Source organism: Hordeum vulgare, chromosome 2H (genome assembly GCF_904849725.1).
Source record: "Hordeum vulgare subsp. vulgare chromosome 2H, MorexV3_pseudomolecules_assembly, whole genome shotgun sequence".
Taxonomy (NCBI): Eukaryota; Viridiplantae; Streptophyta; class Magnoliopsida; order Poales; family Poaceae; genus Hordeum; species Hordeum vulgare.
The window spans coordinates 62,602,814-62,674,902 of record NC_058519.1 but is presented as its reverse complement, the minus strand read 5'-3'; positions in this window follow the sequence as shown (position 1 = coordinate 62,674,902).

Here is a 72,089-nt window from a genome sequence, read left to right as displayed (position 1 = left end):
GCGGTCAAGAATATCCTGAAGTACCTGAAAAGGACTAAGGAGATGTTTCTCGTGTATGGAGGTGACGAAGAGCTCGCCGTAAAAGGTTACGTTGATGCAAGCTTTGACACAGATCCGGACGACTCTAAGTCGCAAACCGGATACGTATTTATTCTTAATGGGGGTGCGGTAAGCTGGTGCAGTTCCAAGCAGAGCGTCGTAGCTGATTCTACATGTGAAGCGGAGTACATGGTTGCCTCGGAGGCGGCTAAGGAGGGTGTCTGGATGAAGCAATTCATGATGGATCTTGGAGTGGTGCCAAGCGCATTGAATCCGATAACCTTGTTCTGTGACAGCACGGGTGCCATTGCCCTAGCAAAGGAACCACGGTTTCACAAGAAGTCCAGACACATCAAACGACGCTTCAACCTCATCCACGACTACGTCGAAGGGGAGGACGTAAATATATGCAAAGTGCACACGGATCTGAATGTAGCAGACCCGCTGACTAAACCTCTTCCACGGGCAAAGCATGATCAACACCAGAACTGTATAGGTGTTAGATTTATTACAATGTAATTCACATGATGATGTGAGGGCTAGATTATTGACTCTAGTGCAAGTGGGAGACTGTTGGAATTATGCCCTAGAGGCAATAATAAATATAGTTATTATTATAATTCTTGTATCAAGATAATCGTTTATTATCCATGCTGTAATTGTATTGAATGAAGACTTATATACATGTGTGGATACATAGACAAAACACTGTCCCTAGCAAGCCTCTAGTTGGCTAGCCAGTTGATCAACGATAGTCAGTGTCTTCTGATTATGAACAAGGTGTTGTTGCTTGATAAACTGGATCACGTCATCAGGAGAATCACGTGATGGACTAGACCCAAACTAATAGACATAGCATGTTGATCGTGTCATTTTATTGCTACTGTTTTCTGCGTGTCAAGTATTTGTTCCTATGATCATGAGATCATATAACTCACTAACACCGGAGGAATACTTTGTGTGTATCAAACGTCGCAACATAACTGGGTGACTATAAAGATGCTCTACAGGTATCTCCGAAGGTGTTCGTTGAGTTAGTATGGATCGAGACTGGGATTTGTCACTCCGTGTGACGGAGAGGTATCTCGGGGCCCACTCGGTAATACAACATCACACACAAGCCTTGCAAGCAATGTGACTTAGTGTAAGTTGCGGGATCTTGTATTACGGAACGAGTAAAGAGACTTGCCGGTAAACGAGATTGAAATAGGTATGCGGATACTGACGATCGAATCTCGGGCAAGTAACATACCGAAGGACAAAGGGAATGACATACGGGATTATATGAATCCTTGGCATTGAGGTTCAAACGATAAGATCTTCGTAGAATATGTAGGATCCAATATGGGCATCCAGGTCCCGCTATTGGATATTGACCGAGGAGTCTCTTGGGTCATGTCTACATAGTTCTCGAACCCGCAGGGTCTGCACACTTAAGGTTCGACGTTGTTTTATGCGTATTTGAGTTATATGGTTGGTTACCGAATGTTGTTCGGAGTCCCGGATGAGATCACGGACGTCACGAGGGTTTCCGGAATGGTCCGGAAACGAAGATTGATATATAGGATGACTTCATTTGATTACCGGAAGGTTTTCGGAGTTACCGGGAATGACGAATGAGTTCCGGGAGTTCACCGGGGGGGCAACCCACCCCGGGGAAGCCCATAGGCCTTGAGGGTGGCGCATCAGCCCTTAGTGGGCTGGTGGGAGAGCCCAAAAGAGCCCTATGCGCATTGGAAGAAAAATCAAAGAGAAAAGAAAAAAAAGGAGGAGGTGGGAAAGGGAAGAAGGACTCCACCTTCCAAACCAAGTAGGATTCGGTTTGGGGGGGGGAGACCTTCCCCCTTGGCTCGGCCGACCCCCTTGGGAGTCCTTGGACCCCAAGGCAAGGCTCCCCCTCTCCCTCCTATATATAGTGGGGTTTTAGGACTGATTTGAGACAACTTTGCCACGGCAGCCCGACCACATATCTCCACGGTTTTACTTCTAGATCGCGTTTCTGCGGAGCTCGGGCGGAGCCCTGCTGAGACGAGATCATCACCAACCTCCGGAGCGCCGTCACGCTGCCGGAGAACTCTTCTACCTCTCCGTCTCTCTTGCTGGATCAAGAAGGCCGAGATCATCGTCGAGCTGTAGGTGTGCTGAACGCGGAGGTGCCGTCCGTTCGGCACTAGATCGTGGGACTGATCGCGGGATAGTTCGCGGGGCGGATCGAGGGACGTGAGGACGTTCCACTACATCAACCGCGTTCACTAACGCTTCTGCTGTACGGTCTACAAGGGTACGTAGATCACACATCCCCTCTCGTAGATGGACATCACCATGATAGGTCTTCGTGCGCGTAGGAAATTTTTTGTTTCGCATGCGACGTTCCCCAACACCATGATGCTCTCGTTGTGCTTCAATTCTTGTCTTTTGTGTGAGCATCATTGAAATCAATGCCTAGCTAAGGGCGTTAAACAAAAGCGCTTGTTGGGAGGCAACCCAACGAATCTATCCTTTTTCTTTCTGTTTTGTGTTTTCCACACTTTCATAATTCTGTTATGATTGTGTTTTTTGTGTTTCTTTTGGCGTTTGTGTCAAGCAAAACCGTTATGATTAGTATTGGGGATGATCGTTTGGTCATGCACGAAAAGACAGAAACTTTCTGCTCACGAAAAGAATTTTCATTTTTCATCTGTAAGATATTTTGAGTTGATTCTTTTTGCTGCTGATTTCTACGCAAATTCTTCAGACTGACGTAGTTTTTCAGAATTTTTGAAGTACCCTAGGTATACGAAATATACAGATTGCTACAGAATGGTCTGCTGTTAACAGATTATGTTTTTGTTGTGTTGGTTGCTTATTTTGATGAAACTATGGATAGTATCGGGGGGTATTAGCCATGTAAGATTGAAAATACAGTAACCCAACATCAGAATAAGTAGAATTTAAGTTTGCTACAGTACCTAAGGAAGTGGTGGTTTGTTTTCTCATACTAATGTTATCACGAGTTTCTGTTTAAGTTTCGTGTTGTGAAGTTTTCAAGTTTTGGATGAAGTTCTTATGGACAAAGAGATAAAGAGTGGCAAGAGCTCAAGCTTGGGGATGCCCAAGGCACCCCAAGAGATTCAAGGATGCCGTAAAAGCCTAAGCTTGGGGATGCTCCGGGAAGGCATCCCCTCTCTCGTCTTCAATCCATCGGTAACGTTGCTTGGGGCTATATTTTTATTCACCACATGTTATGTGTTTTTTCTTGGAGCGTCTTGTATCGTGGGAGTCTTTTATTTTTGTGTGTCACAATCATCCTTGCTGCACACCTAGAGAGAGAGACATGCACTCACTGTGATTTTGTCGAACTTCACTTATATCTTTTGGTAGACAATTCAACTCACATGTGCTTCACTTATATCTTTTGAGCTAGATACTTTAGCTTTGTGTGCTTCACTTATATCTTTTAGAGCACAACGGTGCGTGGCTTGGTAGTTGATCTATGCTTTGAAAGTAGTCTCAAAAGGGGTAGTTATCCAAAGGGATACGAAAACTTCCACCTTCATGTGCATTGAATAGTTAGAGAAGTTTGATTCATCTCAATTAGTTTTGAGTTGTGGTTATGGTAATATTGAAGTCATGCTAGTAAGGTGTTGTGGATCTAGAAATACTTGTGTTGAAGTTAGTGATTCCCGTAGCATGCACGTATGGTGAACCGTTATGTGATGAAATCTGAGCATGATTAGTCTATTGATTGTCATGCTTTGCGGGACGGTCGGGATCGCGCGATGGTTTATACCTACCAACCCTTCCCTTAGGAGTATGCGTTGAATGCTTTGTTTCGATTACTAATAAAACTTCTGCAACAAGTATATGAGTTCTTCATGACTAATGTTGAGTCCATGGTTTAGATGCACTTTCACCTTCCACCATCACTATCTTCTTAGTGTCGTGCAACTTTCGCCGGTGCACAAAACCCACCATTAGCCTCCCTCAAAACAGCCACCATACCTACCTACTATGGCCTTTTCAAAGTCATTCCGAGATATATTGCCATGCAACTACCACCATGACATGTGCCACCATATCTACATTGCCATTGCATGATCGTAATATAGCTAGCATGATATTTCCATTAATGTCTAGGACATGCTAGATCATTGTCACGGTACACTACCGAAGGCATTCCATATAGTCATTGTTGCTCTAAGTTTTGAGTTTAAAGTGTGATAATCATCATTAATGGAGCATTGTCCCATGTGAGGAAATAAAAGAGGCCAAAGAAGCCCAAAAAAAAAGAGGCCAAAGAGCCCACCAAAAAAATGAGAGAAAAAGAGAGAAGGGACAATGTTACCACTTTTCCACACTTGTGCATATTAAGCACCATGATCTTCATGATTGAGAGTCTCTCGTTTTATCACCACCATATAGCTAGTGGGAAATTTTCATTTTATAACTTGACTTGTCTATACCTATACTAATTAGAGACTACCAAAAAATTACCACGTTAATTAGAATTTACGAGCCGTTGATGTGGTAGGACCGAGTTATTAGGGCCCAAGATGACTCATTGAATCTAAAAAACGAACTCACATTAAAAGTAGACTCCATGTCATGTACGCCAATCCAATCTGCACATACCAATGAAAGCTCCACGCAAACATTATGAAAAATTAGCCATCCGATCTTCTATTAGCTTTTTACAGCCGTGGGATGGAGTACCTCAAGAGTCCTTGCCCACCATCCCACGTGAACTCCTCTTTATTAGGAAAAAAACACAACCACAGATTTTCTACAAAATCTATGCCTATACTCGATCTATTTCTCTACTAATTACAACATCCTTCAAAAATATATTAACCGTTTCATCTACGTAACCTTGTCGAGAGAAAAGGGATAAAGTAACCCAAATGGATTATGCATCCGGTCATGAGTCTACGTTGTGCACGGCTCCGAGAAAGCGATCTAAAAATAGAGGCATAGGTAGGTTTATAAGAAAACCTGCAGCTTATTAGTTGCAAAAAAGAATAGGTCGTCCAACATCGTAACAGTGTAACAGACACGACACGTATCTCTTCCTGAAGAACTTGATCGCCCTCTATCCTTGCTGCCACACCGCCGGCCGGGGATGCGCGAGCCGATGCCTCCGATCCAGACAAGTCAACTGATGAAGAGCATGGAGTTTTGCAACACCAATTCAGCACGAAGTACAGGAAGATCTCACCGCCACATGAAGATAGAGAAAGAGAGAACCGTGGTGACGTGATAGATTACAGCTGCACGATATGGTGAGTTCCACCGGCGTGAATTGCTGGCTGGCTAAACATGATAGGATGCAATCCACATCTTCTGCATGCTTTATAAGAAAAATTAGCTCCGTGCTTTCTCTAATCCCCATGATCGAAGTATATGTCGATGCACATGAGGAGAGGAGTCCTCCCAAGTTCCCAACTGTCCTCTCGCCTTCCTCCAATGAGTGAAGTGCTAAGCATTACAACAAGGAGGCGAGGTTATGAACAAAGGCAGAGAAGAGGGACATGTGTGACGGGAGAATCACATAGCCTACATCAGGATCTGCTAGCATGTTTTTTTCTTAAGTTGTAAATTGACATCAAGTCGAGTATATTCTTCTTCTTCTATTTACTTCAGATGCAAATTTCATTTGTAGTCACGTCCTAATAGTCATGTGTGCGTTGATATTTTGGCCTGAAAACAGGACATCTTTTAACTTTGATGTTGCTAATGTCATTACGTATTTACCATCTAACTTCCAGATTGTATTTTTTGCCATATGATGTTAATACATTGGTATTTCCTTTAGGCGCCATGCATGTTTGCATTTAGCAAAATCGGCATCGAATTGTTGCCATAGTCACACGTGGACATGCACCATCAAAGTTGGAAGGATGGAGTCAATCTCGGTCTGGCATAATTGAGTAATGTTCTAATACTTCAAGTATAATCTACCGGGAACGAGTTCCCGTCAGTAGCTGGGCAGCCGATCCATTGCCCATGAACCTCTCCGTGTCACGGATTTTATTCCACGGCGCCGGCCACCCAGCTCATTTTCAACGGGGAGTTCATGCACATGCAGCAATATCCACTGCTCAGCCCGGACTCCCCGTACCCAGCCACAGAGTCTAGCAGCCAGGTGGCCAATTAGTCGCGGAGTGGCTGCCTACTCGATCTAGATTAGAAAGAGGTGGACTTCTTGAGTTTTGTCCGCGTGATTAAAGCAATACATACGATCAAGGTATAGAAGAAGATTTGGTGGAAAAGCAGCTGTAAGTTCACCACTTTTACTCTTCTTCCTTTAAGCTATTCCGTTCACTTAACTACAATTTAAATGGACTGTGTGATATGATGATTAGTGTGAGAACAGGACTTATATCAGTAGGTTTTGCTGCATGCCTCCATCATATTTAGTACTTTCTCAGCTAATTAACAAGAGTACTCAGTGAGCAATGTTTTAGAAACACAACGTGGATCTCAAAATTATTTACTATACTGTCAATCTTGGTTTCAAAAGTTTTGATTATAGAACTTTTAGCTGCACCTTCACTAAATACAAAAGGCACACAACAGCGTTGCTTACCTAATTGTTTTATGCGATTCAGATTTTTTTAGAAAATGCAGGATAACCCATGCGATTACATATCTCTGGCCATTGCTATTTGTACAATTGAATTCTGCTGTGAGTAGATCACCAAATATATTTGGCCATATTATCTAATTAGGTTAGCTAGATACTTGATTTTTCATCATTCGTTACTTGCATTGGAAATTTGCAGATAGACTACAGTGATATAAAATGCTCATGAGATCTTTCTAGAAAATCTTGATTGTGGAAGCTGATAACTAAATTAATTTTCATATGCATTCCTTTGTGTTCCTGATATTTTTCTACTCAGGATTTGAAAGCATGAAAATTCCAAGCATATATTTATAATCCTACTTGTTTCTACATTTGAATTTCGAGCACCTATATGTAACATTTTCAGTAAAAGTATCCTATTCGCAGGTTCCCCAGAAGACTACTATGTGCGCATCTAAGATAGCAGGGACAAGATAAAATCAACGCATACATTTGGAGCGAAGTTTACATTCACGATTAATTTCTGTAGGCTCCTTCGGGTGATTAGAACGCTAAGCTATATATGGTCATTGAAAAGAGTGAGTTTACATGTGGGCTTACATACCATGTAAAACTGGGTTCTACATTCTTGAAGCAAACACACAGGGTTGTTTTCTTACATTCATGTTTTCAATTGGACTCCACCTTCTCTTGACATCCTCAAAGTTAGTCATGTGATATCTATGGTTTTACTCATGTGCTCTCTCTACTAATTCTTCTTAATTTGTTATTTCATGGAGCCTTAAAGTTTCCAAAAAAATTCGCTAAAAATAATCGTCTTACAGATGGGGAGTATTGGGTATAGAAGGCACATGATGTGGGTGAGGACAATGGTAATATTTCCAAGATCATCAACAAGATTGTGATTTATACTACAACAAGTGTTTAACTCTGAACAACATTATTAAGGGTATTATTGTGTTGTCTATCCTGGTACCTTTGGGTGATTAGTAAGGTAATTAAGCTATTGAGTGTCATCAACAAGAGCGTGATTTATAGTACTTCAATTGTTTAACTGTGTAAGATAACAATATATTCTTTGAAGTCTTATTTGTTTGTCTATTTATGTGGGCTTGCTCCCAGCTTTCTTCCTCGCCAATGAATTTTTCTCATGACTAAAGAGGCAAAAGGTAAACTATCCAAAACTGCATACAGTATGAATATGCATCTACCAGTTATTGCCTAGAAATATTTTATCCAAATTGTGGGTTTTTAATTTCACATGGATGCTTCCTTACCTCCTAAAAGAAGGTGGTACGAAGAAATTCTGGGTCAACTCATGGAATTACTTATGTAGTTCACATTTCAATCTCATCGGAATGTGTATTGATGTCTTGAGAGTTAGTTAAGTGTTCCCAGATTCTTAGTAATTAACATGGCTGATCGACCTTGCTGCCCTCATGCTTGCTGACGATCAATTATTCATTGTTATTGCATGAGCTTTTACATTTCATGGTTGTCCCATGCAAATAATCTTCTTATAGAGGATCTATGTTAATTTTATTTCTAGGATCCCGTTTGTCCTATATTTGCAATTTTAGTTAGGTCACCAATATGCTGGAATTCAAGTATTTGATAGAGATAGGGATACATGCTTTGGCTTAGCAGAATGGTAGGCTGTAAACATGAGTGTAATTTATTCAACTATGTCTTCAACTGTGAAATATATTCTTAGAAATAGAAGTATTATGCATATTCTTTTTCTCTATTTTTGTAGTCCCAATGTTATATTTTTCCCCTTTTACCATGGAGTTTGCTCATGGCTAACTTCACAATACATAAATCATCTAAAACAACGCATAATATAAATATGCAGGTTAGTTCAGTTTGTGGTTGCTAACTTACATCTTTGTCTTACCTCTGAAGAAGACATTTATAGGTCTGGAACTATTTAAAGGCTTGCTTTTCACATGCATATTCTTTTTTTGTTAGGATTTATTTCATAATTTCAGTTCACATATTATATGTACAATTATTTTATTATATACGAAGAAAATAATAGTAATTAAAACATTCCAGATAAATAGCATTTTGTTGATTTAGTATTCATTTATCATAGGTACACGTCTCCAAATAATTGTCGTACCTAAGCACACATGCATGTTCGCACATGGTCCTTATTCGTTAGCCTCAACGGTCCAAAGTTCTATGGCGTTGCCTTTATAACATATTTTCTACAAGATAAGCGCACATGGTCCTGCATGAGGACTTCGAGAAGTGACACATTGTTGAAACAACAAAAAATGTTACGTTGGACTTATAGCTAGCGAAAAGATATGAAGTTTTGTCTCCAAGTGGGTTCAATCTAATGGACATGTCAATATATATGCCGACGTTCGTATGAATTTTTATTCTTATAATTTTTTTTGCGTTATTTCCGTGAGTTATGAGCCTATACCAATTGGTAGAGCTGCCCACTATGTAGCAACGTTTGTGTAACTCGATCATGTGCATGTGAATTGTTCTCACACAGTGTGTTTGACTTTATATTCTCCATTTTGTACACATCACTTATATTCTAAGTTATTCATTAAAAAATCTAGCCCGTGCAAATGCACGGGTTGACGACTAGTATATTCTAATGATAGGCTTCCTCAAAATTGCCTTAGGTCTTCGTGAGCAAGCAAGTTGGATGCACACCCACTAGTTTTCTTTAAGAGCTTTCACTTACTTTTAGCTCTAGTGCATCATTTGTATGGCAATCCCTACTCATTCACATTGATATCTATTGATGAGCATCTCCACAGCTCATTTATATGCCTAGTTAATGTGACTATCTTCTCCTTCTTTGTCTTGCAACCTCCACCACACTCCACACCATCTATAGTGCTATAACCATGGCTCACGCTCATGTATTGCGTGAGAGTTGAAAAGGTTTGAGAAAGTAAAGGTGTGAAACAATTACTTGGCCAATACCGGGGTTGTGCATGATTTAAATTCGATGTGCAATGATGATAGAGCATAGCGAGACTATATGCTTTTGTAGGGATAACTTTCTTTTGGCCTTGTCATTTTGAAAGTTCATGATTACCTTGCTAGTTTGCTTGAATTATTATTGTTTCCACGTCAATAGCAAACTATTCTTTTGAATCTAATGGACCTGAACATTCACGTCACATAAGAGGAGTTATAAAGGACATCTATGCTAGGTAGCATGAAAGCATCAAAAATTCATTCTTTATCACTTTCCTACTCGAGGACGAGCAGGAGTTAAGCTTGGGGATGCTTGATACGTCTCAAACGTATCTAAAATTTTTGATGGTTTCACGCTGTTATCTTGTCATCTTTGGATGTTTTATGTACCTTTTATATCTTTTTTGGGACTAATTTATTAGTTCAGTGCCAAGTGTTAGTTCCTGTTTTTTCTGTGTTTTTTGGCTCTTTTCAGATCTGATTTTGGAACGGAGTCCAAACGGAATAAAATCCCCGAAATGATTTTTTCCCGAACGGAAGAAGATCAGGGGGCCTGTGGGCCAAGCCAGGAGGGCTCCAGGGAGCCCACAAGCCCCCACTCCGCCACCAGGGGGGAGGCGGCGGTGGCAGGGCTTGTGGTCTCCCTGAACGCTCCGTGGCCTAGATCTTTGGCCTATATATTCCCTAAAACACAGCAAAAAATGAGGGGATCCACGAAAATACTTTTCCGCCGCCGCAAGCTTCCGTTTCCGCGAGATCTCATCTGGAGACCCTTCCTGGCGCCCTGTCGGAGGGGGCTTTGGAGTTGGAGGGCTTCTTCATCATCATCATCGCCCCTCCAATGACTCATGAGTAGTTCACTTCAGACCTACGAGTCTGTAGTTAGTAGCTAGATGGCTTCTTCTCTCTCTTAGATCTTCAATACAAAGTTCTCCATGATCTTCATGGAGATCTATCCGATGTAATCTTCTTTGGCGGTGTGTTTGTCGAGATCCGATGAATTGTGGATTTGTGATCAGATTATCTACGATATATATTTGAGTCTTTGCTGATTTCTTATATGCATGATTTGATATCCTTGTAAGTCTCTCCGAGTCTTGGGTCTTGTTTGGCCAACTAGATCTATGATTCTTGCAATGGGAGAAGTGCTTGGTTTTGGGTTCTTACCATGTGGTGACCTTTCCCAGTGATAGTAGGGGCAGCAAGGCACACATTAAGTAGTTTCCATCAAGGGTAACAAGATGGGCTCTGTCGTTGATATGAGATTGTCCATCTACATCATGTCATCTTGCTTAAGGCGTTACTCTGTTCTTTTATACTTAATACACTAGATGCATGCTGGAGAGCGGTCGACGTGTGGAGTAATAGTAGTAGATGCAGACAGTATCGGTCTACTTGTTTTGGACGTGATGCCTATAGATATAATCATTGTCATAGATGACGTCACGACTTTGCGTGGTTCTATCAATTGCTCGACAGTAATTTGTTCACCCACCGTCTACTTGTTTTCATGAGAGAAGCCACTAGTAAACACTATGGCCCCCGGGTCTATTCACATCTATCGTTTCCACTTTCGCTTTTACTTTGCTTTGTTACTTTGTTTATTTCAGTTCTCACTTGGCGAACAATGTATAAGGGATTGACAACCCCTTCATAGTGTTGGGAGCAAGCTTTTTGTGTTTGTGCAGGATCTTGTGATACTCCTCCACTGGATCGATAACTTGGTTCTCAAACCGAGGGATATTGTAATGCCCCAAGTGTAGAACTTTCCCTTCTTGTAACCTTCCATGTGGGGCTACCTTGTAGAGATCTTGGTGATATCATTTTGTGCCATGAATTCATGTGTGTTCCCTAGTGCTTACTTCCCTTGCATGCATGAATTACATATCATTCCTTGCCATACTTATGATTGCATGCCATGATCATGTTGCATTTGAGTTTGATAGGAGTAGTGTTGTGGTGTTGTGAGTGCATGTGATCTTGCTAAGGTTAAGTGGTGGTTTTGCACTACCTTGTGAGCATGTGATAATGGTGTGTGATGCAAGAGGAGTGCTAGTCTTTTAAGCTCTTGCTTTCAAACTCCTTTTCCCCTCCTATTTTTATTCTTGTCAAAACTCCTTCTTCCCAAATATGTTTCTAAAATGCCCCATGGTTAGATAAAAATGTGTTTATGAGGGGGTGCAATTTTTCTGGTTTGCTCTTTGATTTTAGTGGTGCAAATTAATTCAAAACAGTAGCTTAAATTCCTGTTTTGCATTATTTTCGAACGTCTCCAAATATTGCATTCCTATTTTTCCCTATTGGGCAAAAATTCCTTAAGGTCAGCAGGATTTTCCTTTTGATTTTTGCCCCAGTAGATTATTTTGTGGGTTTTTTTCTTGAGTGTGTTTATATACTAAATAGGGATCCCCTCCCCAATATTTTTTTATTTTTCCCTTCCTCCTGGGCAGCCTGGGCCTCTTTCCTCCCTCCTGGCCCATCTGCTCCCTCCAGAGAGAGCCCACGCGCGGCCTCTCCTCTCCATTCTTTCTTCACGGCGTCCTCCCCCTCCCCTGTTTGTCTGCTTTCCGTCAGCATGTGTGAGAGAGAGAGAGCTGACGGCGCCGTGAGCAGCACGTCGAGGGCCCCATATAAGATGCGTTGGCGTCCGTGTCCGAAGCCTAGGGTTCCTCTCCTCCCCTCAGCCGCCGCCGCCACCTCTCCCAAACCCATCTCGTTCCCATCTCTCTTCCTTCTTCTCTGTCAGGTAAGAAAGCAGAGGGTGCAGAGGGAGAGAGTCGCGGGTGTCTTCCGCGGGCGTCGTCGGGCGGCCCGGCCGCCATGTCCGGGGGCTCGGGGCGGCTCCCCGCGTCCCATTCCCGGCGTTAGGAGCCCCGGGGAGCGACCCTCCCGTCGAGCTCGTCCTCGTCAACGGGGCGAACCGGGCGAACTACGTCCTCTTCTTCGGTCTTCGGCGGAACGACTTCGTCGGCCCGTCTTCTTCCTTTCCGGCGCTCCTCCTCCCCGTACGGCGCCCCCTCTTCTCCCCAAGGTGAGGTTCTCCGCCCTTGCCTCCTCCTCCGCGGTTCGGTCATGGTCTGCACTAGGAGCGTCGGTCCTTCTCTGCTGTTGTTCGTCGCATAGTTAGCGGGCGAGGGTGGCGTAGTGATGTGGTGGGCCTTGCTGCTGGTAGGGAGAGGTAGCAGGAGCAGCGCCTCCACCCAGCGCGAGGGTCCGCTTCGTCAGGAGGACGAGCGCCTCCTTCTCTGACGGGAGTTGCTGCCATGGGAACCAAAGCCGAAGCTTTCTTGGGATCCTGCTAGTGCAGTTCATAGGTAGTCTCGTGGTAGTAGGAGGAGGGTTTCCTCCCCCCTCTCGGCAGCAGCCCCGTGGTAAGAGGACCCCCCTCGTTGCCGGCAGCGCAGCTTAGCAACGCCGGCAAGCGCGTAGCTGGCAGTTCTCTGTCGCTGTTTATTCTCGCTGTAGACAGGAGCCGGTTTCTGTAGCTTTACCTTCGTGAGTATCCTCCCTCTGTCAGTAATGACATCGTAGCCTGATGGTAGTATCTCTCTGTCATATGCATGCGCCTGATGAGAGGTTGTGGGTTCGAATCCCCCTCGGCGCGGAGTATATTTTTGTTGTCAGATTTTTTCCCTGTTGATCCTATGCAAGAGGAGAAGGGACATATTTCCCTGTACTCCTCCCCCTTTCTGTCGAGATGGTCATGCTAGTGCAGTGGCTAGGTGGTGCCCCCTGTACCAGGGGATGCAGGGTTCGAATCCCAGGACCCTGTTATTTGCTGTAGCTATTTTTTTCCCTTCTTTTCTTGCTGCCTTTAGTTGTTCTACCTCTTCCTTGGGCATGGGTAGCAAGCTGGATTTAAGTTCATTTTTTTTTTCTCCTGCTAGTGTAGTTAGTAGCAGTTCCCTTGTGTGTGAGTTGCACACTTGCAAGTGATTAGATGTGGTATTGCTAGCATGGTGAGCCTTGTGGATTGCATCTAGTGGTGTGGAGTACACTTGGTAGGAGTTGTGCATGTGAGGTGTTTTCATTGTGTGTGTTGTGCCTTAAGGAGATAGGATGCACTAGCTACTCTTGTGGAGCCCATCTTTGGGAGATTAAGGTGGTCTAAGGGATCTTGTAGATTTTATTATCTGCCTTGTTATAGTGGGGTGTGGGTGCCTCCCCCTCATCACTTGTCTTGAGGCGAGGAGTAGCACAAGATAGCTATTGTGTTAGCATGTGAGGATGGGGTTTGTTGTGGTAGTTTGCACAATGATGGTGACATGAATACTAGGAAGATACTAGTGGTGCTTGGGAGAGTGTGCACCATCACATGCCCATGTGTGGGGTGTGTGTATACTCTCTTGTTATATAAAGATTTCTTGTGTGTGAGCTTGATGCTAGTGCTTGAGAGGAATTGTGTGTGTTGGAGTTGTTGATGTGCATGACACAAACATGGGGTTCAAACCCCCATGTCACTTTGTCATTGTGCACATGAAACCCTCCTATGCATTGTCATCTTAAAAGTATACCTTTTGGATTTGCATTTTTCATTTTGTTGAAAGTTTGGGCTTTGTTTCCATGGTATAGATGGAGCCCAAAGGCATGGATCTTGGTGTGTTAGCTGTAGGGGTTTGTGCTCAATACCATAGTGGTGTCAAACACCTCTTGGGAACTTGTGTGTGCAAACTATGCCTAGACAAAGTGGGCATGTGGCTGGAAAAATTCCAGAATTTCGAACTCTGAAAATTTCACTAAGTCTGGAACGCTGAAAACATTTTCTTCCCCTGTAGATAAGGTTGTGCAGGTCAGTATGTTGAGAACTGGACTTAGTTCAGTGCTAGTGTTTTGAACCTGGTATTTTTGTGCAGCTTCCTGTAAATTTTCAAGTCATTTGGAGTCCAGTAGCTTGTGTTTTGATTGCTGTCAAAAGGCTTCAGAACAGAAACAGAAACTCAGGTGCAGAAATTTTCACTAAGTCCCTGAGAACTGATGGTTTTGGGAAAGTTTGTGGCCTTGTATCTTCTAGAGTTTAATTCCTTTTGCTGTGATTCTTGCTGGAGATGGTAGTGTTCTTGGTTGGCAACATCCACATATATTGTTTGTCATGTTTGAAGACCTGTAGCTATGTTGCATGTTGCTCTCAAACAGCTAAGATGCAGAAATTGGCAGATTGCGTAGTTTTGACATTTTGTTCAAAGTTTGTGTTTAATTGTTGTTGGGGTGTTCTACCTTGCTCCATTTCATTCATGTTGGGTTAATATATGTCTTGGCAACCTGGAAACACCAGATTTGCGCCAATTGTGTGTGTGGTGATGAATCTTTCACGTAGGGCTTCATATCGTGTCTCGTTGGTTCCCGTTGATCCGTAGCTCCGTTTGCAAAGTTCTTTATATGGTTTTGCACCATTTTTACGAGATGCATCTGTAAATATCATTTCCATGCATGTCCAAATAGTTTAGAGCAAAGTTCTGTCCAGGAACTCGTTGTAGTTTATCTTGCTTGTGCTAGTGTTAGAAATAGTGGTGCATGCTCAACTTTCATCTCATGCATCATGTGATTGCTGCATTTTGTGGTGCTGCTGTTCATTGGCTGTCATTCTTGTGTTGGGTAGCACCGGGAGCGGAGACCGATTACGTGGAGTCAGGAGAGTACGTGCAGGACGATCCAGAACCATTCCAAGCTGAGGATATCACAGGCAAGATGACATGACCTTGATCCCATATCTAGACTTGTTATGTTAGTTTCGATTCCACGTCATATTGCTCGCTGCCTACCTCTGAAAGTATATTGCCTCTTCATATGCCATGAGCCCAAACACCTTACTCTTTCCTAGCAAATTTGCATGGCTAGGTAGGCTTGCTCAGCTACTAATGTTAGCATTGTAGTTGCAGGTGTATATAACTCTTGAGTTGCCATGAGCTTGATATCATTATCTTAATTTCTGTTATTTAATTAATGTATCTATATATTAGGTAAATGACGGGAGGCCTAGCCCTTTTGCCGGGTGTCTTGTTCCGTTATTGCCGCCTTAGTTACCGGTTACCGGTGTTTGATTCCATAATGATCGCTCCTAACACGTTCGGGGTTGTTATGGGGACCCCCTTGATAAATCGCGTAGTGCTAAGGCTTGTCCGGCAGGACCCAACTTTGGTTTTAATCTGCTAATCACATAATAATCTGCATAGGGAATAGCTACCCCGAGGAATTTAATCAACAACCCGGGCCAGTGCTCCCCATGAGTGTTGGTCCCACCTGAGCGATGTCCGGGGCCCCACTGGTCACCCAGAGGTTTAGCCTTCCCGACGTCTAGCTCATCTGTCGTGTCCTGAGACTGAGATACGCGGCTCTTATCAGGGTCGTCGACACGACGGGAGGTCCTGCTAGCCTTGCCTTGCCTTAGCGGTATATCTTGCGTATAGGAATCCCGGTGAGGCTTTGGTTTTCCCCAGAGTTGAGGTTTTCCTCTAAGGAATCTGACGAGATCACGAGATTCGTGATAGAGGATGACTTTGCGGCCTGTGTTCGTTTGTGATGGACTAGTTGGAGCACCCCTGCAGGGTTTAATCTTTCAGAAAGCCGTGCCCGCGGTTATGTGGCAACTTGGAATATTTTGTTAACATCCGGTATTAGAAAACTTAAACAAAAACTAATAAAATATGCCAACTGTGTGAGTAACCGTGACTGTCTCTTCGAAGATCTCTCTTCGATCGGGAACACGGTGGGGTTATGAATGCCGTAGGTAGGTGTTCAGGATCACTTTCTGATCAAGTAATCACGATCGTTAGTATAGAACACTGTCACTTCTCCTTCGCGTAAGCTAGCCACTTGTTCAAACTTAGGATGCAACAACCTGAAACACTTCACCCCTTCCTTACCCAATAACATGACTAGTTCTGGCACCAAGGTCTTAGATTGCTGAGTCCCCGTGGCTCACGGATTCCTCCGACACTCCCAGCAGGTACAGGTACCCCAGAGGCAGATGATCCCGACGGCACCCAGCTGGCGTGGCAGTACGACGAGGAGACAGATTGCCTTTTCGTGAACTATCCAGAGGTCTGAGCCGTGGTCGTGATCGTGGGCCTGCAGCGGGTAGCATAGCATTTTCCTTGTTTTGTAGTCCGTACCGGAACTACATTGTTTGTATCTGCGTTGTACTCTGTATCATTAATAAGAAGACAGTTGAACCCCAGATTGTCTACTTTATTTAGTATTATGTGCTATGTTTACTTGCTTGCAAAACACTTAGATGCGCTTCTTTCCTATTCGGGGGCCTCGACCCCCAGATCGGAAAGGACCGCATCTTGGTCGTTACAAGTTGGTAATCAGAGCCTTACGACCATAGGAGCCTTTGTGTGATCGTATTTGGCCGAGTCGAGTGTAGTATATGTTTTGAGTCTTAGTTATATCGGAGAGTAGGTTTCATTTTTCTCCTCTTCTTTGCTCTGGTGAGGCTTCCATCTTAGGAAATCTTTAACTCTACTCCTTTTCCCGCTCAAAATTTTTTTAGGATCACGCGGGTGTTTGCGAAATCTATATGATTTCGATGTGACGGAATCGTGTCCTGGTGCCTCCTATCTGCTCTAAGTATCAGGGGAGTTGAGCTCCAGGGATTATCGCGCACATCGCCATCATTCAGATTTCTGAGTACCTAAGAACGAAGGGTGTTCGTTATTGCTTCAATACGAGTAGTGGTGAGATAACCCCGACGTCCCCAGTACTGGTGTAGATTGTTCGGGGGTACTACCACACTTTGTATCGTTGTGATCACGAGGATCTGTGGTAGACGAAGGTCCGAGATGTTGGTTGTGTGTTGAAGGATGTGATACATGTGATGGTTTAGATTAGGAGTTGTGTGAAATACTCCTTGTATCCGGGTGCCTGATTGCACGACCAGTTATTTCGGGAATTCATAGGTGGAATATCTGGTAGTATCTTATAGGACTATCTTCCTACAGACGCTTGATTGAGGTTTGGGAAATCTCGATCATACGTTCGTTCCGAGCAGTACTAGCTCACACTTGTTTGCTGTGGCCTTGCCGGAATTTTGTCGTCTGATGCTTTGAGAATGCACTCTTGCTATGTTGTTCGAGTGCAATGCTAAGTTCTATTCAGATATTCTGTCTTTTGATTCAGCTTATGTTCAAATATTCTGTGGACTAATTTGTTGTCCATCTTCAGGATGGCTCCACCAACTCGTCAGACCCCAGCGCGTGAGGATATGCCTCCTCCACCTCCTCCTCCGCCACCGCCGCCGCCTCCTCCTGCAGAGGCCTGGCAGGCGATGATGGCAGCTACCAATGCAAATACTCAGATGCTGTTACAGTTGATCCAGGAGAGAGCCAATCATCAGCAAGGCAATTTCCAGCAGGGTGGCAATCACTTCGCCAGTCTGAGTCAGTTCCTGTCAAACCAGCCTAGGACGTTCACTTCTTGCGACCAGCCGTTTGACGCGGAAGATTGGATCCGTGATATGAACAAGCATTTCGAGTGTAGCAATGTGCGTCCAGAGGATTATGTCAAGTTTGCAACATTCCAGTTGAAGGGGCAGGCTTCTATTTGGTGGCAGCAGCTTAAGGACTCCAGAGGTGGCAGGGTGATGTCTTGGGACGAGTTCTGTCGTGACTTCAGGTCCCACTACATTCCTTCCAGTTTTGTTGAGGAGATGCGTGAGAAGTTCAGGCGCTTGAAGCAGGGCAGCAATTCTGTGTACAAGTACAATGTTGAGTTCCACGAGCTCGCCCGGTACGCATTGCAGGATGTTCCGGATCAGAAGAGCAAGATATACCAGTTCAGGGGTGGCTTGAAGGAGGATTTGCAGTTAGCACTCGCTTTGCACGATCCTGAGGAGTTTGACAAATTCTATAACTTAGCTCTCAGAGCAGAGGCAGCCTTGCTCAGGGTGGAGAACTCCAAGAAACGTTTCAGAGATTCCAGCTCTTCTTCGACTCAGGTGGTTCAGAAGCAACAGAGGTTTTGGGTTTCTCCTCCTCCTCCTCCTCGGCACTCTCAGCAACCGAAGCACTCAGGTGGACGTGGTTCTTCCCGCCCACCCAACCCTGGGTTCCAGCAGAGATATCAGCAGCAGAAGCAAGGGCCTCCTCAGATTCAGTTCCGGCAGCCAGCAGATGTCACTTGTCACAAATGTGGGCAGAAGGGTCACTATGCCAACAAATGCACTTCTCAGCTCCGTCTGCCGCCTCCTCCTCCAGGCAAACCTCCTAGCAACGCTCTTGTGAAGTTCAACCCCAGATCAGCTCGAGTCAACATGGTGAATGCAGCTGAGGCAGAAAATTCTTCGGATGTGATCATGGGTAATCTCTTAGTCAATGATTTTCCTGCGAAAGTCTTGTTTGATTCTGGTGCTTCACATTCGTTCCTCTCCATTCCATTTGCATCCATGCATAGTGTTCCTGTTGAAGAGCTTCCTAGTCCGTTGTCAGTAGTTTCTCCAGGCAAGTTCATGCATGCGAGTACCCGTGCTCCGGATGTCTCTATCAAGTTGGACAATTATGCTTTTCTGGCCTCTCCGTATGTCTTGGGCAAGTCCGACATCGATTTGATCCTTGGTATGGACTGGTTGGCCATGAACAAAGCATCAATTGATTGCGCAGCTAAAGAAGTGAAGCTGACCCACTCTTCGGAGGATGTGATTATATTCGCGGCGCGCGATGACACAGTCCGCTTGTTCTCCTTGAATGAAAAGGGTGAGATCAATCCCATTGAGCAAGTTCCAGTAGTCTGCGAATATCAGGACGTGTTTCCTGAGGAGCTGCCAGGGATGCCTCCGCACCGTGAAGTGGAGTTCGTCATTGAGCTTGAGCCAGGCACAGAGCCAGTGTGCAAGCGGCCGTACAAGCTGGGTCCAGAAGAGTTGAAGGAACTCAAGAGGCAACTCGATGAGCAGGAGCGTTTGGGTTTGATCAGACCAAGCTCGAATCCGTGGGGATGTGGTGTTCTGTTTGTCAAGAAGAAGGATGGCACGGAACGACTGTGTGTCGATTACCGCCCTTGTAGAGATCTTGGTGATATCATTTTGTGCCATGAATTCATGTGTGTTCCCTAGTGCTTACTTCCCTTGCATGCATGAATTACATATCATTCCTTGCCATACTTATGATTGCATGCCATGATCATGTTGCATTTGAGTTTGATAGGAGTAGTGTTGTGGTGTTGTGAGTGCATGTGATCTTGCTAAGGTTAAGTGGTGGTTTTGCACTACCTTGTGAGCATGTGATAATGGTGTGTGATGCAAGAGGAGTGCTACTCTTTTAAGCTCTTGCTTTCAAACTCCTTTTCCCCTCCTATTTTTATTCTTGTCAAAACTCCTTCTTCCCAAATATGATTCTAAAATGCCCCATGGTTAGATAAAAATGTGTTTATGAGGGGGTGCAATTTTTCTGGTTTGCTCTTTGATTTTAGTGGTGCAAATTAATTCAAAACAGTAGCTTAAATTCCTGTTTTGCATTATTTTCGAACGTCTCCAAATATTGCATTCCTATTTTTCCCTATTGGGCAAAAATTCCTTAAGGTCAGCAGGATTTTCCTTTTGATTTTTTCCCCAGTAGATTATTTTGTGGGTTTTTTTCTTGAGTGTGTTTATATACTAAATAGGGATCCCCTCCCCAATATTTTTTTCTTTTTCCCTTCCTCCTGGGCAGCCTGGGCCTCTTTCCTCCCTCCTGGCCCATCTGCTCCCTCCAGAGAGAGCCCACGCGCGGCCTCTCCTCTCCATTCTTTCTTCACGGCGTCCTCCCCCTCCCCTGTTTGTCTGCTTTCCGTCAGCATGTGTGAGAGAGAGAGAGCTGACGGCGCCGTGAGCAGCACGTCGAGGGCCCCATATAAGATGCGTTGGCGTCCGTGCCCGAAGCCTAGGGTTCCTCTCCTCCCCTCAGCCGCCCCCGCCACCTCTCCCAAACCCATCTCGTTCCCATCTCTCTTCCTTCTTCTCTGTCAGGTAAGAAAGCAGAGGGTGCAGAGGGAGAGAGTCGCGGGTGTCTTCCGCGGGCGTCGTCGGGCGGCCCGGCCGCCATGTCCGGGGGCTCGGGGCGGCTCCCCGCGTCCCATTCCCGGCGTTAGGAGCCCCGGGGAGCGACCCTCCCGTCGAGCTCGTCCTCGTCAACGGGGCGAACCGGGCGAACTACGTCCTCTTCTTCGGTCTTCGGCGGAACGACTTCGTCGGCCCGTCTTCTTCCTCTCCGGCGCTCCTCCTCCCCGTACGGCGCCCCCTCTTCTCCCCAAGGTGAGGTTCTCCGCCCTTGCCTCCTCCTCCGCGGTTCGGTCATGGTCTGCACTAGGAGCGTCGGTCCTTCTCTGCTGTTGTTCGTCGCATAGTTAGCGGGCGAGGGTGGCGTAGTGATGTGGTGGGCCTTGCTGCTGGTAGGGAGAGGTAGCAGGAGCAGCGCCTCCACCCAGCGCGAGGGTCCGCTTCGTCAGGAGGACGAGCGCCTCCTTCTCTGACGGGAGTTGCTGCCATGTGAACCAAAGCCGAAGCTTTCTTGGGATCCTGCTAGTGCAGTTCATAGGTAGTCTCGTGGTAGTAGGAGGAGGGTTTCCTCCCCCCTCTCGGCAGCAGCCCCGTGGTAAGAGGACCCCCCTCGTTGCCGGCAGCGCAGCTTAGCAACGCCGGCAAGCGCGTAGCTGGCAGTTCTCTGTCGCTGTTTATTCTCGCTGTAGACAGGAGCCGGTTTCTGTAGCTTTACCTTCGTGAGTATCCTCCCTCTGTCAGTAATGACATCGTAGCCTGATGGTAGTATCTCTCTGTCATATGCATGCGCCTGATGAGAGGTTGTGGGTTCGAATCCCCCTCGGCGCGGAGTATATTTTTGTTGTCAGTTTTTTTCCCTGTTGATCCTATGCAAGAGGAGAAGGGACATATTTCCCTGTACTCCTCCCCCTTTCTGTCGAGATGGTCATGCTAGTGCAGTGGCTAGGTGGTGCCCCCTGTACCAGGGGATGCAGGGTTCGAATCCCAGGACCCTGTTATTTGCTGTAGCTATTTTTTTTTCCTTCTTTTCTTGCTGCCTTTAGTTGTTCTACCTCTTCCTTGGGCGTGGGCAGCAAGCTGGATTTAAGTTCATTTTTTTTTCTCCTGCTAGTGTAGTTAGTAGCAGTTCCCTTGTGTGTGAGTTGCACACTTGCAAGTGATTAGATGTGGTATTGCTAGCATGGTGAGCCTTGTGGATTGCATCTAGTGGTGTGGAGTACACTTGGTAGGAGTTGTGCATGTGAGGTGTTTTCATTGTGTGTGTTGTGCCTTAAGGAGATAGGATGCACTAGCTACTCTTGTGGAGCCCATCTTTGGGAGATTAAGGTGGTCTAAGGGATCTTGTAGATTTTATTATCTGCCTTGTTATAGTGGGGTGTGGGTGCCTCCCCCTCATCACTTGTCTTGAGGCGAGGAGTAGCACAAGATAGCTATTGTGTTAGCATGTGAGGATGGGGTTTGTTGTGGTAGTTTGCACAATGATGGTGACATGAATACTAGGAAGATACTAGTGGTGCTTGGGAGAGTGTGCACCATCACATGCCCATGTGTGGGGGGTGTGTATACTCTCTTGTTATATAAAGATTTCTTGTGTGTGAGCTTGATGCTAGTGCTTGAGAGGAATTGTGTGTGTTGGAGTTGTTGATGTGCATGACACAAACATGGGGTTCAAACCCCCATGTCACTTTGTCATTGTGCACATGAAACCCTCCTATGCATTGTCATCTTAAAAGTATACCTTTTGGATTTGCATTTTTCATTTTGTTGAAAGTTTGGGCTTTGTTTCCATGGTATAGATGGAGCCCAAAGGCATGGATCTTGGTGTGTTAGCTGTAGGGGTTTGTGCTCAATACCATAGTGGTGTCAAACACCTCTTGGGAACTTGTGTGTGCAAACTATGCCTAGACAAAGTGGGCATGTGGCTGGAAAAATTCCAGAATTTCGAACTCTGAAAATTTCACTAAGTCTGGAACGCTGAAAACATTTTCTTCCCCTGTAGATAAGGTTGTGCAGGTCAGTATGTTGAGAACTGGACTTAGTTCAGTGCTAGTGTTTTGAACCTGGTATTTTTGTGCAGCTTCCTGTAAATTTTCAAGTCATTTGGAGTCCAGTAGCTTGTGTTTTGATTGCTGTCAAAAGGCTTCAGAACAGAAACAGAAACTCAGGTGCAGAAATTTTCACTAAGTCCCTGAGAACTGATGGTTTTGGGAAAGTTTGTGGCCTTGTATCTTCTAGAGTTTAATTCCTTTTGCTGTGATTCTTGCTGGAGATGGTAGTGTTCTTGGTTGGCAACATCCACATATATTGTTTGTCATGTTTGAAGACCTGTAGCTATGTTGCATGTTGCTCTCAAACAGCTAAGATGCAGAAATTGGCAGATTGCGTAGTTTTGACATTTTGTTCAAAGTTTGTGTTTAATTGTTGTTGGGGTGTTCTACCTTGCTCCATTTCATTCATGTTGGGTTAATATATGTCTTGGCAACCTGGAAACACCAGATTTGCGCCAATTGTGTGTGTGGTGATGAATCTTTCACGTAGGGCTTCATATCGTGTCTCGTTGGTTCCCGTTGATCCGTAGCTCCGTTTGCAAAGTTCTTTATATGGTTTTGCACCATTTTTACGAGATGCATCTGTAAATATCATTTCCATGCATGTCCAAATAGTTTAGAGCAAAGTTCTGTCCAGGAACTCGTTGTAGTTTATCTTGCTTGTGCTAGTGTTAGAAATAGTGGTGCATGCTCAACTTTCATCTCATGCATCATGTGATTGCTGCATTTTGTGGTGCTGCTGTTCATTGGCTGTCATTCTTGTGTTGGGTAGCACCGGGAGCGGAGACCGATTACGTGGAGTCAGGAGAGTACGTGCAGGACGATCCAGAACCATTCCAAGCTGAGGATATCACAGGCAAGATGACATGACCTTGATCCCATATCTAGACTTGTTATGTTAGTTTCGATTCCACGTCATATTGCTCGCTGCCTACCTCTGAAAGTATATTGCCTCTTCATATGCCATGAGCCCAAACACCTTACTCTTTCCTAGCAAATTTGCATGGCTAGGTAGGCTTGCTCAGCTACTAATGTTAGCATTGTAGTTGCAGGTGTATATAACTCTTGAGTTGCCATGAGCTTGATATCATTATCTTAATTTCTGTTATTTAATTAATGTATCTATATATTAGGTAAATGACGGGAGGCCTAGCCCTTTTGCCGGGTGTCTTGTTCCGTTATTGCCGCCTTAGTTACCGGTTACCGGTGTTTGATTCCATAATGATCGCTCCTAACACGTTCGGGGTTGTTATGGGGACCCCCTTGATAAATCGCGTAGTGCTAAGGCTTGTCCGGCAGGACCCAACTTTGGTTTTAATCTGCTAATCACATAATAATCTGCATAGGGAATAGCTACCCCGAGGAATTTAATCAACAACCCGGGCCAGTGCTCCCCATGAGTGTTGGTCCCACCTGAGCGATGTCCGGGGCCCCACTGGTCACCCAGAGGTTTAGCCTTCCCGACGTCTAGCTCATCTGTCGTGTCCTGAGACTGAGATACGCGGCTCTTATCAGGGTCGTCGACACGACGGGAGGTCCTGCTAGCCTTGCCTTGCCTTAGCGGTATATCTTGCGTATAGGAATCCCGGTGAGGCTTTGGTTTTCCCCAGAGTTGAGGTTTTCCTCTAAGGAATCTGACGAGATCACGAGATTCGTGATAGAGGATGACTTTGCGGCCTGTGTTCGTTTGTGATGGACTAGTTGGAGCACCCCTGCAGGGTTTAATCTTTCAGAAAGCCGTGCCCGCGGTTATGTGGCAACTTGGAATATTTTGTTAACATCCGGTATTAGAAAACTTAAACAAAAACTAATAAAATATGCCAACTGTGTGAGTAACCGTGACTGTCTCTTCGAAGATCTCTCTTCGATCGGGAACACGGTGGGGTTATGAATGCCGTAGGTAGGTGTTCAGGATCACTTTCTGATCAAGTAATCACGATCGTTAGTATAGAACACTGTCACTTCTCCTTCGCGTAAGCTAGCCACTTGTTCAAACTTAGGATGCAACAACCTGAAACACTTCACCCCTTCCTTACCCAATAACATGACTAGTTCTGGCACCAAGGTCTTAGATTGCTGAGTCCCCGTGGCTCACGGATTCCTCCGACACTCCCAGCAGGTACAGGTACCCCAGAGGCAGATGATCCCGACGGCACCCAGCTGGCGTGGCAGTACGACGAGGAGACAGATTGCCTTTTCGTGAACTATCCAGAGGTCTGAGCCGTGGTCGTGATCGTGGGCCTGCAGCGGGTAGCATAGCATTTTCCTTGTTTTGTAGTCCGTACCGGAACTACATTGTTTGTATCTGCGTTGTACTCTGTATCATTAATAAGAAGACAGTTGAACCCCAAATTGTCTACTTTATTTAGTATTATGTGCTATGTTTACTTGCTTGCAAAACACTTAGATGCGCTTCTTTCCTATTCGGGGGCCTCGACCCCCAGATCGGAAAGGACCGCATCTTGGTCGTTACAAGTTGGTAATCAGAGCCTTACGACCATAGGAGCCTTTGTGTGATCGTATTTGGCCGAGTCGAGTGTAGTATATGTTTTGAGTCTTAGTTATATCGGAGAGTAGGTTTCATTTTTCTCCTCTTCTTTGCTCTGGTGAGGCTTCCATCTTAGGAAATCTTTAACTCTACTCCTTTTCCCGCTCAAAATTTTTTTAGGATCACGCGGGTGTTTGCGAAATCTATATGATTTCGATGTGACGGAATCGTGTCCTGGTGCCTCCTATCTGCTCTAAGTATCAGGGGAGTTGAGCTCCAGGGATTATCGCGCACATCGCCATCATTCAGATTTCTGAGTACCTAAGAACGAAGGGTGTTCGTTATTGCTTCAATACGAGTAGTGGTGAGATAACCCCGACGTCCCCAGTACTGGTGTAGATTGTTCGGGGGTACTACCACACTTTGTATCGTTGTGATCACGAGGATCTGTGGTAGACGAAGGTCCGAGATGTTGGTTGTGTGTTGAAGGATGTGATACATGTGATGGTTTAGATTAGGAGTTGTGTGAAATACTCCTTGTATCCGGGTGCCTGATTGCACGACCAGTTATTTCGGGAATTCATAGGTGGAATATCTGGTAGTATCTTATAGGACTATCTTCCTACAGACGCTTGATTGAGGTTTGGGAAATCTCGATCATACGTTCGTTCCGAGCAGTACTAGCTCACACTTGTTTGCTTTGAGAATGCACTCTTGCTATGTTGTTCGAGTGCAATGCTAAGTTCTATTCAGATATTCTGTCTTTTGATTCAGCTTATGTTCAAATATTCTGTGGACTAATTTGTTGTCCATCTTCAGGATGGCTCCACCAACTCGTCAGACCCCAGCGCGTGAGGATATGCCTCCTCCACCTCCTCCTCCGCCACCGCCGCCGCCTCCTCCTGCAGAGGCCTGGCAGGCGATGATGGCAGCTACCAATGCAAATACTCAGATGCTGTTACAGTTGATCCAGGAGAGAGCCAATCATCAGCAAGGCAATTTCCAGCAGGGTGGCAATCACTTCGCCAGTCTGAGTCAGTTCCTGTCAAACCAGCCTAGGACGTTCACTTCTTGCGACCAGCCGTTTGACGCGGAAGATTGGATCCGTGATATGAACAAGCATTTCGAGTGTAGCAATGTGCGTCCAGAGGATTATGTCAAGTTTGCAACATTCCAGTTGAAGGGGCAGGCTTCTATTTGGTGGCAGCAGCTTAAGGACTCCAGAGGTGGCAGGGTGATGTCTTGGGACGAGTTCTGTCGTGACTTCAGGTCCCACTACATTCCTTCCAGTTTTGTTGAGGAGATGCGTGAGAAGTTCAGGCGCTTGAAGCAGGGCAGCAATTCTGTGTACAAGTACAATGTTGAGTTCCACGAGCTCGCCCGGTACGCATTGCAGGATGTTCCGGATCAGAAGAGCAAGATATACCAGTTCAGGGGTGGCTTGAAGGAGGATTTGCAGTTAGCACTCGCTTTGCACGATCCTGAGGAGTTTGACAAATTCTATAACTTAGCTCTCAGAGCAGAGGCAGCCTTGCTCAGGGTGGAGAACTCCAAGAAACGTTTCAGAGATTCCAGCTCTTCTTCGACTCAGGTGGTTCAGAAGCAACAGAGGTTTTGGGTTTCTCCTCCTCCTCCTCCTCGGCACTCTCAGCAACCGAAGCACTCAGGTGGACGTGGTTCTTCCCGCCCACCCAACCCTGGGTTCCAGCAGAGATATCAGCAGCAGAAGCAAGGGCCTCCTCAGATTCAGTTCCGGCAGCCAGCAGATGTCACTTGTCACAAATGTGGGCAGAAGGGTCACTATGCCAACAAATGCACTTCTCAGCTCCGTCTGCCGCCTCCTCCTCCAGGCAAACCTCCTAGCAACGCTCTTGTGAAGTTCAACCCCAGATCAGCTCGAGTCAACATGGTGAATGCAGCTGAGGCAGAAAATTCTTCGGATGTGATCATGGGTAATCTCTTAGTCAATGATTTTCCTGCGAAAGTCTTGTTTGATTCTGGTGCTTCACATTCGTTCCTCTCCATTCCATTTGCATCCATGCATAGTGTTCCTGTTGAAGAGCTTCCTAGTCCGTTGTCAGTAGTTTCTCCAGGCAAGTTCATGCATGCGAGTACCCGTGCTCCGGATGTCTCTATCAAGTTGGACAATTATGCTTTTCTGGCCTCTCCGTATGTCTTGGGCAAGTCCGACATCGATTTGATCCTTGGTATGGACTGGTTGGCCATGAACAAAGCATCAATTGATTGCGCAGCTAAAGAAGTGAAGCTGACCCACTCTTCGGAGGATGTGATTATATTCGCGGCGCGCGATGACACAGTCCGCTTGTTCTCCTTGAATGAAAAGGGTGAGATCAATCCCATTGAGCAAGTTCCAGTAGTCTGTGAATATCAGGACGTGTTTCCTGAGGAGCTGCCAGGGATGCCTCCGCACCGTGAAGTGGAGTTCGTCATTGAGCTTGAGCCAGGCACAGAGCCAGTGTGCAAGCGGCCGTACAAGCTGGGTCCAGAAGAGTTGAAGGAACTCAAGAGGCAACTCGATGAGCAGGAGCGTTTGGGTTTGATCAGACCAAGCTCGAATCCGTGGGGATGTGGTGTTCTGTTTGTCAAGAAGAAGGATGGCACGGAACGACTGTGTGTCGATTACCGCCCTTGTAGAGATCTTGGTGATATCATTTTGTGCCATGAATTCATGTGTGTTCCCTAGTGCTTACTTCCCTTGCATGCATGAATTACATATCATTCCTTGCCATACTTATGATTGCATGCCATGATCATGTTGCATTTGAGTTTGATAGGAGTAGTGTTGTGGTGTTGTGAGTGCATGTGATCTTGCTAAGGTTAAGTGGTGGTTTTGCACTACCTTGTGAGCATGTGATAATGGTGTGTGATGCAAGAGGAGTGCTACTCTTTTAAGCTCTTGCTTTCAAACTCCTTTTCCCCTCCTATTTTTATTCTTGTCAAAACTCCTTCTTCCCAAATATGATTCTAAAATGCCCCATGGTTAGATAAAAATGTGTTTATGAGGGGGTGCAATTTTTCTGGTTTGCTCTTTGATTTTAGTGGTGCAAATTAATTCAAAACAGTAGCTTAAATTCCTGTTTTGCGTTATTTTCGAACGTCTCCAAATATTGCATTCCTATTTTTCCCTATTGGGCAAAAATTCCTTAAGGTGAGCAGGATTTTCCTTTTGATTTTTTCCCCAGTAGATTATTTTGTGGGTTTTTTTCTTGAGTGTGTTTATATACTAAATAGGGATCCCCTCCCCAATATTTTTTTCTTTTTCCCTTCCTCCTGGGCAGCTTGGGCCTCTTTCCTCCCTCCTGGCCCATCTGCTCCCTCCAGAGAGAGCCCACGCGCGGCCTCTCCTCTCCATTCTTTCTTCACGGCGTCCTCCCCCTCCCCTGTTTGTCTGCTTTCCGTCAGCATGTGAGAGAGAGAGAGAGCTGACGGCGCCGTGAGCAGCACGTCGAGGGCCCCATATAAGATGCGTTGGCGTCCGTGCCCGAAGCCTAGGGTTCCTCTCCTCCCCTCAGCCGCCGCCGCCACCTCTCCCAAACCCATCTCGTTCCCATCTCTCTTCCTTCTTCTCTGTCAGGTAAGAAAGCAGAGGGTGCAGAGGGAGAGAGTCGCGGGTGTCTTCCGCGGGCGTCGTCGGGCGGCCCGGCCGCCATGTCCGGGGGCTCGGGGCGGCTCCCCGCGTCCCATTCCCGGCGTTAGGAGCCCCGGGGAGCGACCCTCCCGTCGAGCTCGTCCTCGTCAACGGGGCGAACCGGGCGAACTACGTCCTCTTCTTCGGTCTTCGGCGGAACGACTTCGTCGGCCCGTCTTCTTCCTCTCCGGCGCTCCTCCTCCCCGTACGGCGCCCCCTCTTCTCCCCAAGGTGAGGTTCTCCGCCCTTGCCTCCTCCTCCGCGGTTCGGTCATGGTCTGCACTAGGAGCGTCGGTCCTTCTCTGCTGTTGTTCGTCGCATAGTTAGCGGGCGAGGGTGGCGTAGTGATGTGGTGGGCCTTGCTGCTGGTAGGGAGAGGTAGCAGGAGCAGCGCCTCCACCCAGCGCGAGGGTCCGCTTCGTCAGGAGGACGAGCGCCTCCTTCTCTGACGGGAGTTGCTGCCATGTGAACCAAAGCCGAAGCTTTCTTGGGATCCTGCTAGTGCAGTTCATAGGTAGTCTCGTGGTAGTAGGAGGAGGGTTTCCTCCCCCCTCTCGGCAGCAGCCCCGTGGTAAGAGGACCCCCCTCGTTGCCGGCAGCGCAGCTTAGCAACGCCGGCAAGCGCGTAGCTGGCAGTTCTCTGTCGCTGTTTATTCTCGCTGTAGACAGGAGCCGGTTTCTGTAGCTTTACCTTCGTGAGTATCCTCCCTCTGTCAGTAATGACATCGTAGCCTGATGGTAGTATCTCTCTGTCATATGCATGCGCCTGATGAGAGGTTGTGGGTTCGAATCCCCCTCGGCGCGGAGTATATTTTTGTTGTCAGTTTTTTTCCCTGTTGATCCTATGCAAGAGGAGAAGGGACATATTTCCCTGTACTCCTCCCCCTTTCTGTCGAGATGGTCATGCTAGTGCAGTGGCTAGGTGGTGCCCCCTGTACCAGGGGATGCAGGGTTCGAATCCCAGGACCCTGTTATTTGCTGTAGCTATTTTTTTTTCCTTCTTTTCTTGCTGCCTTTAGTTGTTCTACCTCTTCCTTGGGCGTGGGCAGCAAGCTGGATTTAAGTTCATTTTTTTTTCTCCTGCTAGTGTAGTTAGTAGCAGTTCCCTTGTGTGTGAGTTGCACACTTGCAAGTGATTAGATGTGGTATTGCTAGCATGGTGAGCCTTGTGGATTGCATCTAGTGGTGTGGAGTACACTTGGTAGGAGTTGTGCATGTGAGGTGTTTTCATTGTGTGTGTTGTGCCTTAAGGAGATAGGATGCACTAGCTACTCTTGTGGAGCCCATCTTTGGGAGATTAAGGTGGTCTAAGGGATCTTGTAGATTTTATTATCTGCCTTGTTATAGTGGGGTGTGGGTGCCTCCCCCTCATCACTTGTCTTGAGGCGAGGAGTAGCACAAGATAGCTATTGTGTTAGCATGTGAGGATGGGGTTTGTTGTGGTAGTTTGCACAATGATGGTGACATGAATACTAGGAAGATACTAGTGGTGCTTGGGAGAGTGTGCACCATCACATGCCCATGTGTGGGGGGTGTGTATACTCTCTTGTTATATAAAGATTTCTTGTGTGTGAGCTTGATGCTAGTGCTTGAGAGGAATTGTGTGTGTTGGAGTTGTTGATGTGCATGACACAAACATGGGGTTCAAACCCCCATGTCACTTTGTCATTGTGCACATGAAACCCTCCTATGCATTGTCATCTTAAAAGTATACCTTTTGGATTTGCATTTTTCATTTTGTTGAAAGTTTGGGCTTTGTTTCCATGGTATAGATGGAGCCCAAAGGCATGGATCTTGGTGTGTTAGCTGTAGGGGTTTGTGCTCAATACCATAGTGGTGTCAAACACCTCTTGGGAACTTGTGTGTGCAAACTATGCCTAGACAAAGTGGGCATGTGGCTGGAAAAATTCCAGAATTTCGAACTCTGAAAATTTCACTAAGTCTGGAACGCTGAAAACATTTTCTTCCCCTGTAGATAAGGTTGTGCAGGTCAGTATGTTGAGAACTGGACTTAGTTCAGTGCTAGTGTTTTGAACCTGGTATTTTTGTGCAGCTTCCTGTAAATTTTCAAGTCATTTGGAGTCCAGTAGCTTGTGTTTTGATTGCTGTCAAAAGGCTTCAGAACAGAAACAGAAACTCAGGTGCAGAAATTTTCACTAAGTCCCTGAGAACTGATGGTTTTGGGAAAGTTTGTGGCCTTGTATCTTCTAGAGTTTAATTCCTTTTGCTGTGATTCTTGCTGGAGATGGTAGTGTTCTTGGTTGGCAACATCCACATATATTGTTTGTCATGTTTGAAGACCTGTAGCTATGTTGCATGTTGCTCTCAAACAGCTAAGATGCAGAAATTGGCAGATTGCGTAGTTTTGACATTTTGTTCAAAGTTTGTGTTTAATTGTTGTTGGGGTGTTCTACCTTGCTCCATTTCATTCATGTTGGGTTAATATATGTCTTGGCAACCTGGAAACACCAGATTTGCGCCAATTGTGTGTGTGGTGATGAATCTTTCACGTAGGGCTTCATATCGTGTCTCGTTGGTTCCCGTTGATCCGTAGCTCCGTTTGCAAAGTTCTTTATATGGTTTTGCACCGTTTTTACGAGATGCATCTGTCAATATCATTTCCATGCATGTCCAAATAGTTTAGAGCAAAGTTCTGTCCAGGAACTCGTTGTAGTTTATCTTGCTTGTGCTAGTGTTAGAAATAGTGGTGCATGCTCAACTTTCATCTCATGCATCATGTGATTGCTGCATTTTGTGGTGCTGCTGTTCATTGGCTGTCATTCTTGTGTTGGGTAGCACCGGGAGCGGAGACCGATTACGTGGAGTCAGGAGAGTACGTGTAGGACGATCCAGAACCATTCCAAGCTGAGGATATCACAGGCAAGATGACATGACCTTGATCCCATATCTAGACTTGTTATGTTAGTTTCGATTCCACGTCATATTGCTCGCTGCCTACCTCTGAAAGTATATTGCCTCTTCATATGCCATGAGCCCAAACACCTTACTCTTTCCTAGCAAATTTGCATGGCTAGGTAGGCTTGCTCAGCTACTAATGTTAGCATTGTAGTTGCAGGTGTATATAACTCTTGAGTTGCCATGAGCTTGATATCATTATCTTAATTTCTGTTATTTAATTAATGTATCTATATATTAGGTAAATGACGGGAGGCCTAGCCCTTTTGCCGGGTGTCTTGTTCCGTTATTGCCGCCTTAGTTACCGGTTACCGGTGTTTGATTCCATAATGATCGCTCCTAACACGTTCGGGGTTGTTATGGGGACCCCCTTGATAAATCGCGTAGTGCTAAGGCTTGTCCGGCAGGACCCAACTTTGGTTTTAATCTGCTAATCACATAATAATCTGCATAGGGAATAGCTACCCCGAGGAATTTAATCAACAACCCGGGCCAGTGCTCCCCATGAGTGTTGGTCCCACCTGAGCGATGTCCGGGGCCCCACTGGTCACCCAGAGGTTTAGCCTTCCCGACGTCTAGCTCATCTGTCGTGTCCTGAGACTGAGATACGCGGCTCTTATCAGGGTCGTCGACACGACGGGAGGTCCTGCTAGCCTTGCCTTGCCTTAGCGGTATATCTTGCGTATAGGAATCCCGGTGAGGCTTTGGTTTTCCCCAGAGTTGAGGTTTTCCTCTAAGGAATCTGACGAGATCACGAGATTCGTGATAGAGGATGACTTTGCGGCCTGTGTTCGTTTGTGATGGACTAGTTGGAGCACCCCTGCAGGGTTTAATCTTTCAGAAAGCCGTGCCCGCGGTTATGTGGCAACTTGGAATATTTTGTTAACATCCGGTACAGAAAACTTAAACAAAAACTAATAAAATATGCCAACTGTGTGAGTAACCGTGACTGTCTCTTCGAAGATCTCTCTTCGATCGGGAACACGGTGGGGTTATGAATGCCGTAGGTAGGTGTTCAGGATCACTTTCTGATCAAGTAATCACGATCGTTAGTATAGAACACTGTCACTTCTCCTTCGCGTAAGCTAGCCACTTGTTCAAACTTAGGATGCAACAACCTGAAACACTTCACCCCTTCCTTACCCAATAACATGACTAGTTCTGGCACCAAGGTCTTAGATTGCTGAGTCCCCGTGGCTCACGGATTCCTCCGACACTCCCAGCAGGTACAGGTACCCCAGAGGCAGATGATCCCGACGGCACCCAGCTGGCGTGGCAGTACGACGAGGAGACAGATTGCCTTTTCGTGAACTATCCAGAGGTCTGAGCCGTGGTCGTGATCGTGGGCCTGCAGCGGGTAGCATAGCATTTTCCTTGTTTTGTAGTCCGTACCGGAACTACATTGTTTGTATCTGCGTTGTACTCTGTATCATTAATAAGAAGACAGTTGAACCCCAGATTGTCTACTTTATTTAGTATTATGTGCTATGTTTACTTGCTTGCAAAACACTTAGATGCGCTTCTTTCCTATTCGGGGGCCTCGACCCCCAGATCGGAAAGGACCGCATCTTGGTCGTTACAAGTTGGTAATCAGAGCCTTACGACCATAGGAGCCTTTGTGTGATCGTATTTGGCCGAGTCGAGTGTAGTATATGTTTTGAGTCTTAGTTATATCGGAGAGTAGGTTTCATTTTTCTCCTCTTCTTTGCTCTGGTGAGGCTTCCATCTTAGGAAATCTTTAACTCTACTCCTTTTCCCGCTCAAAATTTTTTTAGGATCACGCGGGTGTTTGCGAAATCTATATGATTTCGATGTGACGGAATCGTGTCCTGGTGCCTCCTATCTGCTCTAAGTATCAGGGGAGTTGAGCTCCAGGGATTATCGCGCACATCGCCATCATTCAGATTTCTGAGTACCTAAGAACGAAGGGTGTTCGTTATTGCTTCAATACGAGTAGTGGTGAGATAACCCCGACGTCCCCAGTACTGGTGTAGATTGTTCGGGGGTACTACCACACTTTGTATCGTTGTGATCACGAGGATCTGTGGTAGACGAAGGTCCGAGATGTTGGTTGTGTGTTGAAGGATGTGATACATGTGATGGTTTAGATTAGGAGTTGTGTGAAATACTCCTTGTATCCGGGTGCCTGATTGCACGACCAGTTATTTCGGGAATTCATAGGTGGAATATCTGGTAGTATCTTATAGGACTATCTTCCTACAGACGCTTGATTGAGGTTTGGGAAATCTCGATCATACGTTCGTTCCGAGCAGTACTAGCTCACACTTGTTTGCTGTGGCCTTGCCGGAATTTTGTCGTCTGATGCTTTGAGAATGCACTCTTGCTATGTTGTTCGAGTGCAATGCTAAGTTCTATTCAGATATTCTGTCTTTTGATTCAGCTTATGTTCAAATATTCTGTGGACTAATTTGCTGTCCATCTTCAGGATGGCTCCACCAACTCGTCAGACCCCAGCGCGTGAGGATATGCCTCCTCCACCTCCTCCTCCGCCACCGCCGCCGCCTCCTCCTGCAGAGGCCTGGCAGGCGATGATGGCAGCTACCAATGAAAATACTCAGATGCTGTTACAGTTGATCCAGGAGAGAGCCAATCATCAGCAAGGCAATTTCCAGCAGGGTGGCAATCACTTCGCCAGTCTGAGTCAGTTCCTGTCAAACCAGCCTAGGACGTTCACTTCTTGCGACCAGCCGTTTGACGCGGAAGATTGGATCCGTGATATGAACAAGCATTTCGAGTGTAGCAATGTGCGTCCAGAGGATTATGTCAAGTTTGCAACATTCCAGTTGAAGGGGCAGGCTTCTATTTGGTGGCAGCAGCTTAAGGACTCCAGAGGTGGCAGGGTGATGTCTTGGGACGAGTTCTGTCGTGACTTCAGGTCCCACTACATTCCTTCCAGTTTTGTTGAGGAGATGCGTGAGAAGTTCAGGCGCTTGAAGCAGGGCAGCAATTCTGTGTACAAGTACAATGTTGAGTTCCACGAGCTCGCCCGGTACGCATTGCAGGATGTTCCGGATCAGAAGAGCAAGATATACCAGTTCAGGGGTGGCTTGAAGGAGGATTTGCAGTTAGCACTCGCTTTGCACGATCCTGAGGAGTTTGACAAATTCTATAACTTAGCTCTCAGAGCAGAGGCAGCCTTGCTCAGGGTGGAGAACTCCAAGAAACGTTTCAGAGATTCCAGCTCTTCTTCGACTCAGGTGGTTCAGAAGCAACAGAGGTTTTGGGTTTCTCCTCCTCCTCCTCCTCGGCACTCTCAGCAACCGAAGCACTCAGGTGGACGTGGTTCTTCCCGCCCACCCAACCCTGGGTTCCAGCAGAGATATCAGCAGCAGAAGCAAGGGCCTCCTCAGATTCAGTTCCGGCAGCCAGCAGATGTCACTTGTCACAAATGTGGGCAGAAGGGTCACTATGCCAACAAATGCACTTCTCAGCTCCGTCTGCCGCCTCCTCCTCCAGGCAAACCTCCTAGCAACGCTCTTGTGAAGTTCAACCCCAGATCAGCTCGAGTCAACATGGTGAATGCAGCTGAGGCAGAAAATTCTTCGGATGTGATCATGGGTAATCTCTTAGTCAATGATTTTCCTGCGAAAGTCTTGTTTGATTCTGGTGCTTCGCATTCGTTCCTCTCCATTCCATTTGCATCCATGCATAGTGTTCCTGTTGAAGAGCTTCCTAGTCCGTTGTCAGTAGTTTCTCCAGGCAAGTTCATGCATGCGAGTACCCGTGCTCCGGATGTCTCTATCAAGTTGGACAATTATGCTTTTCTGGCCTCTCCGTATGTCTTGGGCAAGTCCGACATCGATTTGATCCTTGGTATGGACTGGTTGGCCATGAACAAAGCATCAATTGATTGCGCAGCTAAAGAAGTGAAGCTGACCCACTCTTCGGAGGATGTGATTATATTCGCGGCGCGCGATGACACAGTCCGCTTGTTCTCCTTGAATGAAAAGGGTGAGATCAATCCCATTGAGCAAGTTCCAGTAGTCTGCGAATATCAGGACGTGTTTCCTGAGGAGCTGCCAGGGATGCCTCCGCACCGTGAAGTGGAGTTCGTCATTGAGCTTGAGCCAGGCACAGAGCCAGTGTGCAAGCGGCCGTACAAGCTGGGTCCAGAAGAGTTGAAGGAACTCAAGAGGCAACTCGATGAGCAGGAGCGTTTGGGTTTGATCAGACCAAGCTCGTCTCCGTGGGGATGTGGTGTTCTGTTTGTCAAGAAGAAGGATGGCACGGAACGACTGTGTGTCGATTACCGCCCATTGAACAAGAAGACAATCAAGAACAAATATCCGCTTCCGAACATAAATGAGTTGTTCGAGCAGTTGAAAGGTGCTAAAGTATTCTCCAAGCTTGATCTCAGAATGGGCTATCATCAGATTCGCATTCGTGAGGAAGACATCCCAAAGACGGCTTTCAGGACCAGTTTTGGCTCATATGAGTATACGGTCATGTCTTTTGGTCTGGCTAATGCTCCCCCGACTTTTTGCCGATTGATGAACTATATTTTCTCGCCATTCAAGAATGAGTTTGTCTTGCTCTATCTCGATGACATTCTGGTCTTTTCTGAGGATGAGGAAGAACATGAGAAACATCTCAGGTTGGTGCTTGATAAACTGAGAGAATACAAGCTGTATGCCAAGTTTTCCAAGTGCGAGTTCTGGCTGAAAGAAGTGGTGTATCTTGGGCATATTATCTCTGCCGAGGGCATTAAGGTTGATCCGTCCAAGGTTCAGGCCATTGTTGAATGGGAACCTCCGCAGAATGTGAAGCAGCTTCGAAGCTTTCTCGGTCTTGCCGGATATTGCAGAAGATTCGTTGAGAACTTCTCCAAAATCGCCAAGCCGCTCTCTAGTCTTCTTCAGAAGGGTGTCAAGTATGTTTGGTCTCCAGAGTGTCAACTGGCTTTCGTTACACTCAAAGAGAAGCTTACCTCCACTCCGGTATTGGCCCCTCCGGATGATTCCAAGCCCTACCAGGTCTTTTGCGATGCTTCCCTTCAGGGCTTTGGTGCAGTCTTGATGCAAGATAGGAAGGTGGTTGCTTATACCTCCAGGCAGCTGAAGCCTGCGGAGAAGAACTATCCTGTGCACGATCTCGAGCTAGCAGCTGTTGTGCACGCCTTGATGACTTGGAGACATCTCTTGTTGGAACGTAAGGTGGAAGTGTTCACCGATCACAAGAGCCTCAAGTATATCTTCACTCAGCCTAACTTGAATCTTCGGCAAACACGTTGGGTGGAAATGCTCCAGGATTTTAATCCGAGTGTTGAGTACACGCCAGGCAAGGCAAATGTTGTGGCAGATGCATTGAGCAGGAAGGCATATTGCAACAGTCTGATTCTGCAACCTCTCCAGTCGGGTCTTTCTGAGTCTTTCAGGAAGCTCAATCTTCAGCTGGTTCCTCAGGGTTTTCTTGCGAACCTTCAGATCTCTCCTACCTTGGAAGATCAGGTCAGAGCAGCTCAGCTACTTGATACTATGGTGAAGAAGGTCAAGATTGGTGTGGGAAAGAGCCTTCCCAAGTATAAGTGTTTCACTGTGGATGCCAGGGACACTTTGTTTTTCGAGGACCGCCTTGTCGTCCCGAAAGGTGATCTCAGGAAGGTGATCAGGGAAGAAGCTCATAATTCTCTGCTTTCTATTCATCCGGGAAGTTCTAAGATGTACCATGACTTGAAGCAGTCGTTCTGGTGGACCCGTATGAAGCGTGAAATTGCTCAATTCGTCAATGAGTGTGATGTATGTCGAAGGGTGAAAGCAGAACATCAAAGACCAGCGGGCCTCTTGCAGCCTTTGCCGATTCCCGAGTGGAAGTTCGATCACATTGAGATGGACTTCGTCACAGGGTTTCCGAAGTCCAAGAAGGGCAATGACGCTATGTTCGTCGTCATCGACAAATTGAGTAAAGTGGCGCATTTCCTTCCAGTCAAGGAGTCCATTTCAGCAGCTCAGCTGGCAGAGTTGTACACCTCGAGGATTGTCTCGTTGCACGGTGTACCCATGATGATCTCATCAGATTGCGGGAGTATCTTCACTTCCAAGTTCTGGGACTCGTTTCAGTCTGCTATGGGCACGAAGATCCGCTTCAGCACAGCGTTCCATCCTCAGTCTAGTGGTCAAGTGGAGAGAGTGAATCAAGTTCTTGAGGACATGCTGAGAGCCTGCGTTATCTCGTTTGGCATGAAGTGGGAGGATTGTCTGCCTTTCACGGAGTTCTCGTATAACAACAGTTATCAAGCTAGTTCCGGCAAGGCTCCGTTCGAGATTCTCTATGGCAGGAAGTGCCGTACTCCGCTCAACTGGTCCCAGACAGGCGAGCGTCAGATCCTTGGCAATGATATGATAGAAGAAGTTGAGGAGATGTGTCGGATCATTCGCGACAACCTCAGAGCAGCTCAGTCCCGTCAGAAGAGCTATTACGATAGCAAGCACCGTGACATGTCGTATGAGCTTGATGATTTTGTCTACCTCAAGGTGTCGCCTATGAAGGGTATGCAGTGTTTTGGCATCAAAGGCAAGCTTGCGCCTCGTTTCGTTGGTCCGTTCAGAGTGGTTGGCAAGAGGGGTGACCTCGCGTACCAGCTCGAGCTTCCGTCAACCTTTGCAAATGTCCATGATGTGTTCCATGTTTCTCAGCTTCGGAGGTGTTTCAAGAACCCCGAGCGCACCGTGCATCTTCAGGATATCGATCTCCAGCCTGACCTCTCTTATCGCGAGCATCCAGTTGCGGTTCTCGAGGCGACTGAGCGCAAGACCCGTAACAAGTCTGTCAAGTTTCTCAAAGTGCAGTGGTCACACCATTCCGATAAAGAGGCTACGTGGGAACGTGAGGATCACCTCCGTTCCGAATTTCCCGATTTCTTTCAGTCTTAGATCTCGGGGTCGAGATCTTCTTTGTAGTGTGGGAGAGTTTATAATGCCCCAAGTGTAGAACTTTCCCTTCTTGTAACCTTCCATGTGGGGCCACCTTGTAGAGATCTTGGTGATATCATTTTGTGCCATGAATTCATGTGTGTTCCCTAGTGCTTACTTCCCTTGCATGCATGAATTACATATCATTCCTTGCCATACTTATGATTGCATGCCATGATCATGTTGCATTTGAGTTTGATAGGAGTAGTGTTGTGGTGTTGTGAGTGCATGTGATCTTGCTAAGGTTAAGTGGTGGTTTTGCACTACCTTGTGAGCATGTGATAACGGTGTGTGATGCAAGAGGAGTGCTACTCTTTTAAGCTCTTGCTTTCAAACTCCTTTTCCCCTCCTATTTTTATTCTTGTCAAAACTCCTTCTTCCCAAATATGATTCTAAAATGCCCCATGGTTAGATAAAAATGTGTTTATGAGGGGGTGCAATTTTTCTGGTTTGCTCTTTGATTTTAGTGGTGCAAATTAATTCAAAACAGTAGCTTAAATTCCTGTTTTGCATTATTTTCGAACGTCTCCAAATATTGCATTCCTATTTTTCCCTATTGGGCAAAAATTCCTTAAGGTCAGCAGGATTTTCCTTTTGATTTTTGCCCCAGTAGATTATTTTGTGGGTTTTTTTCTTGAGTGTGTTTATATACTAAATAGGGATCCCCTCCCCAATATTTTTTTCTTTTTCCCTTCCTCCTGGGCAGCTTGGGCCTCTTTCCTCCCTCCTGGCCCATCTGCTCCCTCCAGAGAGAGCCCACGCGCGGCCTCTCCTCTCCATTCTTTCTTCACGGCGTCCTCCCCCTCCCCTGTTTGTCTGCTTTCCGTCAGCATGTGAGAGAGAGAGAGAGCTGACGGCGCCGTGAGCAGCACGTCGAGGGCCCCATATAAGATGCGTTGGCGTCCGTGCCCGAAGCCTAGGGTTCCTCTCCTCCCCTCAGCCGCCGCCGCCACCTCTCCCAAACCCATCTCGTTCCCATCTCTCTTCCTTCTTCTCTGTCAGGTAAGAAAGCAGAGGGTGCAGAGGGAGAGAGTCGCGGGTGTCTTCCGCGGGCGTCGTCGGGCGGCCCGGCCGCCATGTCCGGGGGCTCGGGGCGGCTCCCCGCGTCCCATTCCCGGCGTTAGGAGCCCCGGGGAGCGACCCTCCCGTCGAGCTCGTCCTCGTCAACGGGGCGAACCGGGCGAACTACGTCCTCTTCTTCGGTCTTCGGCGGAACGACTTCGTCGGCCCGTCTTCTTCCTCTCCGGCGCTCCTCCTCCCCGTACGGCGCCCCCTCTTCTCCCCAAGGTGAGGTTCTCCGCCCTTGCCTCCTCCTCCGCGGTTCGGTCATGGTCTGCACTAGGAGCGTCGGTCCTTCTCTGCTGTTGTTCGTCGCATAGTTAGCGGGCGAGGGTGGCGTAGTGATGTGGTGGGCCTTGCTGCTGGTAGGGAGAGGTAGCAGGAGCAGCGCCTCCACCCAGCGCGAGGGTCCGCTTCGTCAGGAGGACGAGCGCCTCCTTCTCTGACGGGAGTTGCTGCCATGTGAACCAAAGCCGAAGCTTTCTTGGGATCCTGCTAGTGCAGTTCATAGGTAGTCTCGTGGTAGTAGGAGGAGGGTTTCCTCCCCCCTCTCGGCAGCAGCCCCGTGGTAAGAGGACCCCCCTCGTTGCCGGCAGCGCAGCTTAGCAACGCCGGCAAGCGCGTAGCTGGCAGTTCTCTGTCGCTGTTTATTCTCGCTGTAGACAGGAGCCGGTTTCTGTAGCTTTACCTTCGTGAGTATCCTCCCTCTGTCAGTAATGACATCGTAGCCTGATGGTAGTATCTCTCTGTCATATGCATGCGCCTGATGAGAGGTTGTGGGTTCGAATCCCCCTCGGCGCGGAGTATATTTTTGTTGTCAGATTTTTTCCCTGTTGATCCTATGCAAGAGGAGAAGGGACATATTTCCCTGTACTCCTCCCCCTTTCTGTCGAGATGGTCATGCTAGTGCAGTGGCTAGGTGGTGCCCCCTGTACCAGGGGATGCAGGGTTCGAATCCCAGGACCCTGTTATTTGCTGTAGCTATTTTTTTTCCCTTCTTTTCTTGCTGCCTTTAGTTGTTCTACCTCTTCCTTGGGCGTGGGCAGCAAGCTGGATTTAAGTTCATTTTTTTTTCTCCTGCTAGTGTAGTTAGTAGCAGTTCCCTTGTGTGTGAGTTGCACACTTGCAAGTGATTAGATGTGGTATTGCTAGCATGGTGAGCCTTGTGGATTGCATCTAGTGGTGTGGAGTACACTTGGTAGGAGTTGTGCATGTGAGGTGTTTTCATTGTGTGTGTTGTGCCTTAAGGAGATAGGATGCACTAGCTACTCTTGTGGAGCCCATCTTTGGGAGATTAAGGTGGTCTAAGGGATCTTGTAGATTTTATTATCTGCCTTGTTATAGTGGGGTGTGGGTGCCTCCCCCTCATCACTTGTCTTGAGGCGAGGAGTAGCACAAGATAGCTATTGTGTTAGCATGTGAGGATGGGGTTTGTTGTGGTAGTTTGCACAATGATGGTGACATGAATACTAGGAAGATACTAGTGGTGCTTGGGAGAGTGTGCACCATCACATGCCCATGTGTGGGGGGTGTGTATACTCTCTTGTTATATAAAGATTTCTTGTGTGTGAGCTTGATGCTAGTGCTTGAGAGGAATTGTGTGTGTTGGAGTTGTTGATGTGCATGACACAAACATGGGGTTCAAACCCCCATGTCACTTTGTCATTGTGCACATGAAACCCTCCTATGCATTGTCATCTTAAAAGTATACCTTTTGGATTTGCATTTTTCATTTTGTTGAAAGTTTGGGCTTTGTTTCCATGGTATAGATGGAGCCCAAAGGCATGGATCTTGGTGTGTTAGCTGTAGGGGTTTGTGCTCAATACCATAGTGGTGTCAAACACCTCTTGGGAACTTGTGTGTGCAAACTATGCCTAGACAAAGTGGGCATGTGGCTGGAAAAATTCCAGAATTTCGAACTCTGAAAATTTCACTAAGTCTGGAACGCTGAAAACATTTTCTTCCCCTGTAGATAAGGTTGTGCAGGTCAGTATGTTGAGAACTGGACTTAGTTCAGTGCTAGTGTTTTGAACCTGGTATTTTTGTGCAGCTTCCTGTAAATTTTCAAGTCATTTGGAGTCCAGTAGCTTGTGTTTTGATTGCTGTCAAAAGGCTTCAGAACAGAAACAGAAACTCAGGTGCAGAAATTTTCACTAAGTCCCTGAGAACTGATGGTTTTGGGAAAGTTTGTGGCCTTGTATCTTCTAGAGTTTAATTCCTTTTGCTGTGATTCTTGCTGGAGATGGTAGTGTTCTTGGTTGGCAACATCCACATATATTGTTTGTCATGTTTGAAGACCTGTAGCTATGTTGCATGTTGCTCTCAAACAGCTAAGATGCAGAAATTGGCAGATTGCGTAGTTTTGACATTTTGTTCAAAGTTTGTGTTTAATTGTTGTTGGGGTGTTCTACCTTGCTCCATTTCATTCATGTTGGGTTAATATATGTCTTGGCAACCTGGAAACACCAGATTTGCGCCAATTGTGTGTGTGGTGATGAATCTTTCACGTAGGGCTTCATATCGTGTCTCGTTGGTTCCCGTTGATCCGTAGCTCCGTTTGCAAAGTTCTTTATATGGTTTTGCACCGTTTTTACGAGATGCATCTGTCAATATCATTTCCATGCATGTCCAAATAGTTTAGAGCAAAGTTCTGTCCAGGAACTCGTTGTAGTTTATCTTGCTTGTGCTAGTGTTAGAAATAGTGGTGCATGCTCAACTTTCATCTCATGCATCATGTGATTGCTGCATTTTGTGGTGCTGCTGTTCATTGGCTGTCATTCTTGTGTTGGGTAGCACCGGGAGCGGAGACCGATTACGTGGAGTCAGGAGAGTACGTGTAGGACGATCCAGAACCATTCCAAGCTGAGGATATCACAGGCAAGATGACATGACCTTGATCCCATATCTAGACTTGTTATGTTAGTTTCGATTCCACGTCATATTGCTCGCTGCCTACCTCTGAAAGTATATTGCCTCTTCATATGCCATGAGCCCAAACACCTTACTCTTTCCTAGCAAATTTGCATGGCTAGGTAGGCTTGCTCAGCTACTAATGTTAGCATTGTAGTTGCAGGTGTATATAACTCTTGAGTTGCCATGAGCTTGATATCATTATCTTAATTTCTGTTATTTAATTAATGTATCTATATATTAGGTAAATGACGGGAGGCCTAGCCCTTTTGCCGGGTGTCTTGTTCCGTTATTGCCGCCTTAGTTACCGGTTACCGGTGTTTGATTCCATAATGATCGCTCCTAACACGTTCGGGGTTGTTATGGGGACCCCCTTGATAAATCGCGTAGTGCTAAGGCTTGTCCGGCAGGACCCAACTTTGGTTTTAATCTGCTAATCACATAATAATCTGCATAGGGAATAGCTACCCCGAGGAATTTAATCAACAACCCGGGCCAGTGCTCCCCATGAGTGTTGGTCCCACCTGAGCGATGTCCGGGGCCCCACTGGTCACCCAGAGGTTTAGCCTTCCCGACGTCTAGCTCATCTGTCGTGTCCTGAGACTGAGATACGCGGCTCTTATCAGGGTCGTCGACACGACGGGAGGTCCTGCTAGCCTTGCCTTGCCTTAGCGGTATATCTTGCGTATAGGAATCCCGGTGAGGCTTTGGTTTTCCCCAGAGTTGAGGTTTTCCTCTAAGGAATCTGACGAGATCACGAGATTCGTGATAGAGGATGACTTTGCGGCCTGTGTTCGTTTGTGATGGACTAGTTGGAGCACCCCTGCAGGGTTTAATCTTTCAGAAAGCCGTGCCCGCGGTTATGTGGCAACTTGGAATATTTTGTTAACATCCGGTACAGAAAACTTAAACAAAAACTAATAAAATATGCCAACTGTGTGAGTAACCGTGACTGTCTCTTCGAAGATCTCTCTTCGATCGGGAACACGGTGGGGTTATGAATGCCGTAGGTAGGTGTTCAGGATCACTTTCTGATCAAGTAATCACGATCGTTAGTATAGAACACTGTCACTTCTCCTTCGCGTAAGCTAGCCACTTGTTCAAACTTAGGATGCAACAACCTGAAACACTTCACCCCTTCCTTACCCAATAACATGACTAGTTCTGGCACCAAGGTCTTAGATTGCTGAGTCCCCGTGGCTCACGGATTCCTCCGACACTCCCAGCAGGTACAGGTACCCCAGAGGCAGATGATCCCGACGGCACCCAGCTGGCGTGGCAGTACGACGAGGAGACAGATTGCCTTTTCGTGAACTATCCAGAGGTCTGAGCCGTGGTCGTGATCGTGGGCCTGCAGCGGGTAGCATAGCATTTTCCTTGTTTTGTAGTCCGTACCGGAACTACATTGTTTGTATCTGCGTTGTACTCTGTATCATTAATAAGAAGACAGTTGAACCCCAGATTGTCTACTTTATTTAGTATTATGTGCTATGTTTACTTGCTTGCAAAACACTTAGATGCGCTTCTTTCCTATTCGGGGGCCTCGACCCCCAGATCGGAAAGGACCGCATCTTGGTCGTTACAAGTTGGTAATCAGAGCCTTACGACCATAGGAGCCTTTGTGTGATCGTATTTGGCCGAGTCGAGTGTAGTATATGTTTTGAGTCTTAGTTATATCGGAGAGTAGGTTTCATTTTTCTCCTCTTCTTTGCTCTGGTGAGGCTTCCATCTTAGGAAATCTTTAACTCTACTCCTTTTCCCGCTCAAAATTTTTTTAGGATCACGCGGGTGTTTGCGAAATCTATATGATTTCGATGTGACGGAATCGTGTCCTGGTGCCTCCTATCTGCTCTAAGTATCAGGGGAGTTGAGCTCCAGGGATTATCGCGCACATCGCCATCATTCAGATTTCTGAGTACCTAAGAACGAAGGGTGTTCGTTATTGCTTCAATACGAGTAGTGGTGAGATAACCCCGACGTCCCCAGTACTGGTGTAGATTGTTCGGGGGTACTACCACACTTTGTATCGTTGTGATCACGAGGATCTGTGGTAGACGAAGGTCCGAGATGTTGGTTGTGTGTTGAAGGATGTGATACATGTGATGGTTTAGATTAGGAGTTGTGTGAAATACTCCTTGTATCCGGGTGCCTGATTGCACGACCAGTTATTTCGGGAATTCATAGGTGGAATATCTGGTAGTATCTTATAGGACTATCTTCCTACAGACGCTTGATTGAGGTTTGGGAAATCTCGATCATACGTTCGTTCCGAGCAGTACTAGCTCACACTTGTTTGCTGTGGCCTTGCCGGAATTTTGTCGTCTGATGCTTTGAGAATGCACTCTTGCTATGTTGTTCGAGTGCAATGCTAAGTTCTATTCAGATATTCTGTCTTTCGATTCAGCTTATGTTCAAATATTCTGTGGACTAATTTGCTGTCCATCTTCAGGATGGCTCCACCAACTCGTCAGACCCCAGCGCGTGAGGATATGCCTCCTCCACCTCCTCCTCCGCCACCGCCGCCGCCTCCTCCTGCAGAGGCCTGGCAGGCGATGATGGCAGCTACCAATGCAAATACTCAGATGCTGTTACAGTTGATCCAGGAGAGAGCCAATCATCAGCAAGGCAATTTCCAGCAGGGTGGCAATCACTTCGCCAGTCTGAGTCAGTTCCTGTCAAACCAGCCTAGGACGTTCACTTCTTGCGACCAGCCGTTTGACGCGGAAGATTGGATCCGTGATATGAACAAGCATTTCGAGTGTAGCAATGTGCGTCCAGAGGATTATGTCAAGTTTGCAACATTCCAGTTGAAGGGGCAGGCTTCTATTTGGTGGCAGCAGCTTAAGGACTCCAGAGGTGGCAGGGTGATGTCTTGGGACGAGTTCTGTCGTGACTTCAGGTCCCACTACATTCCTTCCAGTTTTGTTGAGGAGATGCGTGAGAAGTTCAGGCGCTTGAAGCAGGGCAGCAATTCTGTGTACAAGTACAATGTTGAGTTCCACGAGCTCGCCCGGTACGCATTGCAGGATGTTCCGGATCAGAAGAGCAAGATATACCAGTTCAGGGGTGGCTTGAAGGAGGATTTGCAGTTAGCACTCGCTTTGCACGATCCTGAGGAGTTTGACAAATTCTATAACTTAGCTCTCAGAGCAGAGGCAGCCTTGCTCAGGGTGGAGAACTCCAAGAAACGTTTCAGAGATTCCAGCTCTTCTTCGACTCAGGTGGTTCAGAAGCAACAGAGGTTTTGGGTTTCTCCTCCTCCTCCTCCTCGGCACTCTCAGCAACCGAAGCACTCAGGTGGACGTGGTTCTTCCCGCCCACCCAACCCTGGGTTCCAGCAGAGATATCAGCAGCAGAAGCAAGGGCCTCCTCAGATTCAGTTCCGGCAGCCAGCAGATGTCACTTGTCACAAATGTGGGCAGAAGGGTCACTATGCCAACAAATGCACTTCTCAGCTCCGTCTGCCGCCTCCTCCTCCAGGCAAACCTCCTAGCAACGCTCTTGTGAAGTTCAACCCCAGATCAGCTCGAGTCAACATGGTGAATGCAGCTGAGGCAGAAAATTCTTCGGATGTGATCATGGGTAATCTCTTAGTCAATGATTTTCCTGCGAAAGTCTTGTTTGATTCTGGTGCTTCGCATTCGTTCCTCTCCATTCCATTTGCATCCATGCATAGTGTTCCTGTTGAAGAGCTTCCTAGTCCGTTGTCAGTAGTTTCTCCAGGCAAGTTCATGCATGCGAGTACCCGTGCTCCGGATGTCTCTATCAAGTTGGACAATTATGCTTTTCTGGCCTCTCCGTATGTCTTGGGCAAGTCCGACATCGATTTGATCCTTGGTATGGACTGGTTGGCCATGAACAAAGCATCAATTGATTGCGCAGCTAAAGAAGTGAAGCTGACCCACTCTTCGGAGGATGTGATTATATTCGTGGCGCGCGATGACACAGTCCGCTTGTTCTCCTTGAATGAAAAGGGTGAGATCAATCCCATTGAGCAAGTTCCAGTAGTCTGCGAATATCAGGACGTGTTTCCTGAGGAGCTGCCAGGGATGCCTCCGCACCGTGAAGTGGAGTTCGTCATTGAGCTTGAGCCAGGCACAGAGCCAGTGTGCAAGCGGCCGTACAAGCTGGGTCCAGAAGAGTTGAAGGAACTCAAGAGGCAACTCGATGAGCAGGAGCGTTTGGGTTTGATCAGACCAAGCTCGTCTCCGTGGGGATGTGGTGTTCTGTTTGTCAAGAAGAAGGATGGCACGGAACGACTGTGTGTCGATTACCGCCCATTGAACAAGAAGACAATCAAGAACAAATATCCGCTTCCGAACATAAATGAGTTGTTCGAGCAGTTGAAAGGTGCTAAAGTATTCTCCAAGCTTGATCTCAGAATGGGCTATCATCAGATTCGCATTCGTGAGGAAGACATCCCAAAGACGGCTTTCAGGACCAGTTTTGGCTCATATGAGTATACGGTCATGTCTTTTGGTCTGGCTAATGCTCCCCCGACTTTTTGCCGATTGATGAACTATATTTTCTCGCCATTCAAGAATGAGTTTGTCTTGCTCTATCTCGATGACATTCTGGTCTTTTCTGAGGATGAGGAAGAACATGAGAAACATCTCAGGTTGGTGCTTGATAAACTGAGAGAATACAAGCTGTATGCCAAGTTTTCCAAGTGCGAGTTCTGGCTGAAAGAAGTGGTGTATCTTGGGCATATTATCTCTGCCGAGGGCATTAAGGTTGATCCGTCCAAGGTTCAGGCCATTGTTGAATGGGAACCTCCGCAGAATGTGAAGCAGCTTCGAAGCTTTCTCGGTCTTGCCGGATATTGCAGAAGATTCGTTGAGAACTTCTCCAAAATCGCCAAGCCGCTCTCTAGTCTTCTTCAGAAGGGTGTCAAGTATGTTTGGTCTCCAGAGTGTCAACTGGCTTTCGTTACACTCAAAGAGAAGCTTACCTCCACTCCGGTATTGGCCCCTCCGGATGATTCCAAGCCCTACCAGGTCTTTTGCGATGCTTCCCTTCAGGGCTTTGGTGCAGTCTTGATGCAAGATAGGAAGGTGGTTGCTTATACCTCCAGGCAGCTGAAGCCTGCGGAGAAGAACTATCCTGTGCACGATCTCGAGCTAGCAGCTGTTGTGCACGCCTTGATGACTTGGAGACATCTCTTGTTGGAACGTAAGGTGGAAGTGTTCACCGATCACAAGAGCCTCAAGTATATCTTCACTCAGCCTAACTTGAATCTTCGGCAAACACGTTGGGTGGAAATGCTCCAGGATTTTAATCCGAGTGTTGAGTACGCGCCAGGCAAGGCAAATGTTGTGGCAGATGCATTGAGCAGGAAGGCATATTGCAACAGTCTGATTCTGCAACCTCTCCAGTCGGGTCTTTCTGAGTCTTTCAGGAAGCTCAATCTTCAGCTGGTTCCTCAGGGTTTTCTTGCGAACCTTCAGATCTCTCCTACCTTGGAAGATCAGGTCAGAGCAGCTCAGCTACTTGATACTATGGTGAAGAAGGTCAAGATTGGTGTGGGAAAGAGCCTTCCCAAGTATAAGTGTTTCACTGTGGATGCCAGGGACACTTTGTTTTTCGAGGACCGCCTTGTCGTCCCGAAAGGTGATCTCAGGAAGGTGATCAGGGAAGAAGCTCATAATTCTCTGCTTTCTATTCATCCGGGAAGTTCTAAGATGTACCATGACTTGAAGCAGTCGTTCTGGTGGACCCGTATGAAGCATGAAATTGCTCAATTCGTCAATGAGTGTGATGTATGTCGAAGGGTGAAAGCAGAACATCAAAGACCAGCGGGCCTCTTGCAGCCTTTGCCGATTCCCGAGTGGAAGTTCGATCACATTGAGATGGACTTCGTCACAGGGTTTCCGAAGTCCAAGAAGGGCAATGACGCTATCTTCGTCGTCATCGACAAATTGAGTAAAGTGGCGCATTTCCTTCCAGTCAAGGAGTCCATTTCAGCAGCTCAGCTGGCAGAGTTGTACACCTCGAGGATTGTCTCGTTGCACGGTGTACCCATGATGATCTCATCAGATTGCGGGAGTATCTTCACTTCCAAGTTCTGGGACTCGTTTCAGTCTGCTATGGGCACGAAGATCCGCTTCAGCACAGCGTTCCATCCTCAGTCTAGTGGTCAAGTGGAGAGAGTGAATCAAGTTCTTGAGGACATGCTGAGAGCCTGCGTTATCTCGTTTGGCATGAAGTGGGAGGATTGTCTGCCTTTCGCGGAGTTCTCGTATAACAACAGTTATCAAGCTAGTTCCGGCAAGGCTCCGTTCGAGATTCTCTATGGCAGGAAGTGCCGTACTCCGCTCAACTGGTCCCAGACAGGCGAGCGTCAGATCCTTGGCAATGATATGATAGAAGAAGCTGAGGAGATGTGTCGGATCATTCGCGACAACCTCAGAGCAGCTCAGTCCCGTCAGAAGAGCTATTACGATAGCAAGCACCGTGACATGTCGTATGAGCTTGATGATTTTGTCTACCTCAAGGTGTCGCCTATGAAGGGTATGCAGCGTTTTGGCATCAAAGGCAAGCTTGCGCCTCGTTTCGTTGGTCCGTTCAGAGTGGTTGGCAAGAGGGGTGACCTCGCGTACCAGCTCGAGCTTCCGTCAACCTTTGCAAATGTCCATGATGTGTTCCATGTTTCTCAGCTTCGGAGGTGTTTCAAGAACCCCGAGCGCACCGTGCATCTTCAGGATATCGATCTCCAGCCTGACCTCTCTTATCGCGAGCATCCAGTTGCGGTTCTCGAGGCGACTGAGCGCAAGACCCGTAACAAGTCTGTCAAGTTTCTCAAAGTGCAGTGGTCACACCATTCCGATAAAGAGGCTACGTGGGAACATGAGGATCACCTCCGTTCCGAATTTCCCGATTTCTTTCAGTCTTAGATCTCGGGGTCGAGATCTTCTTTGTAGTGTGGGAGAGTTTGTAATGCCCCAAGTGTAGAACTTTCCCTTCTTGTAACCTTCCATGTGGGGCCACCTTGTAGAGATCTTGGTGATATCATTTTGTGCCATGAATTCATGTGTGTTCCCTAGTGCTTACTTCCCTTGCATGCATGAATTACATATCATTCCTTGCCATACTTATGATTGCATGCCATGATCATGTTGCATTTGAGTTTGATAGGAGTAGTGTTGTGGTGTTGTGAGTGCATGTGATCTTGCTAAGGTTAAGTGGTGGTTTTGCACTACCTTGTGAGCATGTGATAATGGTGTGTGATGCAAGAGGAGTGCTAGTCTTTTAAGCTCTTGCTTTCAAACTCCTTTTCCCCTCCTATTTTTATTCTTGTCAAAACTCCTTCTTCCCAAATATGATTCTAAAATGCCCCATGGTTAGATAAAAATGTGTTTATGAGGGGGTGCAATTTTTCTGGTTTGCTCTTTGATTTTAGTGGTGCAAATTAATTCAAAACAGTAGCTTAAATTCCTGTTTTGCATTATTTTCGAACGTCTCCAAATATTGCATTCCTATTTTTCCCTATTGGGCAAAAATTCCTTAAGGTCAGCAGGATTTTCCTTTTGATTTTTGCCCCAGTAGATTATTTTGTGGGTTTTTTTCTTGAGTGTGTTTATATACTAAATAGGGATCCCCTCCCCAATATTTTTTTATTTTTCCCTTCCTCCTGGGCAGCTTGGGCCTCTTTCCTCCCTCCTGGCCCATCTGCTCCCTCCAGAGAGAGCCCACGCGCGGCCTCTCCTCTCCATTCTTTCTTCACGGCGTCCTCCCCCTCCCCTGTTTGTCTGCTTTCCGTCAGCATGTGTGAGAGAGAGAGAGCTGACGGCGCCGTGAGCAGCACGTCGAGGGCCCCATATAAGATGCGTTGGCGTCCGTGTCCGAAGCCTAGGGTTCCTCTCCTCCCCTCAGCCGCCGCCGCCACCTCTCCCAAACCCATCTCGTTCCCATCTCTCTTCCTTCTTCTCTGTCAGGTAAGAAAGCAGAGGGTGCACAGGGAGAGAGTCGCGGGTGTCTTCCGCGGGCGTCGTCGGGCGGCCCGGCCGCCATGTCCGGGGGCTCGGGGCGGCTCCCCGCGTCCCATTCCCGGCGTTAGGAGCCCCGGGGAGCGACCCTCCCGTCGAGCTCGTCCTCGTCAACGGGGCGAACCGGGCGAACTACGTCCTCTTCTTCGGTCTTCGGCGGAACGACTTCGTCGGCCCGTCTTCTTCCTCTCCGGTGCTCCTCCTCCCCGTACGGCGCCCCCTCTTCTCCCCAAGGTGAGGTTCTCCGCCCTTGCCTCCTCCTCCGCGGTTCGGTCATGGTCTGCACTAGGAGCGTCGGTCCTTCTCTGCTGTTGTTCGTCGCATAGTTAGCGGGCGAGGGTGGCGTAGTGATGTGGTGGGCCTTGCTGCTGGTAGGGAGAGGTAGCAGGAGCAGCGCCTCCACCCAGCGCGAGGGTCCGCTTCGTCAGGAGGACGAGCGCCTCCTTCTCTGACGGGAGTTGCTGCCATGTGAACCAAAGCCGAAGCTTTCTTGGGATCCTGCTAGTGCAGTTCATAGGTAGTCTCGTGGTAGTAGGAGGAGGGTTTCCTCCCCCCTCTCGGCAGCAGCCCCGTGGTAAGAGGACCCCCCTCGTTGCCGGCAGCGCAGCTTAGCAACGCCGGCAAGCGCGTAGCTGGCAGTTCTCTGTCGCTGTTTATTCTCGCTGTAGACAGGAGCCGGTTTCTGTAGCTTTACCTTCGTGAGTATCCTCCCTTTGTCAGTAATGACATCGTAGCCTGATGGTAGTATCTCTCTGTCATATGCATGCGCCTGATGAGAGGTTGTGGGTTCGAATCCCCCTCGGCGCGGAGTATATTTTTGTTGTCAGATTTTTTCCCTGTTGATCCTATGCAAGAGGAGAAGGGACATATTTCCCTGTACTCCTCCCCCTTTCTGTCGAGATGGTCATGCTAGTGCAGTGGCTAGGTGGTGCCCCCTGTACCAGGGGATGCAGGGTTCGAATCCCAGGACCCTGTTATTTGCTGTAGCTATTTTTTTTCCCTTCTTTTCTTGCTGCCTTTAGTTGTTCTACCTCTTCCTTGGGCGTGGGCAGCAAGCTGGATTTAAGTTCATTTTTTTTTCTCCTGCTAGTGTAGTTAGTAGCAGTTCCCTTGTGTGTGAGTTGCACACTTGCAAGTGATTAGATGTGGTATTGCTAGCATGGTGAGCCTTGTGGATTGCATCTAGTGGTGTGGAGTACACTTGGTAGGAGTTGTGCATGTGAGGTGTTTTCATTGTGTGTGTTGTGCCTTAAGGAGATAGGATGCACTAGCTACTCTTGTGGAGCCCATCTTTGGGAGATTAAGGTGGTCTAAGGGATCTTGTAGATTTTATTATCTGCCTTGTTATAGTGGGGTGTGGGTGCCTCCCCCTCATCACTTGTCTTGAGGCGAGGAGTAGCACAAGATAGCTATTGTGTTAGCATGTGAGGATGGGGTTTGTTGTGGTAGTTTGCACAATGATGGTGACATGAATACTAGGAAGATACTAGTGGTGCTTGGGAGAGTGTGCACCATCACATGCCCATGTGTGGGGGGTGTGTATACTCTCTTGTTATATAAAGATTTCTTGTGTGTGAGCTTGATGCTAGTGCTTGAGAGGAATTGTGTGTGTTGGAGTTGTTGATGTGCATGACACAAACATGGGGTTCAAACCCCCATGTCACTTTGTCATTGTGCACATGAAACCCTCCTATGCATTGTCATCTTAAAAGTATACCTTTTGGATTTGCATTTTTCATTTTGTTGAAAGTTTGGGCTTTGTTTCCATGGTATAGATGGAGCCCAAAGGCATGGATCTTGGTGTGTTAGCTGTAGGGGTTTGTGCTCAATACCATAGTGGTGTCAAACACCTCTTGGGAACTTGTGTGTGCAAACTATGCCTAGACAAAGTGGGCATGTGGCTGGAAAAATTCCAGAATTTCGAACTCTGAAAATTTCACTAAGTCTGGAACGCTGAAAACATTTTCTTCCCCTGTAGATAAGGTTGTGCAGGTCAGTATGTTGAGAACTGGACTTAGTTCAGTGCTAGTGTTTTGAACCTGGTATTTTTGTGCAGCTTCCTGTAAATTTTCAAGTCATTTGGAGTCCAGTAGCTTGTGTTTTGATTGCTGTCAAAAGGCTTCAGAACAGAAACAGAAACTCAGGTGCAGAAATTTTCACTAAGTCCCTGAGAACTGATGGTTTTGGGAAAGTTTGTGGCCTTGTATCTTCTAGAGTTTAATTCCTTTTGCTGTGATTCTTGCTGGAGATGGTAGTGTTCTTGGTTGGCAACATCCACATATATTGTTTGTCATGTTTGAAGACCTGTAGCTATGTTGCATGTTGCTCTCAAACAGCTAAGATGCAGAAATTGGCAGATTGCGTAGTTTTGACATTTTGTTCAAAGTTTGTGTTTAATTGTTGTTGGGGTGTTCTACCTTGCTCCATTTCATTCATGTTGGGTTAATATATGTCTTGGCAACCTGGAAACACCAGATTTGCGCCAATTGTGTGTGTGGTGATGAATCTTTCACGTAGGGCTTCATATCGTGTCTCGTTGGTTCCCGTTGATCCGTAGCTCCGTTTGCAAAGTTCTTTATATGGTTTTGCACCGTTTTTACGAGATGCATCTGTCAATATCATTTCCATGCATGTCCAAATAGTTTAGAGCAAAGTTCTGTCCAGGAACTCGTTGTAGTTTATCTTGCTTGTGCTAGTGTTAGAAATAGTGGTGCATGCTCAACTTTCATCTCATGCATCATGTGATTGCTGCATTTTGTGGTGCTGCTGTTCATTGGCTGTCATTCTTGTGTTGGGTAGCACCGGGAGCGGAGACCGATTACGTGGAGTCAGGAGAGTACGTGCAGGACGATCCAGAACCATTCCAAGCTGAGGATATCACAGGCAAGATGACATGACCTTGATCCCATATCTAGACTTGTTATGTTAGTTTCGATTCCACGTCATATTGCTCGCTGCCTACCTCTGAAAGTATATTGCCTCTTCATATGCCATGAGCCCAAACACCTTACTCTTTCCTAGCAAATTTGCATGGCTAGGTAGGCTTGCTCAGCTACTAATGTTAGCATTGTAGTTGCAGGTGTATATAACTCTTGAGTTGCCATGAGCTTGATATCATTATCTTAATTTCTGTTATTTAATTAATGTATCTATATATTAGGTAAATGACGGGAGGCCTAGCCCTTTTGCCGGGTGTCTTGTTCCGTTATTGCCGCCTTAGTTACTGGTTACCGGTGTTTGATTCCATAATGATCGCTCCTAACACGTTCGGGGTTGTTATGGGGACCCCCTTGATAAATCGCGTAGTGCTAAGGCTTGTCCGGCAGGACCCAACTTTGGTTTTAATCTGCTAATCACATAATAATCTGCATAGGGAATAGCTACCCCGAGGAATTTAATCAACAACCCGGGCCAGTGCTCCCCATGAGTGTTGGTCCCACCTGAGCGATGTCCGGGGCCCCACTGGTCACCCAGAGGTTTAGCCTTCCCGACGTCTAGCTCATCTGTCGTGTCCTGAGACTGAGATACGCGGCTCTTATCAGGGTCGTCGACACGATGGGAGGTCCTGCTAGCCTTGTCTTGCCTTAGCGGTATATCTTGCGTATAGGAATCCCGGTGAGGCTTTGGTTTTCCCCAGAGTTGAGGTTTTCCTCTAAGGAATCTGACGAGATCACGAGATTCGTGATAGAGGATGACTTTGCGGCCTGTGTTCGTTTGTGATGGACTAGTTGGAGCACCCCTGCAGGGTTTAATCTTTCGGAAAGCCGTGCCCGCGGTTATGTGGCAACTTGGAATATTTTGTTAACATCCGGTATTAGAAAACTTAAACAAAAACTAATAAAATATGCCAACTGTGTGAGTAACCGTGACTGTCTCTTCGAAGATCTCTCTTCGATCGGGAACACGGTGGGGTTATGAATGCCGTAGGTAGGTGTTCAGGATCACTTTCTGATCAAGTAATCACGATCGTTAGTATAGAACACTGTCACTTCTCCTTCGCGTAAGCTAGCCACTTGTTCAAACTTAGGATGCAACAACCTGAAACACTTCACCCCTTCCTTACCCAATAACATGACTAGTTCTGGCACCAAGGTCTTAGATTGCTGAGTCCCCGTGGCTCACGGATTCCTCCGACACTCCCAGCAGGTACAGGTACCCCAGAGGCAGATGATCCCGACGGCACCCAGCTGGCGTGGCAGTACGACGAGGAGACAGATCGCCTTTTCGTGAACTATCCAGAGGTCTGAGCCGTGGTCGTGATCGTGGGCCTGCAGCGGGTAGCATAGCATTTTCCTTGTTTTGTAGTCCGTACCGGAACTACATTGTTTGTATCTGCGTTGTACTCTGTATCATTAATAAGAAGACAGTTGAACCCCAGATTGTCTACTTTATTTAGTATTATGTGCTATGTTTACTTGCTTGCAAAACACTTAGATGCGCTTCTTTCCTATTCGGGGGCCTCGACCCCCAGATCGGAAAGGACCGCATCTTGGTCGTTACAGATATACTTACCACCGCTGCGCTACATCACCCTTTCTGCTACGAGGGAACACCAACGCAAGGCTCCAAGGTCACGGGGGGAATCCTTTGCATATTTGCCTAGGAAGTCCCTTAAGGCGTAGCCGCAACAGAAGTTTTCTTGGCGCCGTTGCCGGGGTAGCACAACTGACATCAGAAGTATTTCTGGCGCCGTTGCCGGGGTAGCACAGCTGACATCACTTGTGTGCTTGTTTGTTTGTTGAAGTCATCATGGCTGAAAACACCAAACTTTGCGACTTCTCGAGCACTAATAATAATGATTTTATTAGTACTCCGATTGCTCCCGCCACTAGTGCGGAATCGTATGAAATCAACGCAGCTCTGCTGAATCTTGTTATGAAAGAGCAATTCTCTGGCCTTCCTAGTGAAGATGCCGCATCCCATCTCAATACCTTCATTGAGCTTTGTGATATGCAAAAGATAAGAGATGTGGATAATGACGTGATTAAGTTGAAACTTTTTCCTTTCTCGTTGCGAGATCGCGCAAAAACTTGGTTTTCTTCTTTGCCTAAAAATAGTATCGATTCTTGGGATAAGTGCAAAGATGTTTACATATCCAAGTATTTTCCGCCGGCTAAGATCATCTCCTTACGTAACGATATCATGAATTTCAAGCAACTTGATCATGAACACGTTGCACAATCTTGGGAGGGGATGAAGCTTATGATTAGAAATTGTCCCGCTCATGGCTTGAGTTTGTGGATGATTATACAAATCTTTTACGCTGGCTTGAATTTCGCTTCTCGCAATATCTTGGACTCCGCCTCAGGTGGAACATTCATGGAAATCACGTTAGGAGATGCTAAAAAACTCCTATACAATATCATGACCAACTACTCTCAGTGGCACACTGAAAGGACACCTGCTAGCAAAAAGGTGCACGCCATAGAAGAAATTAACTCGCTTAGTGCTAAGACGGACGAGTTGATGAATTTGGTTGCTAGTAGAAACGCTACCATAGATCCTAATGACATGCCACTATCTTCCTTGATTGAGAGTAGCAACGCTAGTTTGGACGTGAATTTTGTTGGTAGGAACAATTTTGGCAACAACAACGCTTTTAGAGGAAACTATGTTCCTAGGCCTTTTCCTAGTAACTCCTCTAACAATTATGGCAATTCCTACAACAACGCTTCTGGAAATCACAACAAATTACCCTCTGATTTAGAGAGTAATATCAAAGAGTTCATCAACTCTCGAAAGATTTTCAATGCGTCCATAGAGGAAAAAACTACTCAAAATAGACGATTTGGCTAAGAGCGTTGATAGGATGTCTTGTGATATTGATGCTTTGAAAGTTAGATGCACTCCTCCCAAGGTCAACTTGGATGAAACTTTGAAAGCTATGCGTGTCTCCATGAATGAGAGCAAAGAAAGAACCTCCCAAATTCGCGCTAGGCATGAATGGTTTAAAAGGGTGCGTTCTAGTGATGCAAATCACGAAGATCTTAAAGTGCTTGGTGTGTCTCCTCTTGAATATTTGTTTTCGTGTGTCAAATCTATTTATGGAGGGGATGGATATGAATCCACTTTGGTTGAAAACCGCCCCAATGATTCGGAGTCCACCTATCTTGATGATAAAGGTGTGGAGAGTGGAGTAGAAGAAGTCAAAATTTTGGGTAGTAATGAAACTCCCACTTTGGATTTCAAGGAATTCAATTATCATAATTGCTCCTTGTTTGAATGCATTTCTTTTATGCAATCCATTGCAAACTCTCCACATGCTTATAGCCAAAGCAAAGCCTTTACCACGCATATCGTAGATGCTATGATGAAATCTCTTGAAGAGAAGCTCGAACTAGAAGTCTCTATACCTAGAAAACTTCATGATGAGTGGGAACCTACTAAAAATCAAGATCAAAAACTATGAGTGCAATGCTTTGTGTGATTTGGGTGCTAGTGTTTCCGCGATTCCAAAGTCTTTATGTGATATTCTTGGTTTTCATGAGATTGAAAAGTGTTCTCTTAATTTGCATCTTGCGGATTCTACTGTCAAGAAACCCATGGGAAGGATCGATGATGTTCTTATTGTTGCAAATAAGAACTATGTACCCGTGGATTTCATTGTACTTGACATAGATTGCAATCCTTCATGTCCCATTATTCTTGGTAGACCTTTCCTAAGGACTATCGGTGCTATCATCGATATGAAGGAAGGGAATATTAGATTTCAATCTCCTTTAAAGAAGGGCATGGAGCAATTACCTAGAAATAAAATAAGATTGCCTTATGAATCTATGATGAGGGCTACTTATGGTTTGAGCACCAAAGATGACTATACGTGATTCCATCACTTTTTGCCTAGCTAAGGACGTTAAACAAAAGCGCTTGTTGGGAGGCAACCCAACGAATCTATACTTTTTATTTCTGTTTTGTGTTTTCCACACTTTCATAATTATGTTATGATTGTGTTTTTTGTGTTTATTTTTGCGTTTGTGCCAAGGAAAACCGTTATGATTAGTCTTGGGGATGATCGTTTGGTCATGCTGGAAAAGACAGAAACTTTCTGCTCACGAAAAGAATTTTCATTTTTTTTCTGTAAGAGCTTTTGAGTTGATTCGTTTTGCTCCTGATTGCTACGCAAATTATTCACACTGCCGTAATGTTTCAGAATTTTGGAAGTACCATAGGTATACTAAACATACAGATTGCTACAGATTGGTCTGCTGTTAACAGAATCTGTTTTTGTTGTGTTGGTTGCTTATTTTGATGAAACTATGGATAGTATCGGGAGGTATTTGCCATGGAAGATTGAAAATACAGTAACCCAACATCAGCACAAGTATAATTTAAGTTTGCTACAGTACCTAAGGAAGTGGTGGTTTGCTTTCTCATACTAATGTTATCACGAGTTTCTATTTAAGTTTCATGTTATGAAGTTTTCAAGTTTTGGGTGAAGTTCTTATGGATAAAGAGATAAAGAGCGGCAAGAGCTCAATCTTGGGGATGCCCAAGGCACCCCAAGAGATTCAAGGATGTCGTAAAAGCCTAAGCTTGGGGATGCCTCGGGAAGGCATCCCCTCTCTCGTCTTCAATCCATCGGTAACGTTACTTGGGGCTATATTTTTACTCACCACATGTTATGTGTTTTTGCTTGGAGCGCCTTGTATCGTAGGAGTCCTTTATTTTTGTTGTGTCACAATCATCCTTGCTGCACACCTAGAGAGAGAGACATGCACTCACCGTGATTTTGTCAAGCTTCACTTATATCTTTTGGTAGACAATTCAGCTCACATGTGCTTCACTTATATCTTTTGAGCTAGATACTTTTGCTCTATGTGCTTCACTTATATCTTTTAGAGCACAGCGGTGCGTGGCTTGTTAGTTGATCTATTCTTTGAAAGTAGTCTCAGAAGGGGTAGTTATCCAAAGGGATACGAAAACTTCCACCTTCATGTGCATTGAATAGTTAGAGAAGTTTGATTCATCTCAATGAGTTTTGAGTTGTGGTAATATTGAAGTCATCCTAGTAAGGTGTTGTGGATCTAGAAATACTTGTGTTGAAGTTAGTGATTCCCGTAGCATGCACGTATGGTGAACTACTATGTGATGAAATCTGAGCATGATTAGTCTATTGATTGTCATCCTTTGCGTGGCGGCCGAGCTCGCGCGATGGTTTATACCTACCAACCCTTCCCCTAGGAGTATGCGTTGAATGCTTTGTTTTGATTACTAATAAAACTTTTGCAAAAAGTATATGAGTTCTTCATGACTAATGTTGAGTCCATGGTTTAGATGCACTTTCAGCTTCCACCATCACTATCTTCTTAGTGTCGTGCAACTTTCGCCGGTGCACAAAACCACCATTAGCCTCCCTCAAAACAGCCACCATACCTACCTACTATGGCTTTTTAAAAGTCATTCCGAGATATATTGCCATGAAACTACCACCATGACATGTGCAACCACATCTACATTGTCATTGCATGATCGTAAGAGAGCTAGCATGATGTTTCCATTAATGTCTATGCCATGCTAGATCATTGTCATGGTACACTACCGAAGGCATTCCATATAGAGTCATACTTCCTTTAAGTTTTGAGTTGAAAGTGTGATGATCATCATTGATGGAGCATTGTCCCATGTGAGGAAATAAAAGAGGCCAAAGAAGCCCACCAAAAAAAAGAGGCCAAAGATCCCACCAAAAAAATGTGAGAAAAAGAGAGAAGGTACAATGCTACCACTTTTTCCACACTTGTGCATATTAAGCACCATGATCTTCATGATTGAGAGTCTCTCGTTTTTTCACCACCATATAGCTAGTGGGAAACTTTCATTATATAACTTGGCTTGTATATTCCAATGATAGGCTTCCTCAAAATTGCCTTAGGTCTTCGTGAGCAAGCAAGTTGGATGCACACCCACTAGTTTTCTTTAAGATCTTTCACATACTCTTAGCTCTAGTGCATCATTTGTATGGCAATCCCTACTCATTCACATTGATTTCTATTGATGAGCATCTCCACAGCTCATTGATATGCCTAGTTAATGTGACTATCTTCTCCTTTTTTGTCTTGCAACCTCCACCACACTCCACACCATCTATAGTGCTATAACCATGGCTCACGCTCATGTATTGCGTGAGAGTTGAAAAGGTTTGAGAACATAAAGGTGTGAAACAATTACTTGGCCAATACCGGGGTTGTGCATGATTTAAATTCGTTGTGCAATGATGATAGAGCATAGCCACACTATATGCTTTTGTAGGGATAACTTTCTTTTGGCCTTGTTATTTTGAAAGTTCATGATTACCTTGCTAGTTTGCTTTAATTATTATTGTTTCCACGTCAATAGAAAACTATTGTTTTGAATCTAATGGATCTGAACATTCACGTCACATAAGAGGAGTTACATAGGACATCTATGTAGGTAGCATGAAAGCATCAAAAATTCATTCTTTATCACTTCCCTACTCGAGGACGAGCAGGTGTTAAGCTTGGGGATGCTTGGTACGTCTCAAACGTATCTTTAATTTTTGATGGTGTCATGCTGTTATCTTGTCATCTTTGGATGTTTTATGTACTTTTTATATCTTTTTTTGGGACTAACTTATTAATTCAGTGCCAAGTGCCAGTTCTTGTTTTTTCCGTGTTTTTGGCTCTTTTCATATCTGATTTTGGAACGGAGTCCAAACGGAATAAAATCCCCGAAATGATTTTTTCCCGAACGAAAGAAGATCAGGGGGCCCGTGGGCCAAGCTAGGAGGGTTGCAGGGAGCCCACAAGCCCCAACTCCGCCACCAGGGGAAGGCGGCGGTGGCAGGGCTTCTGGCCTCCCTGAGCGCCCCCTGACCTAGATCTTTGGCCTATATATTCCCTAAAATACAGCAAACAATTAGGGGAGCCTCGAAAATACTTTTCCGCCGCTGCAAGCTTCCGTTTCTGCGAGATCTCATCTGGAGACCCTTCCCGACGCCCTGTCGGAGGGGACTTTGGAGTTGGAGGGCTTCTTCATCATCATCATCGCCCCTCCAATGACTCGTGAGTAGTTCACTTAAGACATACGGGTCTGTAGTTAGTAGCTAGATGGCTTCTTCTCTCTCTTGGATCTTCAATACAAAGTTCTCCATGATCTTCATGGAGATCTATCCGATGTAATCTTCTTTGGCGGTGTGTTTGTCGAGATCCGATGAATTGTGGATTTGTGATCAGATTATCTATGATATATATTTGAGTCTTTGCTGATTTCTTATATGCATGATTTGATATTCTTGTAAGTCTCTCCGAGTCTTGGGTTTTGTTTGGCCAACTAGATCTATGATTGTTGCAATGGGAGAAGTGCTTGGTTTTGGGTTCTACCATGTGGTGACCTTTCCTAGTGACAGTAGGGGCAGCAAGGCACACATTAAGTAGTTGCCATCAAGGGTAACAAGGTGGGCTCTGTCGTAGATATGATATTGTCCATCTACATAATGTCATCTTGCTTAAAGCGTTATTCTGTTCTTTTGGACTTAATACACTAGATGCATGCTGGATAGCGGTCGGCGTGTGGCGTAATAGTAGTAGATGCAGAAAGTATCAGTCTACTTGTTTTGGACGTGATGCCTATAGATATAATCATTGCCATAGATGACATCACGACTTTGCACGGTTCTATCAATTGCTCGACAGTAATTTGTTCACCCACCGTCTACTTGCTTTCATGAGAGAAGCCACTAGTAAACACTACGGCCCCCGGGTCTATTCACATCTATCCTTTACACCTCCGCTTTTACTTTGCTTTGTTACTTTGTTGCTTTCAGTTCTCACTTTGCGAACAATCTATAAGGGATTGACAACCCCTTCATAGCGTTGGGAGCAGGTTCTTTGTGTTTGTGCACGCACTTGTGATACTCCTTCACTGGATCGATACCTTGGTTCTCAAAACTGAGGGAAATACTTACCACCGCTGCGCTACATCACCCTTTCCGCTTCGAGGGAACACCAACGCAAGGCTCCAAGGCCACGGGGAAATCCTTTGCATACTTGCCTGGGAAGTCCCTAAAGGCGTAGCCGTAGCAGAAGGATTCCTCGTGCCATTGCTGAGGAGAATCAAGACAAGAACAGTCTCCCGTCAGCACGTGTTTCTGGCGCCGTTGGAAGGTCTTTTGTTGCAGTAGCAGCGGACGCGAAGCGGATGTGTTTTGGCAATGGGTCGATGCGTTGGGCCATCATTTTTGTTCGCGCCGACCCAAACGAACGGCGGTGGTCGAAATGGGTCGCCCCATTGGAGTTGCTCTAAAAGAAACTCCAACGGAGCGATTCATTTCGTTCGTTTGGGTCGGTGCGGACACAAAAGTCGGTCCAACGCGCTGACCCAAACGGACGCGTGTTCGCTTTTCGTCTGCGGGCGACCCATTCCCGGTCCACTTTTGAGCCGGATTTGCATCAGCGCGGACATCAGACGGACGCGTGCACGCTTGCCTTCTCCTCACCCGGGCCCGCTGGTCGGTGGCACATTAGCCTCCCCCCATCCAAGAGCAACCCTCGTCCCCTTTTTTGCCGATGCCGCCGCCCATTTTTTCCGGTGACTGTGCCAGCTGTCGGCGCCACAACATCCGCTCAGCAACGCCGCCACCTGCCACGTCGCCTGGCATGATCGTCTTGCCGCCGGGGAATCGACTACTTCCCACCCCCGCTCCCCCCCTCGACACAGCCGCGACCGCGACCAAGAAGCCGCCCCATCGCCCTGGCCACATCCTCACCAGCACGCTCGTCGGACGCCGGCACGGCAGCTAGCTGGTCCGTGCACGCCGCGACTTCCTTCATCGGTTGTCTCCTTCGTCGACGCCCGCAAGTTATTTGACAGTTTGCCAAGGTACAAAATGGACTCCGCCCACGAGTTCTTTTTCACAATTTCCTTTACGACTCCGACGATTCGTCGTCCGATGACGAGGAGGACATATTGGCTGTCGTGTTGGTCCATCACCACCTCAATAGCCAGCGGCCGTTGTTCCGTGGCTCAATTCTAGGCCGCCTTCCAGCGTTGAATCGCAACCGAGAGAGTAGGCATCTCCTTCTTTGGAATGACTACTTTGATACAACAAATCCATTGTTCAAACATCAAAAATTCCGCCGCTGTTTTCGTATGAGTAGGCATCTTTTCAATCGTATTGGTCGGCTAGGATGACTATTTCGAGTACAAAGAGGATGTCGTTGGAAACATTGGTTTCTCCTCTTATCAGAAATGCACTGCCGCCATCTGAATGCTTGCATACGAAGTGCCCGGTGATCTCATTGACGAGTACGTCCGTCTGAGCGAGTCTACATGCCTATATTCCCTGTATAAGTCATTCAAGGCTGTTATTGGTGTGTTTGACCCTGAGTACTTGAGAGAGCCGACTCCTGAAGATACAACCCGCTTGTTGACGATGAATGCCAGCAGGGGCTTCCTAGGGATGCTTGGCAGCATAGACTGCGTGCACTGGGAGTGGAAGAACCGCCCTTCTGCTTGGCAAGGGCAGTATAAGGGCCATGTCAGGACTTGCACTATCATACTAGAGGCCGTGGCGTCTCAAGATCTCTGGATCTAGCACTCTTTTTTTGGCATGGCCGGATCACACAATGATATCAACGTGCTTCAGCGCTTGCCGGTGTTTGCTAGGCTTGCCAAAGGCAACAGCCCACCGGTGAACTTTACTATCAACTGCCACAACTACGCCAAAGGATACTACCTGGGTGATGGTATCTATCTCAGTGGACAACTATTGTTAAGACAATCCCCAACCATGTCAGAGAGAAGAGGAAAATATTTGCCCAACAACAAGAGAGTGCTAGGAAGGATGTCGAGCGTGCCTTTGGTCTTTTGCAATCTTGATGGGGCATCGTTCGGTATCCTGCTAATACCTGGAGCACGCAGAAACTGTGGGAGGTGATGACTACTTGTGTGATCATGCACAATATGATCATAGAAGATGAGCACCCAGAATGTTTATACGATCAAGGGTTTCAGTTTTAGGGTGAGAATGTTGTGCCTGAGCATCGAGGAGCGGCAACGTTTGTACAGTTCACCTAATTTCATCATGACATGCGTGATTGGGAAACTCACGTGCAACTGCAAAATGATTTGGTTGAGCATATGTGGGCTCATGTTGGCAACCAATAGATGTATCTTCTTTATTCGGCTTGCAAAACTATGTTAGTAATTTTTACTTTTATTCGCCTTGTAAAACTATGCTATTTTATTCGATTGAAACTATGTTATTTGACTATATGTTTGAATGCAAAAGCAATGCAAAAATGAGCTATTTATTGAAATAGGGTGGCCAGCCGGCCACGCCGACACATATCGGTCGACACGTTGGGTGCAGTGCCTACCCAAATCTAATACAGGGCGGACACCGGGCAGGCGGACGACCCGAACGAACAAAAGGCACACAAAATCGTCGTCTGTTTGGGTCGGCCCGTTGGAGTTGCTCTAAGGCTAGTCAACTTCAGGATCTACGCCATACGACACAAATCAAGTCGGCTGCGACGCCTGTGTAAGAGCATAATCTTCCATAAGTAGTTTTGCTGGTTGATGACAACACCTTTACGGACTAAATGTGTGCTTTGAGCTTTCATGGGTTATCATGTGGCACAAGATGGTTACTCATCCCCTCATATGTTAAACGAGAAGACGGAGTACTTCGTATGATTTAGAGTTGGTGGACTTGAGTCATAGGATAATCCGTACTATCAAGAAGGAGTCTGCATTTGGAAAGGTTGGGAGAATTTCTCATGTACACATTCGTCACCATCTTTCCTCCTCGGCACTTTGGAGTTGTCCTCTTGATCTCTGGTAAGCAGAAGTACCACTAGGAGTTGAGCGGTACGTACTACCGCTTGGGCGGAAGTACCGCTGGTGTTGAACGGTACTACCACTTAGGCGGTACTATTGCTCCCTACTTCCGGCTTCACTTTCGCTTATGTTTCCCGTTTTTCGATTCTGCTTAGCAATTAATTTCTGAGCGGAAGTTGGAAGTGGAAGTACCACCCTCAGAGGTACTTCCGCTCTACCTCCCTTGTTTCCCAAGTGGCAGTAGTACCGCTAGTTGGAGCGGTACTACCGCACCAGCGGAACTTCCGCTCCTCCTTGTCTCCTGTTTGTTGGTTGCCCGACATGTTTCTACCGTGGAAGCGGAAGTACCGCTCCTCCGAGCGGTACTACCGCTACTGCACAATTTGTGGCAGAAAACGACCAGATTGCTCCTCAACTATATAAGTAGGTCTTCTTGCCCATGGAGACTTACCTTTTTCCCCAAAGCTCCATTGTTGCCCCCAAGCTCACTCTTTGCCCGATCTCCTTCCCTAGCCAATGTTTTTTGTTGATTTTCTAGGGTTTGGAGGAGAAGGCCTCAATCTACACTTCCACCAAGAGATATTTGATTCCCCCCACTAATCTCGTGCGGATCTTGATACTCGTGGGTGTTTGAGCACCCTAGACGGAATAGGTCACCTCGAAGCAATATTCCATTGTGGTGAAGCTTCGTGGTCTCGTTGGGAGCCTCCAATTAAGTTGTGGAGATTGCCCCAACCTTGTTTTTAAAGGTTCGGTAGCCGCCTTCAAGGGCACCACTTAGTGGAATCACGACACCTCGCATCATGTGAGGGAGTGAGGAGAATACAATGGCCTTAGTGGAATCTTGGGGAGCATTGTGCCTCCACACCGCTCCAACGGAGATGTACTTCCGCTCAAAGGGAAGGAACTTCAGAAACACATCCTCGTCTTCATTGGTTCCACTTGTGGTTATTTCTTACCTTTACTTGTATTTACTGCTTTCTTACTATTATTGTTGTTAGCATCATATAGGTTGCTCACTTAGTTGCATATCTAGACAACCTAATTGTTGCTAAACTTAATTTGTTAAAAGAAAAGATTAATATCTGTGATTTGCATGTTCACCCCCCCTCTAGTTAACCATATCGATCCTTTCAATTGGTATCAGAGACTCATCTCTTTATTAAGGGTTTCACCACCCAAAGAGTATGGCTGACGACGAGGATAGGTCGGTGAAGTTGCTTGAGGCAGCTGTTGCGAACTCGGTCTCCCGAGAGTACATAAATGAGGCCATGTCCACATTTAGATCCTAAGTGGCTATCAAGGTGAAGAACATGCTTAAAGATTTCCTTGATAATTTCAAGTTGTCTACTGATAACCCACAAGTATAGGGGATCACAACAGTTTTCGAGGGTAGAGTATTCAACCCAAATTTATTGATTCGACTCAAGGGGAAGCCAAAGAATATTCTCAAGTATTAGGAGTTGAGTTGTCAATTCAACCACACCTGAAAGATTTAGTATCTGCAGCAAAGTATCAGTAGCAAAGTAGTATGATAGCAACAATAGCAACAATAACCAGTAGCAGCAGAGTAACAGCGGTAGCAACAGAATAACAGTAGCAGAAGTGACATCAGTAGCAGCAAAGTAACGTAGCAAGGACCAGTAGTAAAAGACTCGTAGGCATTGGATCGATGATGGATGATTATGCCGGATGCTATTCATCATGCAACAGTTATAACACGGAGAGATATGTAACTAGCTCCAGTTCGTCAATCTAATGTAGGCATGTATTCCGTATGTAGTCATACGTGCTTAGGGAAAAGAACTTGCATGACATCTGTTGCCCATCCCTCCCGTGGCAGCGGGGTCCTAATGGAAACTACGGGATATTAAGGTTCTCCTTTTAATAAAGAACCGGACCAACGCATTAACACTTGGTGAATACATGAACTCCTCATACTATGGTCATCTTCGGGAGTGGTTCCGGCTATTGTCACTCCGGGGTTGCCGGGTCATAACACATAGTAGGTGACTACAACTTGCAAGATAGCATCAAGAACACACATATATTGGCGACAACATAATAGGTTCAGATCTGAAATCATGGCACTCGGGCCCTAGTGACAAGCATTAAGCATGGCAAAGTAGTAGCAACATCAATCTTAGAACATAGTGGATACTAGGGATCAATCCCCGTCAAAACTAACTCGAATACATGATAGATCTCATCCAACCCATCACCGTCCAGCAAGCTGATACGTCCATTTTGCATCATGTTTTCATGTTGATATTTATCGCTTCTTTGGCTGTTATTTCACTTCACGATACAATTCTTATGCCTTTTCTCTCTTATTTTGCAAGGTTTACATGAAGAGGGAGAATGCCGGCAACTGGAATTCTGGCCTGAAAGTGGAGCAAAGTTGAGATACCTATTCTGCGCAACTCCAAACGCCGTAAAAATCAACGAGGAATTTTTTCTGGATATATAAAAAATACTGGGCCGAAGAAGTGCCAGAGGGGCGCGTGCAGGTGGCCACAAGCCTGCACGGTGAGGCCACCCCCCAGGTCGCGCCATGAGGGCTTGTGGGAAGCCTGCTGGCCCACTTTCCCCCCTCTTTTGCTATATGAAGGGTTTCGTCCAGGAAAAAATCAGGGAGGATCTTTTTCGTGGATTCGTCGCCGCCACGAGGCGGAACTTCAGCAGAACCAATCTAGAGCTCCGGCAGGACGATCCTGCCGGGGAAACTTCCCTCCTGGAGGGGGAAATCGTCGCCATCGTCATCACCAACACTCCTCTCATCGGAGGGGACTCGTCACCATCAACATCTTCATGAGCACCATCTCATCTCCAAACCCTAGTTCATCACTTGTAACCAATCTCCGTATCGCGACTCCGATTGGTACTTGTAAGGTTGTGATGATCCACAAGTATAGGGGATCAATCGTAGTCCTTTCGATAAGTAAGAGTGTCAAACCAACAAGGAGCAGAAGGCTCTGATAAACGGATTTCAGCAAGGTAATAACTGCAAGCACTGAAAGTAGCGGTAACAAGTGATTGTGAGCGAGGTGAAACGTAGCAAGCAAAGAGTAACAAGTAACAAGTAGTACCAACGGTGCAGCAAGTGGCCCAATACCTTTTGTAGCAAGGGACAAGCCTAAACAAAGTCTTATAGGAGGAAAAACGCTCCCGAGGACACACGGGAATTTCTGTCATGCTAGTTTCATCATGTTCATATGATTCGCGTTCGTTACTTTGATAGTTTGATATGTGGGTGGACCGGTGCTTGGGTACTGTCCTTACTTGGACAAGCATCCCACTTATGATTAGCCTCTCTCGCAAGCATCCGCAACTACAAAATAAGAATTAAGACAAAGTCTAACCATAGCATTAAACTAATGGATCCAAATCAGCCCCTCACGAAGCAACGCATAGACTGGGGTTTAAGCTTCTGTCACTCCAGCAACCCATCATCTAACTACTCCCCAATGCGTTCCTCTAGGCCCAAATATGGTGAAGTGTTATGTAGTCGACGTTCACATAACACCACTAGAGGAAAAGATAACACATAACATATCAAAATACCGAACGAATATTAAATTCACATGACTATTATCAGCATGACTTATCCCATGTCCTCAGGAACAAAAGTAACGACTCATAAAACATAACTATAATCATGATCAGAGATGTAATGAATAACATCAAGGATCTGAACATAAACTCTTCCACCAAGTAATCCAACTAGCATCAACTATAAAGAGTAATCAACACTACTAGCAACCTTACAAGTACCAATCGGAGTCGTGAGACGAAGATTGGTTACAAGAGATGAACTAGGGATTGGAGAGGAGATGGTGTTGATGAAGATGCCTCCCCTCCGACGAGAGGAGTGTTGGTGATGACGATGACGATGATTTCCCCCTCGGGGAGGGAAGTTTCCCCGGCAGGATCGTCCTGCCGGAGCTCTAGATTGGATCTGCTCAAGTTCCGCCTCGTGGCGGTGGCGAAACCACGAAAAAGCTCCCCAATGATTTTTTTTTTCTGGACCAAAACCCTTCATATAGCAAAATAGGGGGGCTAGTGGGCCGTTAGGGAGCCCACAAGCCCCCACTCCGCCACCAGGGGGTGGTGCTGGTGGCAGGGCTTGTGGCGCCCTGACAGCCCCCCTCCAGTAGTTCTTTCGCCCAATATTTTTTATATAATCCCAAAAAAATCCACATTACTTTTCAGGGCATTTGGAGATGTGCAGAATAGTGGACTAAGACTTGCTCCTTTTCAAGTTCAGAATTCCAGCTGCCTGAATTCTCCCTCTTCAAATAAACCTTGCAAAATAGGAGAGAAAAGGCATAAATATGGTACCACAAGTAATATAACAGCCGAAAAAGCAATAAATAACAACATGAAAGCATGATGCAAAATGGACGTATCAACTCCCCCAAGCTTAGACCTTGCTTGTCCTCAAGCGAAAACCAAGTTCCATAAACATGTCCACATGTTTGGGGACGAAGGTGTCGATAAAACATAATACGGACATGAGGGCATCATGATCACACAAAGAACAACAATACATCATAAAGAATGTTATGGGAAAGTAACAAATCCTTCACAAAGCAAAGCATGAAGCAAAAACCTTACCGAGAAGTAACCAACAATAATCAATAGTCATTGAAGCAATTGCAATTTATCACAACATCGGAAAGAGGCAAATAAGAGCTTGTAAGGCAAATCCACATACTCAATCATCTCTTTTGTTTTCCACAATTGTTACAACTCACGTGGTACTCATGGTGTCAAAGTTTCAGCTGGACACAGAGGAAGATAGGGGCTTATAGTTTTTGCCTCCCAACGGTTTACCTCAAGGGTAAAGTCAACAACAATAAAGCATAAGTACTCAACTCCAAGTTGATATATGAATATAGATCTTTCCCAAACATGTGACGGTAGCCAAGACAAAGGCAAAAATAGTGAATTGGTGATGATCACCATGACTCTTACAAGGACAAAAAGTAAAGGTACAAGATAGGCCCTTCGCAGAGGGAAGCAGAGGTTGTCATGCGCTTTTTGAGGTTTGAATGCGTGTCCTCTTAGTGCGGAGGAACGTCACTTTATATTGCCTCCTGTGATAAAGAACTTTATTATGCAGTCTGCCGCTTTTATGTCTTCCTCATCACAGGTTCATACAAAGCTTATTTTCCACACACTAATAGATCATACATATTAAAGAGCAATTTTTATTGCTTGCACCGATGACAACTTACTTGAAGGATCATACTCAATCCATAGGTAGGTATGGTGGACACTCATGGCAAAACTGGGTTGGAGGTTTATGGATGCACAAGTAGTATCTCTACTTGGTGCGGGAGTTTTGGCTAATATGAGGTGGAAGCAATCGTCACATGCTAAGGGATCTCTAATCATATAACATTGTTTGGAACCAAGCAAACACAATTCATTATGTTGTCTTCCTTGTCCAACATCTACTCCTAAGCATGTAATAGTCTGGTGAGTGTTCACAATTGTAAAAAGTGTCTAAGATGATATATTTATATGTGAACCTCTCTTTCCTTATTACTTCTTATTAATTGCAACAATGACTGAGGTCTATGTTGATCTATTCTCAACAAGTTTCAATCATCATACGTGTCATAAGTGAAGTTATCACTTTCCATAAGATCGTCTCGTGATCTTTCATGCTATCTTTCTTTTCATACTTTTGATCATGGCACAAAGCAAAGCCATTGACTAAGATACTCTTTATTATATAGCTCATAAGCTCGAATACATCGGGGGAGAGACAAAAGCAGAAGACTCAAACTAAAAACTAAAGACTTATTCCTCTAAGAGAAGAAATAAAAACTGAAAAGGAAAGAACTAAAACAAAGGTAAAAGCAAAAGATATAAAGGTGATACGATACCAGGGCAACTCCCCCAAGCTTGGCAGAAGCCAAGGGGATTGCCCATACCAATGCTTAGTTGTCTTCCTTTGCGGTGATGGTGGTGTTGTTGTCGCCTTTGATTCCAAGAGAGCTATCAATCTTTGATTTATACCTTTGAGATCTGTGACATGGTTTTCCAGCAAAACAACTTCACGAGAAAGGGAAATATTGTGAGCACGAGTTGTTTCGCAAAACCTCAAGAGTTCAATCAAGGATGGAGACAACACGTGGAGGAAGGGTTGGAGAAAATCTACTCCTTCAATGTTGAACATAGGTTGAACTTCCTCCCTAGCTTGGGTCTTCTCCTTAGCTTGGTTCCTGACTTCCATGACTTCTACTCTTTTCAGATCAGCATCTACTTCCTCATGAACTTGGTGAAGATCATTCTCCCCAACAGATTCCTGAGACATCTTTGCTCTAAATATGCGGCAGAAAACAAGCTCGAAACGAAAACAGAGGAAAATTGCGCGATACGGAGATCAAAACCTTCGGGCGACTATATATTGATTTTTTTCTGGGCCAGAAGGAGTCCTCCGCAAGAAAACGGAGTCCGGGAGGCACACGAGGTGCCCACAAGCTTGCCCTCCGCCACCAGGGGGTAGGGGGCGGTGGCAGGGCTTGTGGCCGCCTCGTTCGCTCTGCAGACTGCTTTTTATTTTTCTAATTTTCCAAAAATTCCAAAACGGAGGAAATTTCCTATTGGAAAAGCAAAGGAGTCCAATTTCTTACCGAAATAGATACCTCTTCGTTTTCAGGGTCTGAAACAGGCTGATAAACATCCCTTATGTACTCCTCTGGAGTTATAACATTGATGATATTGGTCTCAACATTTATGGGAGTACCAGAGATGTAATGCTTGATTCTTTGCCCATTTACCACTCTAGGAAAATTTCCTTCCGTGTTATTGATTTTGATGGCCCCGGAACGATATACTTCCTCGATAACATAGGGACCTTCCCATTTAGAGAGAAGCTTGCCTGCAAAGAATCTCAAACAAGAATTGTATAGTAGGACATAATCACCTACATTGAACTCTCATTTCTGTATTCGTTTATCATGCCATCTCTTAACTTTTTCCTTGAATAACTTGGCATTCTCGTATGCCTGGGCCCTCCATTCATCTAACGAGCTGATATCAAACAACCGCTTCTCACCGGCAAGTTTGAAATTAAAGTTGAGCTGTTTGATTGCCCAATAAGATTTGTGTTCTAGCTCAAGAGGTAAATGACAGGCCTTACCGTAAACCATTTTATACGGTGACATGCCCATGGGATTCTTATAAGTAGTCCTATAAGCCCATAGTGCATCGTCAAGTTTGCTAGACCAATTCTTTCGAGATCTATTGACGGTCTTTTGTAGGATCAACTTGATCTCCCTATTACTCAACTCCTTTTGACCACTAGACTGAGGATGATAAGGAGATGCAACTCTATGGTTGACATCATACTTAGCTAGCATCTTGCGGAAAACACCATGAATGAAGTGTGAGCCGCCATCAGTCATCAAGTATCTAGGGACTCCAAATCTTGGGAATATGACTTCTTTAAGCATCTTAATAGAGGTGTGGTGATCGGCATTTTTAGTGGGGATAGCTTCTACCCACTTAGTGATGTAATCCACAGCAACTAAGATGTGAGTGTACCCATTGGAACTTGGGAAGGGTTCCATATAATCAAAGCCCCAGACATCAAATGGTTCAATGACAAGTGAATAGTTCAAAGGCATTTCTTGACACTTACTGATGTTCCCTATTCTTTGGCATTCTTCACAAGACAAGACAAACTTACGGGCATCCTTGAAGAGAGTGGGCCAATAGAAACCTGATTGCAATACCTTATGGGCAGTTCTATCTCCAGCATGGTGTC